General features: G+C 35.5%; 1 pseudogene; it reads left to right on the forward strand.

The window, feature by feature from the left end:
• Positions 1–14416: 14416 nt before the first annotated feature.
• LOC123621431 lies at positions 14417–14507 on the forward strand (annotated as a pseudogene).
• Positions 14508–72089: the final 57582 nt, after the last annotated feature.

The raw sequence follows: 72089 nt of genomic DNA on the forward strand, positions 1-72089 counted from the left end.
AGTCTCAGTTCTTACCCCACGTGGCCCCTCTTTACAATTAGGCACTCTTAACAATTCTCACTCCTTCAGAGCAACCATGCTTGACGCAGTCATTCTGGACTAGAAATCCCCATCTCCTCTGCTTTATTTGTTTGCTTTATTACTATATTTTATTTTCTTCATTGCATTTATCTGCATCTGAAATGATACTATATATTTGTCTATTTGATTATTATCTCTCTCCTTTACTAGAAAGCAAACTCCTTCAGAATAGAATGTTGAGCATGTCCTGCACCATTTGTTCTCAAACCAGAACACTGCCCAGCACACAGTGGGACTGGGCGTGAAGGTAGAACAATATGGGTTGTATACAGACAATGGCAAGTAGTTTCCTCAGCTGGAGAAATGGATATATGGAGAAGAAGAATAGCAAATAAATTGAAAAAGGTAGCTTATAGTGATGTGGGAGAGTATATTGATGGCAGCAGCAATGTCTTCACAATATTCAGATGAAGAATCCCTGGTCCAATCAAATATCCGTATGTTTTACATGGCTATGAACAAATATTAAGGGAAACTATAATATTAATGTGCTGTCTAAACCATTTACTGTGACCTCAAGGAGGACTTTCTTTGGAATAATATGATTCTGAGGTATCAAGGTCAGTTTTCCATGGCATGCTCTTTTAGCTCCATAAAAAATTCTGGGCTAAAGAGATCATATGGAAATTCTCATGTTTACTGTGGACAAAATAGTCACATAAATATATATATGACATTTTAATGTAAAATAAGTTCATAAATGCAATGCCTTTTTGGATAACTGCTTAGTTCTTGTAAAGAATTTCAACTAGAATGTTAATGAAGTACTTTATCTTAAGGAAGATAAGCATGTTCTCCACCATATAACTAAGTATCTGTAACAATTTGAATTGTGTTAATTAGATATAATATTTAACATTTCTCAAGAAGATTAAAACATAAAAATTATTTTGTACCAGACTCCTTTGCTCTAAGTAACTCTTTATTTAAGGAAAATTGGGAACACAACACTGAGTTTGAGGGGAAAAAAGTGCTGTTACTTCAATGTGTATTTTAATATGGAAAAGTATCTCTATTTAAAATGACTAGCTTTAACATAGGGTCACAATGAATCTGAAATAATTCTCAACAATAGCAAACAGTCCAACTATCTGATAAAGCCATAAAAAAGAACCAGAAATATTTAGATTCTTGTTTTAATCACAATCAATGTGAACCTGCTGTGTTTGGTAAGAAATGTAGACAACTCAAATAAACAGAGTCTAAAGTCTATTGTAGAGAAGCTTCCAATACGGATGCAATTTGATAAAGTCAAACTGGATGGTCCATTGACTTTAGATGATCAAATAGATGCCCCAGTATTTAAAAAAAATACTTTAAAAAATATACAGTTGATATTCCTTAGCTTAAGTGTGAACCGATTGGTGGAGAAAATAGTTGTAGCCAAAACTGAGTGTTAATAGAGCACAGTTCCAAAAATACTACCATGCAGATAGGAAGTTTGTATAAAGTTTCCAAAGATTTTTAAACTGCTTTTAAGATATCTAATAGTATGCTAAGGTGTTGTTACTCAGGCTATTGAGCCATTCTAAATATGATAGAGAAAACTCAAGAACTGGTAATTGTCTTTTTATAGAAGAAAAACATTACAAATCAACTGGGGAAGAAAGTTATTCCTGACTTGCAGACATTTTCACTTGGATAATTGCTCATCTTTCTCAAGATTATCATGTCCAAGACTGTGCTAGTTTTATTCTTCCCCAAACTACTTTCAGTTCTTGTGTTCCTCAGCTTCTTAACCCATTTCCTAACTCTCAACTCACTATCCCCATTCCCACTGCCACCACATTCATCTGGGCCACCAATATTTCTCACTTGCACGTTAATTGCATTTCAAATCTAACTTGTCGTCAATCCATTCCCTCCACCATACTTCAGAGTGGTGTCCCAAAATCATAATTCCACTTACATAAGTGAGATGTTGTTTACCCCAGAAGAAAGTCATATCCCTAGGTACAATAAGGGACGTGATTTTTGGAAACAAAAATCACATAAGATAGTTTCAAATTCAGAAAGTCGCTGGCCCCTGTGCTCAAGTGGAGCAGCAGAACCAGGTATGTGCATTCTGCTGTACCTGAGCAGGGCAGGTGAGGCTATCTGTCACTCGATGCTGCAGTACTTAGCATAGCAGCAAAGGCTCTCTTCAGGAGAGACATGTCACAAAGACTGTGTTTGCTGGTAAAGGGAGGTCCTGAGTACCACGGACCATAATATCCAGGGGCATTAGGTTAAAATAGATGTTCTCTCAATACAGTTGGCCACAGCCAAGAGCAGGATTCTGTGTCCCCAGTGATTTGTTTGAGTGGGAAAAACGTCAAAGTAAGTTTTCAGAAACAAGGTTGGGCAGATAAAGGTCAGCATTTGAATTTATGAAGCGTGGCCATTCCAGTGACCATATTTTTATGTCTAATATGCAGGGCACTCTCTTCTTAGTATCAAAGTACCAGGAAATTGAATGATAATTGGAAGATTATGAACTAAACATAGAAGTATAGAACTGGAAGGAAGAAAATTAAATGGGTTAGAGAAATAATGAATTTAGGCTGCTGGTTTCCAGGCAATATATAGTGAAGATCACTGAACTACCTACATTCTCTATTAAGGGACCCATGAACGCAGAAGAGACAAGCAGAGGAAAAGAAATCAACTGAATTGGAAAGCTGCACAGTGGCAGGTGGGAAAGAGAAAGAAGTGAGTAGTAAAGTTTTCCAACTTATCTATGATAAAATCTGACTGATGTTATGAGAAAGCCTAATTAACTCTATTTTCCAAAAGCCATGTTTGCCATCAAGAAACAGTTATGTCTACATAAGTTAGATGGGCAAGGAAACTTTTTTTGCCCTCTAGGCTTAGAATTTCCATAGCACTTATGCAAGAAACAACTTCTGCTTAGACTCTGAAGACTCCTCTCTGTTGTACTTCCTGTGAAATATGTTCTTTTGTTGTATGTATGTGTGTGTGTGTGTACACTCACATGCTCATGTGGTGTTTTATGTTTTTATTATTGTTTCCCTTCCCTTTCTAACCCAGACTACTCTTATTTTTCTAGCTCATTCATGCTGACAATTCCAATGACACATCAAATTTCCCATTTCTTTACTTTGTTATTGTTACTTATTACTATTATTACTATTTTACGGAAGGATAAGGGGGTCTAGAAGCTGTGACTGTTCCAATTGCCAATGTTGTATGCAATAGTTTCAGGGCTTGTTTACTGTTATTTGAATACATATCAGCCAGCATTCACAGGTGGTTCAATTCAGGATAGACTATTACCATTATTTATTTTATTTAATTTTTTCATTTATCATCTTTTAACCAAGCTCCATGGGGTCTGGCAGGACCAGAGAACATGTGAGGTATACTCAGGTCTGCATTTCTGTAGGCTGTCAGCAAATACTTGGCAGCCAGCTACTGTGGTGACTTACATGTCTCCTCTATTGCGCAAATACTGGTCAAGCTCTTAAATTGCTACTCCAAACATTAATAATAAATTCAAGAAAAATATATTTTTGACAACATTTTCTTCTGTTTGAAATGACTGTCTTTAGCAATGATGACATCTCTACATTGACATTTGTGGAAACATCTTAATGTAACTCTTCAGTCGTGAATTGAAGATACCTGAACCAAGGGGAGAATTGTATAGTGAGAAAAAATAGTTTGCCTCCCTCCTTTCAAGCCTGCAGATTTGGTCTGTTTTATTAGACTTGCTTATAATTCTCCATGTAGCAACATAGATTTTGAATTTTATGGAAAAATCTTTTTAGATCCTTATAATAATCTTGCTGTCAGTCTTGATTTTAAATGATATGCATTTTAATTTTGTTTTGTTTTGTTGGTTTGATTGTTTTCTTAAGTGTTGGGTGGGAAATTAGCATAGGTTGCAACATTCTTTCTAGCCAGGCACCATTTTAAACTAAAGATTACATTGTACAATTCTTAATATTCTCTTATTGTTATTGTTTCTTCCCTTTTATCTTTCCCTTAGATGCCAACCCAAGATCAGAAACATTTTACCAACATCTGTTTATTATTTTATTTAAACCCAAGGAACATAAGACTGTGTACATGTACAATGTTTATAGGTTTACATATAGCCCTCAGATGACTTTTCCACATTTATTCTTGATGATCTGGCTCCAAACCCATCTTTTATATTCAATTCTTGGGTTTTCTTTTTTTCCTTTCCTTGGCTTCAAAGCCAAGCATGTTTCTAAGTGGTACTGGTTGGATGATCACAACAGAATCTCAAAGAAGCCAATGCTTTATGTTTTATGCTCAAACTAACAAATATATCCCATGACTTATGTGACTGCCTTTACAGCAAAGCCAAAAAGATGAGAGCTAAATCATACCCACCACTCAATCTGAGATTCTTTCAAGTGTGAAGAAATTATGGAAAAGTCAGGATGTTCTTGCCCTCTATCTAATTCATTAATAAATCCATTAAGTGTCATGTATTTTTTTTTCTTTGCTTTTAAATTATCTCCACAGCAAATGGGTGGTGACAGATCATTTTATACTTTCAAGTGTAAGTAAAAATTTCTACAGTTGCAGAGCTATCTACATTCCATTCCAAACCACTAAGATTTAGCTGTAAACAGGACTCAGCTTTCTGGTCTGTTAATTTCAGTACAAGTTTTTCTTTCTATCTTCAAAGCCATGTCTCTCACCAGTGCTTGGTCAAGAATAAATATGCAGGATAAACTGTTTAATGGGATGAGACCTAGAATTATTGTGGCAGGGAGGGGTTTCTTGCAAATACTTTTGCCAAGTTAGAAATTATCTCACAGTTGGGAATAGAGGTTCTAATTCAGTTAGGCAATTTGGATCACAGATACTTTTTCAAATTATTTGAATAAGGAAAATGGCATAGATTTGTTTCTCCCACTCTACAACTTAATAGGATAAATGTTACTGGAGAAAAAGGAAATAGTATGAAACAAAACTGTAAAATAAACAGCATTAATGTATATTTCTTATACTTTTCTTTTTGTAAATAGATCAATTTGAAAAGAATCCCATATTGCTTGTCTGTAATGATTTTTTTAAACTTAGAGCAAACCATTTTCCTTGGAAATTTGAATTATAAAGTGTTAGTTTCTGAACCACTAAGTAGTTATCATAGACATTTAAAATACTCTTACAGTTGTGATTTTGTGGCTTTTGAAAAATTACAGCCAGTCCCCAACTGACCAAAAATGTACCCTGCAAATATTTTTGCAAAATAAAGGATAGCTTTTTGGTCAGTTTGGTGATCATTATTGAGTCCCACACCCATATTTAGTTTAGATTTGGAAGTTGTTTGTGTTTGTTCATAATTTTTTGCATTGTCTTTTTCTTTCCATAGACTGAATTATGCCATTGACGGTCAAAATGGGTACTTACTTATTTATATATCAAATATAATTTATGCATTTAGCAAATATAAATATGTTTTACAGCATAAGGTAATGGTTCTGACCTATCTCTTTGAAAATCACACTTGGAGATAATCTAGTCTAAGTGATATATCTTTGCTCATACAACTGGTAAGGAGTAGAATAAGAGGATGATTCCCAGTCAATAGCCCAGCAAAGGTAACTTAATTTAATTTAAAATTGACTGATTTGCAAAGGAGCAAAGGAAAATATCCTGCTGTATCCGTATCTCAACAATATATACCCATTCTTCCAGAATAGTATAGTTGGAAGTATAGTTGGAAGATCATGGGTTTCAGAGTCAGAGAGATCTCGATTCAAACATCAGTTTGCTAGCTATGTGACCTTGCTGATAGAACATTTATTCTCCTGTAAAACAAGATGGTAAAAATTCTATAATTTAAAAATAGAATTGCTACTATTGTAAATTTTGTAAAATGTTTGTCATGGAGTGAATATGTGATAAATATGTATATATAATCTCAATTAAGGAATATATTATTCCTCATGTCTAAAATTGTAAGGTTATTCTAATGACATGCAATTTTGATTGAATTTGGGCTAAAATGTTTAATATCTATTTCAAATTGTCACAGGAAAAACAAATAAATACAGTGGTGGTTCTCAACTAAGGGCTGTTTAGACTTTTAGGGGATATTTGGCAATGTCTAGAGACAACGGGCAAGTGGTGGAGGGTACCTACTGGCATCTCATTTGTAGAATTGGGGGATTTTCCTAACCACTTTGTAGGTGAGAATACCCAGGTTCAGAGAGGTTAATAAAGTTACATAAGGTCCACTCAAAGCTAGTGCCTGGTAGAGCTGTAATCTAAATTAAGGAATCAATTGCTAGAGCTGAAGATTTAAGCTTCACTACAGTGTAGAGATTGACAGTTTAATATGGATCATCTCACACAGGGATCTGATGATTTATTCATTTTTTTCTTTCTTCTAAGAGCAAAGAAAGACATGGGAGAATTTTCACGACAAATTGACGAGATCTTGTTTAGGTTTAAAAAACAGAAATAGTTCTACCTGCTCTGTGGAGAACAGATGTCAGAATTAATCGGGGCAAGAGTGAGACAGATGGAGGTGGTTGGCAATTTTGTGGAGAGAATAAATGGTGCTATACAGGGACAGTGGAGAGAAGTGGATATGCATATTTTGATCCATTTATAAACTAAATATTGACCTTCTGGGAATGCCTACAGCAGGGCATGCAATTGATCCATCAATGAATGAAAACTCCTTTGAGAGATAGTTAATTGGTTTGTTATATTAGACTCAAGAATAAACAAACTATGCAAATATTTTCTCCCATTCTGTAGAGCAAAGGCAATAAATGTGACCTAAACATTTATGCCCCCATAATATTCTGAAATGAAAAAAATAAAATAAGTAAAATAAAAAACTACACATCTAACATTTGATGTATCAGTTACAGATTTTACCACACAAAAAAGTGATTCTGGATCACCTTTTTGTGGCTTTTTATTCAGCAGAAAATGTCTGATGTCTAAATGGTTCCACTTGGATATCCACTTTTTACACACATTTTCATGTGAAATTTGAAATTACATATGCATGTGCATATATAAAACCTGAATTCTTTCTTTAAATATTTCAATATAATAATTTAATGTTGGTATGTCAAGTGGAAATTTAGAAAACAATTAGAAATAATTATTGCTTGGATAACCCTTCACATAGGTTAGGAGACAGAATCTCAAACATATGAAAATAACCAACTAAAGCAATTCTACTGGAAATGAGGAAGCTGGCTTTTAAACCGAGGCATTTGTCACCAGGTTAGTGCTTCCCAAGGAAATAGGTGCTCAAGACTCAACCATCCACTCAAAATAAATTTTAAAAAATTTAAAAATTGTCATAATAATTACAGTTCATGAATTTTTATAATTATTCTTTTTTCATACAGCCACTTGGAACATTTAGTTAGAACACTCAGAAATCCTAATATTCAACAAAAAATTGACTAAAGATATTTCTGAAAAACAATATTTCTACAACTAATTCAATTAGGTTTAGATAAAAATGTCTGAGAGTGTGTGTACACACTGAATAATCTGCTTCAGCATGTGGTGCGTCTGTAAGCATAGCTGGTAATGATAACATAATACACTCTCAATACACCTTAGAATGGCACTAAAAAAATAGCTACCATAAATAATATTTGAGCTGGTAGTTTAAAAAGTAAAACAAAACAAAAACAAAAACCTTTTAAGTCTTTGAAATCCTGCTCTTGAAGGAAATGCCTAGAAAAACCATCTTTGGCATTTTCCATACACTTCTTGTTCAGGAAACCACTTAAAATTTACAAGATTTATTCCATATATTTGAAACAAAATACTTTCTGTTTCATCAGATTTTGTTGAACGATATTTGTTTTCAAGATGTTTGTCACTACTTGCAAGTAAAATAAAATATAGGGGATTTTCATACTGGAGACATTTTGTTCTACCCGTCTCCAATGCAGGCGTTCTGAATTAGACTGTCCAGAAAGAACTATTTCTTTTTACATTTATTAAATATTAACTCTGCTCAGGCCTCTTTAAGGACAATGGAGACCGATTGCAAACTTCCTAAAGTTGCTACAAATTTAATATGCCAAGAACTTCTTTTTTTATAAAATAGAACATTCTTAATAGTTTAGAATATTTCTTCTTAAAGAAAAAGGAAAAGAAAAAAAATTTTTCTGTTATGAAAAGGTTTCAGATTCCAAAGTGTGATATTCTACTTTGGTAAAATATGCTATTAATTAGAGTTAAGAACAAAATAATAAATAAATGCCTCACCTTTAATCTGAGATTTTGAAAAGCATTGTACATATTCCATCACACTGGAAGATGGAACCTGTAGTCAGATCTGGAAAAGATGTAAGTATAAATGACATGGTTTTTTAAATAGGCAGGGATTGCACATCTGGATACCTGAGGTAGGTCATTTGCAAAGGTGCCTGAAATGATGTTCTCCAGGTATCTGCACATTGACTCTAGATTTAGCTAATGGGACAATAACAAACTTGATGCAAGCAGAGACCTGAAAAATGCTTGCACCTTGAGGCCTGGGAGCCCTGCAACCACTACCATGTGAATGAGTTTTGGTTAAGCTGCTGGAGGGCAAGATGCATGTAGCCTGGTGTCCTCACCACCTTGGCTGGCCTTGAGCTAATCAGCAAAGTGCCTGTGAGGCCATCTAGGCTATCAAGCCAAAGCAGCACAGACTTGAAGAACTCTCCAAACACCTATGGATTTATAAAAATTAATAAACAGTTATGGTTCTTAAGGGGCTAAGTTTTAGGGTGGTTTGTTACAGAGCAAAAACTATTAAATTATCCATGAGTATTTGATGCATCAGTAGGATCTAGTGAAAGAGAGGGAGGGGAGAAAGAGGGATCCAGAGTTTAAGGAAACATAATTAGGATCCAGAGGACCCAGAGTTTAAGGAAACATAATTACAGTCACAGGATCCAGAGTTTAAGGAAACATAATTACAGTCACAGCCAAGGTACTAAAGTAGAGATGGAACAGGGAGGAAATGCTCAGGTTATTCTGTCCTTATTCTTATTGGCCAAACCGAATTAGAAGCCAGGAGGTGAGGAAGTTTGGTGTGGCATCCCTAAGGCACAAGTATCCCAGGATACAGGACAGGGCAGAGAAGGAGAGAAAGAGCATGGGTTTGGAGGGGAAATTGGGGGGAAAGTGACATAATTCTTCTACCTAAAGGCAATATGCATTATCATTCTTCTCACTTTCTCAACATGTAACAGTAACAAGTCCAGGCAGGATAAAAAGGCACCGACTCAAATGTGTTACAGTCTAGAATTTCGGTCTCCATTCTTTAATTCAAAGAGAGAAGAGAGACAATCCAGTGTATATGGGCTTAGAGGTAGAATGACTGGGATATGAGTTCTGCTTCTACCACGTATAGTGGTATAACAGGCAAATTGCCCTACCCAAGTCTCAGTTTCACTGTCTGTAAAAATGGAACAATAGTACATTCTGAAAGGGTTTTATAAGGATGCATGGCATCTTAAAAGATAGCTTTCTTTTTGCTTTCTAGAAATATCATTGTCACTCACAAGTGCTTTTAAAAATGTGACATTGCATTTCAAAATATGTATAACCATATAAGTGAAAAAAACCTCAAAATCCCAAGCAGTAAATTACTGAGTTCCAAAACTATCACCACCAAGGACTTTTCCTTTTTCGGTATAAAGCCTACTTGTATGTGCACTTGTGACCTCTATTGTTTCAGAGATCGGTTCCCTGATCCTTATTTTTCTTCCTCAAAGTTTTCACATGCCACACACCAAGACACACACTTTCTTTTTTGTATACTTTAGGCATTAATTTCTTATCAGATGCAGTTCAGCACCAAATCACAATTTCGAGGCAAAAATGAGATCAAGGACAGGACCTTTCAAAAAATCATTGGATTATGTACTTGCAGAAATACCACCTTACATTTCATTATTAATCAAATCCATTTGCATGCCACTAATATTCTGTAGGTTCTTACCGTAACTGGTATTAATTCTGTCTTTTGGAGGTTGTGAATTCCACACAATCCTGTTGGCCAGAAATGCCTGGGAAGAATCTGAAAATGTGCATATTTGATGTATTGTGATGTGAGGAAACAATCTCACAGCCTTAAAATCCTTCATAAAATTAAATATTATCTTAAGAAATCCTAATTAAATTAATCTTCAACTCCATCTTCACTTTCATTTCTGTGCCTTCATTCTAGGCTGGCCTGCATGTGACCTGGAGTAACATTGGCTTCACATTAGATGAAATGTTACTGAAGCCTCAAAAAATAACCTTTTAATCGCCTTTTAAACTGTGTAAAGAGAATCCACTTTTCAGTGTGACATCATCCTATGATGGTTTGAGCACATTAATTTTATTCCCTTGTACTAATCTACCTTAGTCTACACTCATACCCAACCAGATGTTGAAATATTAAAATAGGCTATCTCTTTGCATTTCTACTCAGACAAAGAGGTTGCAACCAAAGAATGCCTCGATATTTCCTGAACGGTTTTGAATTTATTAATTACGCATTTATTTTATAGATCCTGCAAAGAAAACCAAAAATGACGCTCTAGTTGGCATAATAGCAAAGATTCTGAGGGAGCAAAAGTTACTTTAGAAACACAGTGACAAGTGATCATTTTGAAGTCACTGAAATAATGCCAAAGCAATTTTATAGTAACACATAATGATTGTTCCATGAAGATCAGATCTGCTATCTACTAAAGTCGTTAGTTACCACATTTCACAAAATAGCACTCTGTTTTTTCCTGAAGATTAAATACAGCCTAAAAATAAAGTTGTAGTAGGAATTGACTACCTTTTACAGGAAATAAAAATTCTTTGCTTTATAATTTGTGAATAATTTCAATATAATTCTTTCGTATATATCTACCATTTCCAGCTTTGTGATTTTAAAATATTGTTTAATTGTATTGCTGAATAAGTCAACTTTATTTTTCTGTTTAACATTTTAGACTCCTATCTATACATTATATGTAAAAACCATTACAGATTTTTTTTTTTTATTTCCTCAAAGACTCTAACTCATCTAGGTTTCTATTACTGGAAGCAAATGGCAACACAGAGCTACTGACTGATGTCTGTGGATTTATTTCTCAATAAATTTTGAAATAAATTTGAAATTTCAAAATGGATTTTTTGAAATAGGCCAATTTCAAAATGACAACCTTAAAAATTTTAACTGTGTGGTTGTTTTTCAACATTTTTATCTTGTGTGAAAGCAAGGTTCTCACAAATTTACCTCACTGTTAGTTAACTGTTTAATCCATGTACATGGCCATTTGCTTCCACTAACAGAAACCTGGCTAATTTAGATCCTTTGAGAAAAAAAGGAAATCTGGAGCGGTTTTTACATATAATATATGGATTGGAGTAAAAAATGTTAAACAGAAAAATAAAGTTGACTTATTCAGCAATACATTTTAACAATATTTTTAAATCACTGGGCTGGAAATGGAGGATATATGAAGGAATCATATTTAAATTATTCACAAATTATAAAGCAGAGAATGTCCATTATTTCCTGAAAAAAGATAGTCAATTACTATAGAATGAAAAAGTATAGACACAGTTATTCTGGCTTCACCAACCTGAAATGTCTAGTGTGAGAAAATAGCCTTTGAGCTGTGCTTTGATGTGATCTCAGTGTGTCAAAGATGTTGGTCACCCGGGATAAAAGGTACCGTCATTTCAAATATGGAAGATAAGTTTAGAAAAGGTGGCAAGATGTTTGGTGAGTGGCGAGTTGTTCAATGTAGCCAGTAACAGAGTCATATAATGGAGAGTGTATATTTTTGTGATATTATCAGGCAACATGGATTTATGTTTGAAAAATGTAGTTCATGTGGGACATTGAAAAAATGGAAGGGGAGAGCTGTTTTTATTAGACCACTAAGAGATTTTTCATAGATACCTTTTATAAATTGAGGAAGTTTCCTTCTATTCCTGGTTTATTTACTGTTGTTATCATGAAAGGGTGTAGAATTTTGTCAAATGCACTTTCTGTATATGGTGATACCATCTTCTGGTTTTTGTCCTACATTTTATCAATATGGTTTGTAACATTGATTTTCATAAGTTGAACCAGACTTCTTGCATTCTGGGGTAAATCACACTAGTAATGGTGTATAATGTCTTATATATATATTTCACTCTATTCAATTTGCTGGTAACTTGTTTAGGAATTTTGTGTCCATGTTCATAAAGAATATTTTAATAGCCAGGCTCTAAATTGCTGTGGTTTTATAAAAGTTTGAATCCACATTATCTATCTATCTATGTGTTTATACACACATACACACACACACACACACACACACACACACATTTGTATATATAAAATTCTGTCATTGAAAATGACAAGACTAGATTTAAGGTATAGAAAATGGGACCAATTGAAGCCTTTGGGTTTCTTTTTGTTTTTTTGTTTTTTTTCCCATAGCTCTTTTTTTTTTTTTTTTTTGCAGTGACGAACATGGTACTAAAATGCTTAAAGCTTGCATTACTCTTCTTTCTCTTTATGGCCAGCTATGTGTTATATGTTCCCTTATTTCCTTGTACCCCCCCCACCTAGCTACCTCAGACCCTCATTACTGTCTAGAAGTACTAATTGCACCATCTTCTAAATATTCTCTATGCATCGGTCTCATGTCCTTGCTAAGAAATCCTATCTCAGGTTGCCAGGTTAATATTCACAGTTCATATTTATCAAAGACCTAAGTCTTTAGAAATATCTCATTTTTTAGCTAAAGAAAGCAAGACAATTGCTTACTTACTGTAGCTCACCCTACTAGTTGCAGTTATTTGGCCTCTGCCAAATTTTGACAATAATTCCCACAACATTACTTTAGCCACCCTCCAATCTGTGCACATGGGACTCTTGAATGAGAAGTGGGTTCCTTGAGTTTAGAAAACATTTCTCATTTGTGTCTAATGAATGATATCTCTGAACATTAAATATATGTGCAGGTGTGAATTTTACAGGCCTGAAACTGCAAAAAAAAAAAATATTTGTTTCCTATCACTCACTTAAATCTTTATTCCAAATTCTCATTTGGCTCTCTGATAGAATATTAATCTTGTTAATAAAAACAGTTAATTTAGGTTTTTATCTCTAGGGTTGCATTAAGTTTCAGGGAAGAAGAGGGTTTGGTAATATCAAGCTATTGAAATTAGGTGTTGACTCCTTAGACATCTCGTGTCAGTCTATGGGTGGATTGTATAACCTCACCTGGCATTTCACTCCTCTGTGCTATCATCTGCTGAGAATTTTGTATGTAATTGTATGGTTTAAGCACCATTATACCTGAATATGATGGCTTTCAAGGTCTAGGAGCCCCCTCCTTCAGCTTTCCCACACCGCAGAAATCACAGGTTGATGTCTCCTACAAACCTAGGACTGCTATGTATCCCAATGTAGGAGTCTGTCTTTAAAACTCAGAAACTGAGAGTTGAATTATTTTCTCTGTCTTTGATTTTGTAGTTTAATAATTATTCATTGAAAGCAGTGATGATGAAAAATCTTGAAGGGGGGCCATAGTGTACCAAACAGTGAAGGTCTTAAGAAATTGTAATAGTATTCAGCCATGCATGGGATCTATAAATGCCCAGGCACTGAAGGAATTTTCCTAGACATTTTCAAAGGAACTTTGTAAATCATGAAAACTATGCCAGAATTATATTTTCCCATTTCTTAAATCTTAGGCCTTAATCCGTAGCATAACTTACGTGGAAATGTTCCCAAACACTCTCTGTGTCGATAGTTTTGAGCACCTATCACAGCTGCAATTAAACATTAATAATTTGTTTAATGTCTGGCATCCTTGACAAAATATAAACTCTATATATAGAACTTAGGAACTGTGTGACTTATTTATCCTGAATCTCCAGCAATTGGAGTACAATACATATTTTTAAATACCCACAAACTCTTCTTGACTATGCATATATGTCAGTCTCCAGCAGATTCTATTGAAGACCTACTATTTGCCTGGCTATGAGCTAATTAGTGGATAGATTCTTAAAAAATGAATGAAAGCCTTCATAACCTCAGTTATGGTTTCAAGTCAAGATTTATTTTTTCCCCCGAACCGTTCAGACAAGTAGGTGATAAATGGGATCTGAATATTGGTTTATGTAGATTTCTTCTTTGTGCTGCTGAGAAAATGGTTCCATGGTGTGCTTTAACTTAGCTTTGCAGCCCAAGCACCAGATTTGTTCTTTTTGTACTCCGAGTTTTGTGCTAACTTATTTTTCTTTATTTATTCTTTTTGCCTCTGTCAGGTTGTTTTATCTGACTACCGTAAAACATCTGGAGTTCAAAACATGAATAGTGTTGATCCTTTTGTAGTTCATAAGTGTGATAACGTGCATGAGTGAGACGTGCCTCCCTCAAACTGTTATGACATCAGCACATTACCCATCCAATGTGAAAAAAAAAAAAAAGGAATAGTGTTTAGTAATATTTATACCTCTGGAGTCAGACAGACTAGATTTGACTCTGCCCTTGACCAGGTGTATGATCTTTGATAAGTTATGAACATTCCCAGTCCCTCATCTTTTTCATCTTAACATAATAATAATAATGTTCATCTCAGTGGATTGCTGTGAATAGCGTGCTCAGCATAAAAGAATCAGTAATAATAACAGTGTGGCCAGGTGCAGTGGCTCACGCCTATAATCCTAGCACTCTGGGAGGCTGAGGTGGGAGGACTGCTTGAGCTGAGGAATTTGAGACCAGCCTGAGCAAGAGCGAGACCCCATCTCTACTAAAAATAGAAAAAATAGCCACGCATTGTGGTGTGCACCTGTAGTCCCAGCTACACAGGAGGCTGAGGCAGGAGGATCGCTTGAACCCAGGAATTTGAGGTTGCAGTGAGCTATGAAGATGCCACTGTACTCTAGCCCAGGTAAAAGAGATGGACTCTGTCTCAAAAAAAATTAATAATAATAACAGTGACTAAAATTTATTATTATTAATTAATGCATGAAATTAGAAAACTAATCACTGGCATAAAAACATAAAATCCAATAAGAGAAGAATATATACATACACATTGCTTATGTGTTTTCTTGCATTTATCTCCATGGTGCCAAGCCCATTTCTATAAGGTAAACTATCAGTCCCAGGTTTTCAGTGAAAGATTATTCACTCTGGGAGCTCAGTTCCTGCATTATTCATGCCATTCTACATGCAGCTAGATTTATGTGTCAGGAAAAACATACAAATGGAATCCGATTTACTTGCACAAGTTCCTGGACCATTTGATTTATGTTTGAGTAAATAAAGACATATGTCTTATAGGTATTGGCTTCACTTCTCTTTAGAAATAGAAGTGCAATGCTTCAACTTCTTTTCTTGGCAGGCAGAGACTTCTGAAGTTTTGAAAGCAATGCAACCTCAAATTATGCACTTTGAATTTTCAGCTGTGTGCATTGTACCTTTCGATTTGCATTCGTCACGTTTAGCATCAAGACAATGGAAAACCCACAGTGCTGGACCACTGGAAAAGGTTCAAGAGTCCCTAGCTTAGCTACAAATTATAGAAGCAACTAAAGTAGAGAATTCAGATATAAAACTTTACCCACACTTTCCTCATGTTCTCTAGTGTTTTGACTGTAGATAGCTTCCAAAATCACTTCAGCCTATAGTACATTTAATACTGCCAATTACTCTTCCTCAAGATGACCTTGAACTAGCCTGAGTACTTTCCTCTAACCTTGGTACATTGTATTCATTCTGCATGAATATCTCAAACATATATACATGTAGATCTGTAGTTATTTAAATTTGAATGAAGTTAAAAACGAAGTTCTTGGACATTCTAAAAAACTGTGCAATCAGTTCTCCTAAAATATGTTAAGATCATGGAAAACAGAGAAAGACTGAGAAATTGTCATGGACCAAAGGAAACTAAGGAGATATGATGACTAAATGAGATGTGGTATCCCAAATTGGATCCTGGAACAGAAAAAGGATATTAATGGAAACAGTGGTGAAATTTGAATCAAGTCTGGGGTTTAGTTAATAGTAATGTACCAGTGTTGGTTTCTTAGTTTTGACAAATATGTGATAGCAATATGAAATGATAATATTAGGGAAAACCGAAATAGAGTGAAGGGTGTATAGGAACTCTCTGTACTACATTTCCAACTTCTCTGTAAATCTAAGATTATTTCAAAATAACATTTATTAAAAACCAACAATAATAAGAATGCTTTGAACATGAAATTAAAAACATTTATGTTTTTCTTTGGTAAACAGTTTTACCTAAAGGAAAGAAGAAACCTCCAAGTGGTACCTATAGCCAGTTTCTCTCCCTTTGACTCTTTTGATGTCTAAGATGTTATGAACATCAAAAAAATTACTAATCCTGCCTGTGGCAGCAGCACATTTTGAAAACCACCTAATGCAAATGAATGTTTGTTTGGTTGTTTATGTTCCATAGAGTTCCTTTTGCTGATCTGCTCTGTAAAGTGTATATACCAAAACATGCAAACGTATTTTACCAGTAAACATAGAAGTATAATAGATTTATTGAATCTCCATAGTTTAAGTCATAATTTAAAAAAATATTTTTTGAATTAGGAGTAATGGGAGATATATAAAAATAGGAAGCATTTTGTTTAAATTTCCAGTTATAACAATAAAAGAAAATAAAGGGAAATTTGGATTTATTATTTTTAAAAGGTTAAAAAAAAAACACTTGTAGAATTAAACAACATATAAGGTACAGATTCCTCCACCTTCCTCTACTCCCGTGCAAAATTTATTTTAAGAGTATTGCAACTAGGAAGAGCTTTCTAACACATAATGACATTTTTAGAATTAAAACATATAAAGATGCTTTTGTTTATAATTAGTCTAACATTTATGTTAAATAAACTATTACTTGACAAAACAATACTGGGTTGTACAAATCTATCAGAGGACTTAAGCATTACTGTGGGTGGAGTATAAAAAGTGAAATATATAATGTTCTGGTTCATTAAATATAATTCTAAAACAATTATTTTAAAAACTCATAGGTTCCTACTAAACTAATATAAATGTACTCAATTATGTTCAACAGGCATTTGTCATATCCACTTAATGTTTAATGAAGCCCATAAAATGTGCATGTATACATCTCAAGATATATTGCAAGATGTTTCCAAAATACCAATTTTTGTCTACTTTACAATTTTTTAAAACTCATTCCAGGTATTGAATGTCTCATGTATATTGCAGAGAAATTTTAGCAATGGTTATACACAAAGAGAATAGAACACCTAGGTTCACTCTGTCTCATTTGTGTGTAAAAGCTGTGATGCAATACAACTGAATCTAATCGTTGTCAGAATTGTTTTTCTGCCTCACAGCTTATTGTCAGGTCAAGAAGGGAGCAGAATTTAAATTTTTCAAATTATATATGAAAAGAGAAATTGAATCCCTATGGTTTAAGATAGCAAATGGCATAATTTTGGTCCAGACCTCAGTTGCTTTTGCAATCACAAGCATTCTTGGAAAATAACATCTGTGCACCAATTATGGAGTTTAACATAACTTTTACCAGGTCTCACAATAAATATCTTGGAAACCAAATATCTGCATGTGAGGAGGATACCTGTGTTATGATTTTTATGAAACATGGCTTTGCCCTATTGCTTACATCTCAGCTAACAAAATGCTAAGTTTCTTTATTGAGTCACATTTAAAACTAAAGTAGGATCCACTTAAAAATGCACTTTTGTCAATGAGTCTTTTAACATTTGTAATTTATAGCTTCATTCTCATTCTAACCATGTATTAATATTCACATCTATTTTGCACTTGTAGTTTTTTAAAATTGTATTTCTTAAGGAGAGTCCACAGGATTATATAAGCTTCAGACTTTACAAAACCTAAATCTCCCTCTATTTGCAAAATAATTTTAAAATTCAGAACTATCTTGCTAACTGCACATATTAGATTGAAAGTTCACCTGGAGTCCTCTAGCACAGTGGAGGCAATAATGAACATTTGTAGACACAGAGTCACATACAACACAGATGCAGGATGAAACAGGGCAGAGTATGGCAGCCTGACCCTGGGTCCTCTCTCTGTGCCTGACTAAACTCGCCTCTTCCTCCCGTTTCCACTGTCTGTGCTGAATTTCACAACTTGCACAGTGTGCAGAATCATGCTCAACACTTGTGCTTAGCTGGCTGCCCAGTCCCGACACCCCCAGCTAGCTTTGGTCTGCAGTCGCCATGTTTTCCATGGCATGTTAATACAACTAAGCTCATATGCTCCCCTAGTGGGGGCTCAATTTCCACCAAATGATTATTTTGCAACAGTAATCAATGATTTACTTCATATAATATGGACTAAAAGGTAATTCTAGGAGGGACTGCAAAGGACTTCCCACTCTACATTTGAAAGGATAGTGTGAAATGGCCTGTATTTTCAAATAATATTTTAACTTTTGAACTACACATAAAACATTAATACCCTAGAAACTATTTTTTCTAAATCTTTAAGAAACTAATGCATTTTAAAGTTAACTGTGCCAGGAATAGGAGAGATCTAGCAATATCCTCTGTATTGAAAACATCTGTACTATTTCTAATATTATCTATGTGTGCAAGATGGAAGAAACCCAAGTATAACTTAGCAAGGAATAATAGCAAATGTGAGTAATAGATTAGAACAATAATAAAATTATTTGGAAATATATTAATTTATATTATTAAAAAGTAATGAGGATATATACGAACCATATATTGCATATATACACATATGCGCATATAGTTCTCCTTCCTCCAGTAATGTCATAAAAAAATTATTCTTAACAAAAACTCACTCTTTCTGGATGAATAGCAATGTCATAGTTATGTTTTAGATGTTTAAGCTTCTTCATATAATAGTTTACTACTGGATTCCATTTTCCCCATTTGGTCATTAAAATGATCTACTTTTACAATGGTGTAGTATTCTGCGGCTATCATTCTTCTCCTCCTCCTCCTCCTCCTCCTCCTTCTTCTTCCTCATCTTCTAAGCTCCATTATAACCTATACTCACATTTGTTGGCTTTCAGAGAGAGCCAAAATGTGCAGCAAAGAAAAACACCATAAATTCATGACAAAATTCTACTCTGTGTATTTTTTTATATATTCCTCCAGTCTGCAAAGAGTAAATTCATGGAGATTTCTAATTCTGTTCTTCAGAATGAAATAGTGTCTGGTTGTTAAATTCCTGAGCTACTAATACATTTTCAAGCCTGACACTGTCCATTTTATATGTTGAAAAACACCTTCTAATTCAGTAAGTCAACTAATATTGTGGAAAGCACTTGCCCATTTTTTTTCTGTCCCTTCACGGTGTATCAGTGTTTTCTTGAGCCTAAATGAAAGCAAATACACATTCTTCTTATTTCCCACTTTCTCTGGTTCAACTATACCTTTATTTATTGTCACACCGATAATTGTCTAGGCAGTTCAATAAAAATCATTGTCTTCCTTCAACGATTTTTTTTATCTTTTCAAATCATAGGTATGTATTTTGTCAAATTAAACAGACATTTACTGACTTTCTATATGTGCTAAGCAACATGGTGCTAAGTACTTTCACATGCCATTGCATTTAATATACATAACACTCTGTGAAAGAGAGAGTATTGCTGGCAATTTGCATATAACTAATAGAGGGGTCAAGAAAATTAAACAAATTAACCAAGTTGTGCAGAGACAGCTAGAGGTAGCAGGAGCTTTCCATTCTGATGCCAGCCATGTGGTCGCAAAGAGCGTGGACTTTGAAGTCACATTCAGTTTGGCCAGTCCCTCTACCTGCGGGCTCTGTGGTCTGCAGCAAATTACTGAATTTCACTAAGCCTCAATTTTCTTACCTATAAAATGGAAATACCAAGTACCCAGAGTACATTTGCTGATGATTAAATGAAATAATGTATAGGAATTCAATCTCAGGAAAGTAAGTCAAAAGCAGCAACTAGGAATGGCATTCAGTTTTCCTGAACCCAAATCCAGTGCTTTCTACTAAATCATAGATATTCTTCATGAAAATATGCCCATATAGATAAAGGAAAACAAAACAACAGAAGAAAAAAATAAAAAATATATGATGTTTCACTTCTGTGTTCAAAACTGACATAATTACATACACTAGCAGGCACCGAGCATCATATATAATGCCCCTGCCTTCTCCACTTCTGGGTAACTGACTGCACACTGCAACTTCATGCCAGGAGTCCTAATTGTATCATATTGTACCAAGTACAATTCATCAAGAAAACTTTTACAATCAATAATCAAGAAGTGTAACACATATGGGAGCAAGTGGAGAAACTAGACAATCTTTGTTTTTAATTACAGACTTCTGTACAGTAGACTCTGCTGCCTTCCTTAAATGGAAAAAAGAGCTTAATGGAAAACTTTCTTCTATATGTTAAAAATCAAATTTGTGGAGATTTTATTAAGAAAAACCAAAACAACTTTCCATTTCTGGTTTTAAACATAGAGCCAAATGTCCTACCCTAACAAGTTAGGGGTGGGCGAGAGTATGGGAGAAGCAAACACAGCTTTTAAAAATAATATTTTTGATAAAAAGACCAGCTTCAATTGGCTATTTAGGTTTAACTGTTGTGGGTCTCCAGTATGACCTCATGGGATACAGCTCATTAACCGATTGTATGAAACATAAGAAAATCATTTTAGCCAAACGGTAGCCACTCTGAATGTTCATCCTGAGTTAACCACAAGTCCTTAATGTTCCATTAGTACTGGGGAATGTTCAAATTCAGAAATGCATAAATGAACTCTCCAGATGAAGGCCTATAGCCTGTTTGGTTTCTGGTTCTGGGCAAAAGTTCAGACAACTGTATATTTTATCAAAACTAACTATAAATACCTTTCAGTGCACATCCAGTTACCTTGTAGATTTCTGCAATGAAATGTGTGCAACATTCCGGAGCTCCCAAACCCCTTTTCTGATCATTGAAAGCAACTTGCTTAAGTTAAACTTCTTTTCTATTTCAATCTTTGGAGTTCTGCATGCTCTAGAACAGAAACAGGATTTAGGAAAGACTGACTGTTGTAGCGCATACCAGCTACCTACAGATCCTGTCTAGTTCAGATAAATGGCAAATACTCTTGGCCCATATCTATGTTACCAAAATTATTTCAGTGTTTTGTTCCCTTGAGAGAGATTAGTGCAGTGACCTCCCACGCAAATTGGGAAATGATAAACTCATTAAAAGCTCTGATTTTCAGCCTGAAAAATCAGTAAACCTTAAATATCTCAGGCTGATGGAAATCTCTCTGGTGTCCAAGCCAATGAAAAACTCAAGAGAGAATCTACGGTAACCAACACTGAGCTTGGTTTTACACTAGTAGCCAAACCACATAAGGTGGGAACAGAAAAATAATCCACAATGTAGATTTATATATACCCTAAGAAGCAGGACAGAAATCTCCCCAAGGACACAACCATGTTAAACGATAGTCCAAATGATTTTACTTTTAAAACTGAAAACCTAGAGATGTTTCAAAATATATACTCTCGTAGGAAACACCGATCTTTATTCCCTTCCCATTAAAGCAACATACTAGCTGGAAACTAAGGTGCTTTATATAAATGCCAATGTCATTTCTTACCTCTTTTTTTAAAAAAAGAAGCTATTAAATGATATTGACTTTTCCATTCAACCACAAGAGCTCTGAAACAATTTTTAATATACTAAGGATGTGGTCAAATTCTTGGATGCTTATTGTATAAAATCCCATTTGGGGGATATGTTAAGTCCTAAAATGCATGATGGATATAATTGAAGGACCAATTAATTTTATACAAGCATCTCCTACTGTCTTCTAGAGATGTCCACTTCTTTCATTTCACGTACATTCTGGTTGTCATCATTACTCTCACAGACTACTGCCTCCTAACTGGCATCTCTGACTCGGGTGGCATCCCTGAAAACATTTCCTCCACTGTTATCTTTAAACACCTCAGATATGTACATGTCAATGCTCAGCTTAAAACTCTTCAATAAATCCCCATGGCCCGTAAAGAATAAAATCCAATATAAGCTCTTGGCCTTATGGACAATGGCTTTGGAGAGTTCCAGTTTTATCTATCATTGACCTTGATTCTGTGACAACAAACTGTGTGTATTTGCTAAAAGACACTCATGCTAATTTAATAGCTTCATGTCTTCACAACTCTCAATCTTCCTTCTGCCAGGAATAAGCCTTTCTACTGCTTCAACAACCTACCCTCTTGGAATGTTTGCAATTCAACTATCATTCACAAGTAAGACAGCTTGAACATACATGGTTGTGTGAAACTTCCCTATTTGCTGCATTAGGTTTCACTCTCTGCTCTGGAGGACTTCTACACCTTCACTGCACTTTTGTGATTTCATACATTCATCCCTCGACCTTTTAATTCTTTTGGTGCATACCCAGGTTGGGGTCTATTATTAGATTTGAACTTCTTAGCAGGAAGAAGTAGTATTTTATTTTGGTTTTCTCTAAAATACCTTACAAAATTGACATCCATAGATGAGTCATATTCCTTAACCTAAAATGATCACCCAAATTAGGGATCTTTTGGCTAGATTAATATGTGCAGGAAAAATTAGCTGGGCATTGTATTCTAGAAGTAGAATTAATAGGTCAACTTTAAGTCCAACTGGTATACATCACCTCATTACTTATAAAAAGGTATTCTAAATTTATATTTCCAATATTATATGAGAATTCATCTTGCCTAATTCATTTCCGATATTTGTCAATCTTTTGCTGAAAATGCGTCATGTATATAACTGGCATTAGTTCCTCGTGGAGCACTTTTAAAGGTCTTTCCCCCCCAAATGTGAATATTTCATCTATGAATTACCTATTTGTGATTTTCCTCCATTTTATGTCATATGTGTATAATTTTCTCTTGTTTAGTGAACTTTATGGACTGCAGATATTTCTCCAGAGTTTATAATTTGACTTTCCATTTTCATTAAAACAGTCATCATACTTCAAACTTTCATGTTTGCAAATCTCTTTGCCTATGATATTTTTTCCTTTGTTTTTAATGCTAACAAAGTCTCTCTTCATTCTAAGTAAGTATTTAGCCTCATTTTCTTTGAGTTAGTTTTTGGTATTTTTAAAGTTGAATCAATGTCAAATCTATCTATGATTCATGATGATGCTCTTATAGTATGTTGTTCAAAATAGTCCAAGTCCCATACAATTATTGCTTAGTCATTTCCTTCTCTGCAGATTTTGTTACCCCACCTTTAAAATAATAACTAAATTGACATATCCATATGGCTTATTTCTGAGATAGCTCTTCTGCATGATTGATCAGTCTGTGTATTCTTGCTTGAGTGCCACACTATTTAAATTAATATAGTTTAGCAATATGTTTTAATATCTGGTAGGACAGGTGCACTCTCTTTTTAATTATGGTGACTGGGCCTTTTAAATGTATTCTTATCAATAGTTTAGCCCTCTTCTCCACTAAAACCCTGGTGGCCACAGAGTTAAATAATGGCCACCCTGTTTTCTAGAAAGCCCAAATCTTGGTCTTGAAGTCAGGGAGCACATTGGAGAAAGAGAAGATAAGAAAGCAAATTTCCTTCCTTCCTTGTTCATGTTTTTCATTATGGAGAGAGTTAGTATATGATCATTTTTTAAAAACCCAACTCCTTAATGATAAGTGAAGTCAGTCCACATTCTAACAATATGCTACCTATCATTTCAATTTTTAGTGCTGCTAAAAGTTTTCAACATTTATAAACTGTGATTAAGGTGTCACAGGTAAATTGAGAAAACTCTAATCAGGACTTGCTTGCTTGGTACCCAGAAAGCCCCATTTTGCTATCTTACTTTATATAGGTTGGTCAGAACTAACAAAGGACTGTGTCCTATGTTAGAAATAAGGAAGTAATGCAGATTTTTCAAAATAAATCAAAAGACAGAAAAGCAAACTGCATTCTTTTAGGAGAGACATTAGTTGGCATCCCTAGGGTTACAAATCTAGCTACTTTCACCCTAATAATTTAGCTATTCCATTTTGCTTTTCAAGTGCCTGTGAAAAACTATAAAAATTATATACAATGTTTTTGACAGAAATAATTTTTAAAATATAAAATTAATAAGCTTCTACTGAATGCTGTGCATTTGAAATCTAGTTTTTTTAAAATATATAACCTCACATATTATCCTTTACTTTCAGAATTGTTCTGAGTCTGTCCATGTCTGAGTAGCATTGAAGCTGTGGGCCCATTTCTTTAGGGTCTTATTTCTTGTGCTCCATTTGCTAATGTTGAAATGTCTCATATACTCCTGGGCATAAATATTCCAAACATCACTCCCAGAAATTAAAGGAAAGTAGACCATATTGGAATGGAATTATTCATTCAATTCAGTGCAGTCTAACATGGCTAATTCCATGCGGGAGTCTTAAGTTTAAATAAACTTTCCATGGCAATCTATTTTCTGAAGACTTTTGCTTTGTTTGAATTCTTTTATAGAAGGACATTTTCCTCCATATGTTTATTCTCACAGACAAATACAGGAAAAAGCCCACTTGCTCTTGTTGACCTTTCTGCTTAGCAACTATTACTTTTCTTAGCTCAGAGGTAATTCTTTATTCAAGAGGGCTTTATTTAGAACACATGATAGGCATTCAGAGTTTTCCAGTAGCCTCTGAACGCTACAGAGTATTTATTTACATTGTATAAAATTAGAGGAAATGAAGGGGTATGCATTTGAACTACAAGCAATAGCCTAATTCTCTTTATGGAGAGATTTCAGTCAACGTCACTTTGGTGGGGTGTGGGGAGGAACTCAGATTACAGACATTTTAAACAATATAGATTTTTGTTACCTAACAATGAAATACATCATTTTGCTTTCTCAGTAAGACTCAGGCTATGAATTAGGGGCTATTTCTCTTGTATGCATTGTCAAAGAGTATATTTTGATTCCTGTCTTAGCAAACTAAGAAGCATGAAGTCATTTCTGTTGACATAGCCCAAATGAAAATTACTTTATGGTAAAATATTATTCAAAAAGGACTTGGATGCATCTAATAGGATATCTGACTTGGTGTGAACCCATGTATTTGCACAAAGATTATTAATAAAAGAAAATCGGGTAGTAAAGAACTGGTATCCAGCATGACACAAACGCAAGTTGTACCAGAATCATTTTCATTAAGACAGACCTTAGCTCTTCTCGTTTCCATGGCTTAAAAATTGCGAGTGGTGTTTATTTAGCTTGACTTTAAATATGTTTGGGAACAAATTTTGTCAAACCAAACACTCAAGTTTAGAGCCAGAGAAAACTGCTGTAAAACTGCACTCTCGATATCAATGCGAAAAAAGCAATGGTTTCAATTCAAAAAAACAAAAATAATTCAGAGTACATATATGTGGGTGCCCATTAAGTAAAATAAGTGATAAATATAAGCAAAGATGTAAAGGCAATTCTGAAAGTAAAGGCTAACTGATACTGATGTTGCGTAGACACCAAAGTGGTTGAATATATATCCATCCTGAGAAAGTTTTAGAAAGAAAAATTGTAACCAATTACATTCATATTGACACTGAAAACAGGCTTGAGTGATTCATAATAATAAATTTATTGAACAGGCCAATTTTCCAAAGTAATTACTTAACCTATACACATCTTTATAATTTAAACTCATCTTAGAGAACATTTTATAAATAATTTTGTACAAATCTTTATTTTAAATATCTAATTCATCAAGCTCAATGCAGGACTTCTGAAAGAATACGTAGGTTTGAATACTGTTATTCATCTGAATGTATCCCAGAACTTTAAGGAATAGCAGTTTTGCCAACATAACTGAGTAAAAATATTCCTAACAAGAGGGTTCTTTGAAAATAAAAAAAAAACTATTAAAAGCAGGTTCTTTATTAAAATATGATTTTGAAATACTCCAATGAGTTCTGTTCTGTTTATAAGAACTCTGCTAAATATAATATGCAGCACATATATACACAAAAGTTTTACCATATTTTCTAAAAGTTAGGTCTAACAATTAAAAACATTTATGTTCTAAATTATGCATTCACATTTTTATATGTGTGTGTAAAGGTATCAGTGTAGATGCATAGAGACATAGAGAATTAAAATAGCAGTACTTATCTCTGGACAGTATGCTCACAGGAAACACTTCTTTTTTCAATTTTTCATTTGGTAAATACTCTCTCATATAGACAAGCTGAAAATACACTGTTTGGAAGCAAGCCTATGTAGTGACTAAGGACTATAGAAACAGATGGCATTTGTGTATGTCTCATGGTAACTAATTAGGAGGCGTATCATGAGAAATTGTGTCACAACTGGTGAAACTTGGTTGGAGTTGTATTGCCCAATGGTTTTATTGTACTATACATTTTCCTATTCATAATTATTATTCATGACTTAAATCCACACGTGTAAAACTATGTGAAGTCAACACCACTTCGTAGGATATACACATTCTTTGTTGTATTATTTGAAGTTAATCATTTTGCTTTAGTAATATCATTTCATTTATGTCCTTCTGTGGCATGAGAAATTTGATCTATACTTTTTTCTCCCCTTTTAACTAGAATAATGAGTTTGCCCATGATGGGCTACTTTCATGTGCCATGTCAGGTGGTAATCATTATCTATTACTCTAATATGATAATCCTTTCTTACCTGTTGCATTACTTTTCTCCTTAGCCACCCCATCCATCTCACCAAAAGAAGGTTGAGGGTGGAGATTATAGTTAGTTTACCTGCTTGTCAACTGAGATGGTGGAAAGAAAGAGATGGCACACTCACCATGACGACACCCTGTGCGCAGGGTGTAGGGAAGCCACAAAGGATTGTGTAGTGTCTTGGAGCTCATAGGAATGTGTTTCTGTGACCATCCCTAGACCTGGTGGGATAAGGGAGAGACGGAGAGAGAGAGCTGTGACAACAACACTGCCTAATAGGATCTGTGGCCCTCGGTGGAAGGTCACAGCCAGCATGTGGTATCCCACCATGGAGGGAGCCAGAGGACAGATACCTGGATAGGCCCTTTTCTCTCCCTCTAACATTCTGCCATTTTTCTCCATTGACTAATCCTAACAGCAGTCTGAAAGGGAGCCAATCGATATGATCGTACAGGCCAGCTTTCCTGGCTCAGCGACAGTGTAGGGGAGACAAGAAAGAGGATCTGCTGGGCAAGAGGATGAGATCCAGCACTCTGTCCTTCGAAATTTGACTTTTGTCTAAGAAGCCCTCCAAAGCAGGGTTATTCAACTTTTGTGAGCCTCATACCCTTTTGAGAACTTTTGATACCCTTTTGATGAAAACTATAGAATAATCTCTCAATCCAGAAAAATACACATACAAACAGACACTTATTAAATGTGGCATACACTTTTAGGGAGACTTAAAAGTAGCTCTTGAGCCCATCCAAAGGCTCAGGTTGAGAATGTCTGTTGTAATATTCATATAGTTTAGGAATCTGATTTTTATTTTCCTCGTATGAAGCTCTTCTACCTTCTTTGGTGAAATTCGAAAGATCAAAATAAAGGCGTCTTTTATCCAACTTTGTGGTCTCTGGGCACATCAAGTAGACTGTCTGGAAAATGTACAGAAGAAAAAGAGCATATTCTGTCAAGAAATTAACATTTGGCAATTGTGTCAATAGGGAAATGATTTACGAGCATTTATTTTTAGAAATACATTTACAGGATTTAAGAGTTTTAAATGAGGGTGATATACAAATAGCAGTATTAAATGGCTTATATTTAAATTATTCTTATTCAGTATAAATACAGGTCAAAGACATACTTTATGTTCAAAGTAATTTGCTATACAACCAACTCTCATATTGCAATTCTTTTAATTTGCAATAGTAGAAAATAATCTGGGGGTGGGCTGATTTAACTACAGGTTTTCTGAAAGAAAACTCTCCCACATTTTGGGAAAATGTTGAAGTACTTTTGTGTTGTAGAAAAAATACCCGTGCCTCTGATAGAAGTCGAATGAGTAGTGCTTCGTTAAGAATATATCTGTATATAGCCATAAGGATATATATGGATCATGGGCAGGCCCTAAGGGAAAGGCGGAAATCTGTATGGTAATATAGCTGTCAAATTAACACAGGAATGGGTCTGTTGATATTAGCCTGGCTAATCATTTTGCTAATTGGACGGCCAGTTGGGCCACAGTGCAAAGGCAGATCGGTTTTCACTTTAACTACTCACACAGATGATGTTTGACTCAAATGTATTACTTTATATCAACACACTGAATGGCTGTAAAAATAATACCACATGTGCTGCTGCCTCCTTTTAATAAGTGTCTTCCTCAATTTTCTCTGTTATAATAGAGATTTTAACACAAAAAAATTAAAGGTTATTTAAAGGATATCGATTGAAAAATGTACCCATAGGATTCTGGAAAGAAATCTAACTATCAGTGCAGCTCCTAACTTAACTAGTCTGTCTCTTGTCTCTGCTTCCTGTTTAAGAAGCCCTGTGTCCTTCTTTCCGCTACCGTCATGTATATATGTGGTCTCATCTGAAAAAATAATCATGTTTTTAAATAATTGTAATTCTACTTCTTCCTTTTTATATTTTGATAAATTAGTTGCTCAAAGATATTTCCGTGTCTCAGATAAAATGCAGGGTTATTTTGAAAATGGCTGAACAAGTGCATAGTGTCCAGTCAAATAGAGGACGTATCTTTTAAAAAGCAGAACATTTGGGAAATTTTTCCTGCTTAATGTCAACTGGAAATGTAGATGCACAGTGAAATAAACAGTGGAGAGAGAATCTTTATGCAGCCATACATCTTGGCGCACTGTATCAACATGGAAAAATATATAAGAATGATTGATTTTGAATACAGGCAGTCCCCTGGTTAGGGACTTACGACTTACAGTGTTCCGTACTTAGGAACAGGTCCCCAAGGCTCCCCATAAGGATAATTTATAATTAAATAATTAAATTAATAGTTTGGGAACTAGTTTCTTCTGTGCATGTAAACAAACCCACATGGCGTAAGCGGTTCATTGGCACAGCGTCTTCACGGTAGCGGCTTGTCTCATAGATAGATAGAGAAGCAGCTGATAGAAACACAAGAACATGAAAAATTAGAAGATCCAGAGCCAAGGTAGTTTATGATGAAAGAATGAGCTGAAGCCTTTGTTCTCACTGAAGCAGGATTTGCTGAGCTTGAGGAGCAAGATCCTAAAATTGAGTGGTTTACGAAGGTTTACTGTGCAGTTAGAACATCAGCAGCTACAAGGCCATTTATGATGAAAAAAGGAAAAGGGCTGTGCAAACAACCCTAGATGCCTTTTTGAAGAAAATGACATCAGTGGAAAGCTGCCCTCCTCCAGCAACATAATCAAATCCTGGTTCTCCAGCACCCACTGCATCCTCTCCGGCACCGTCTCCATCATCACCTTCTGATTACTGTCAGCCTAACTTCATGCCTCGAAAATGCCCCTTCCAGTAAGCAAGACATTTATGTAACATTAGGTGGGTGTTAACCTTGAATATTCTTCTTAGAAATTTCTCCTATCTCCTATCTAATCTTTTGTGTGAGTTTATTTGAATTAAAAGAAAGAGCACAGTAGTTCTCTAACTTATTATTACAGTACCAGGGGTATTATTATTATAGTATTCCACTGTATGATCATTACCACATATAAGCCACTATAGTATTATTATTATTATTACTACCATATATGTACTGTTCATCAAGGATCCAAGTGACATACAAATCTGACCTAAAGACATTCTCAGGAATGTATCTCATCTGTAACCTGAGGACTGCCTATATATGCATTGGTTGGAAGAGAGTACTAGAACATGTTTTTCTGCCAGGTTCTTCAATAAGAAAATGGAGATAGACATATCCATATTATTTCTCTCTCTATGTATAGATACACACATATATGTACATATATGTACACATACATATATACATACACCATATATATGTATATGCACACACTCACACTGAAATGCTCTTCCATCTCACCTCTATGACTTTGCTTCTGCTGCTTCCTCTTCCTGAAATTTCCTTCTACTTCCCATGTTCACCCCATCCTCACCAAGTCTGTCTGTGTGACTCCACATTCTCTTGTCTAATGCTCAATGCAATTCCCTTCAATGAGAGCCTTCCCTACATTCTTCCCAGCTCCTGCCACTGAGGCTGTTAGAAGTTCCTTCTTCTTAATCTTTTAACTTCATAAGCCTTATATGCTTTATACAGTCTCATGAGGTCTTATCTTAATAACAGCATTCATAACATTTCCTTTTGTTGGGTAACTTGTCTTTTTCCCCTTGCAAAATTTTTGAGGGCACACAATGTCTCTTATCTTAGAATCACTTTTGCCCAGAATAGAACTTGCCTTTCAGGTAGTAGTCATCAATAAATTACTAATGCATTGAATTGGCAATGCATTGCAATGTCCTTTCCTTGGCATTGTGTCTTGGTCTGTTTTTTGTTGCTAATTAACAGAATACCTAAAACTGTGTCATTTATAAAGAAAAAGAATTTATTCTTATAGTTGTGAAGGTGGAGGAGTCCAAGCTTCAGAGGCCATAGTTAGTGACAGTCTTCTTGCTTGTGGGGACTCTGTGTGGCATAGGGCATCGCATGGTGAGGGGGCTGAGCCTGCTAGCTCAGGTCTCTCTTCTGATACAGCCACCAGTCCCATGTTCATGATAATCCATTAATTTACTAACACATTAATCCTTCATGACCTAATGTCCTCTTAAACGCTTCATCTCTCAGTACTGCCACACTGGGTATTAAATTCCGAAGTAAGTTTTGGAAGGGGACAAATATTCAAACCATAGCACATGGCCAGGTTAACTTATTGATATTCTTAGTGTAATTACTGTGGACATATGGGAAACCAATGTTTTCTTCTCAGAGCTTCAAATGTCATATGTTATAATTTTAGTCATTTGTCCACTCACTAACTCAAAGAACTAATCTTTATAATGAGGGGGAAAAAGAATCAAATCAAGTTTTATATTTTTTTGAGCTCAACGGCTTTCCATGGTGAAAATAACTATGTAATAATAAACGTGTTTATTATAACTCTTTAAGAACAGAAATTATTTCTTTCATTTCTGTACCCTTAGTGTGAACACATTGTTGGTATTACTTAAATATAATTGAATTAAGGAACAAATAGTATGACATTTCGAGATTGCTACTGCAACTAGCTGATATATTCCATAAACAGCAAAAAAATACTCATGCTTCCTTGAGATAGTATGATCTGCCTTGTTTAGGTGTGTAGTATACTAGCACCTAAAAATAGATTTGCCTATGGGGACTTCAGGTTTTCTTTAGTTAAAATAGAAAATATTATTACACACATATTGAATAGTAGAGCCCTGTTCAACTATGTTGACAGTCCACATGAAAATCCCAGTCTGGTCTCCAAGGCCCTAGGCAAGGTAGAGTTCACCTAGAAATGCCCTTCCTTTCATTTATTATGGTCTAGCCATATTGGCCTTTTTATATTGTTTCTCTAGCATGCTTGTTTTTCACCCTAAAGATCAGTTCTTATTTTTGCCCTCAATTTTCTCAAAGTCAATATTTTAGTGTCATCCAGGTCTCAATGCAAATGTCATATCTTCAAAATATCTTTCCTAAATATAAACATAAACAGCCTCCTCAAGTCATTTCCTTTTACATCACGCTGTTTTACTTGCGTTATCATATTTTCCGCCAACTGAAATTATCTAGTTTGTTTTTATTTCCTAGTCCAATGGAATATACAAAAATTAGAAGCTCCCTGAGGACAGGGTCCCTATGGTTTGTAGCTGCTGTTTCCTTACTGCCTAGAACAATGTAATTTATTGAATAAAATAGATTTCTAAATAAAGATCAGCTCTGTCTTTTTGTCTATGCTGCTAGAATATAAGTAACTACTGAGAGTATATGTAGCATACTTAGACATAGACTATAGTATATGATTTTGTTCCCAGCTCTATAAGAAAAGTCAGTAGCACATCATCAATGACTCAGGTTAAATATAAGTTGAAAAAGAAGAAAAATTTGTTTTTAGCACCTAATTCAAATTTTGGGGGAAAAAAAGCACTGTACTGTGAATACTTATTATAATTTGGTTGAAACTGATCTGATGTGGATTTAAGGTGCATTAGAGGTGTTTGGAATTGAAGACAAGGGTCTGTAAAGATAATATATTATTCTAGCCTTCATTGCTTCCCTAAAATTGAAACTGTGTTCTCCACGATCCTCCTTTGGGAAAGGAGACTTAGAGTGGGGGTTTGCCTGCATTTGATTGTTCAGCTGTATATCAACTGGCGTGGGTTAAGCAGAGGTCTCTGCCATTTTGCATTCAATCCTCCAGAAAATCACCACCCAAATATCCTACAACAGGGATCAGGCTTCGGTTTAAGTGCTGCTCCGCTCACATACTTGTGTTCTAGTCATTTAGAAAAGTGTGATTAAAAACCATTATGTGCCCTAACAGATGTGACCTTAAAGAGTCTACTAAGGTTTAAAAAAAAAAAAAAAAGGTGCAAAGCAATAGTGGTTAGACTAACACCAGGAAAGTATTATATGAGCTGAACCACATTGAATAACTTCTCATTGATTGCTACCTTCTGTTTCAAGAAAAATACCACGATGTTTAAGAATGAACTGCAATGTCTTAAACCAGCCCCCTCTCCCCATCTCTCAGCTCTCCTCGTTCTAATGAGGAAGAAATTAAACTTAGATGGTTACTGAATTTTAAATGCTCTTTGTTGAAGAGGAATTATTGGATTGTTACCATCTTCATTTCCTCTGTTCTCAGATAATGTAGTCCATGTGCCAAAAAAAATACAAAACAAACAAAATAAAACCATGAAAACCATTTAGAAAACGAGATCCCCTTGTTTGAAAATCTCTCTTGTAAATACTAAAGCATGTTTTGTAATCTTAGGAAAGAAGTTAGCTACCTGTTATTAAGCATACTGCTCTTGTGACTGACAGAGACTTGCTAATTTCCCTGAGAGTTCACAAAAGCATCTCAATGTTTTGGCATTTAATGTAATATGCTATACCTTGTCCACAAATATGCTGCTACTGAGTTACCAGTGGTGAAACATGTAACATAAATTGTCAAGATTGTAGGAGAACTTTTTTTTCAAAGTAATAATCTCTCCTATTTGTGAAGATTAAAACGTTACATGGTTCTTCTTTCCATGCAGATTGTCTTGTCCTGCTTCAGACCAATGGTATACATTTATGGCATCTCTTGCACAAAGGATAGAGCCTGTCAGCATGGGAATTGGACTACTGAACTTGGATTCAGTGATCTAGCCACAAAATATAATATAGTTGCCTGGAAAAATCTATTAGTAATACACATATGTACTTTACTAATATTTGTTGTAAAATTAGAACAAACTATTTTTCCCCTCAATTATCAGGCTGAATAATGTGTTTTTAACTTTGATTTTATTTTTACTTGATGGGGATTTATAGCACTTATAGATACTTTAAGCAATAGGACTGTAAAATATGGCTGTTGAATATTGAGAAAGGTAACTGAATACCTTGTGTTGTAAAGAATGAAACTTAAAGAAAAGTGCTTCTATTACAGTAAAGGCTTTATAAATTGCACAATGTTTTGTTAAATTTTTAGCAGTTTTCTGATATTATCAACTGAGAAGATATTTTGTAATTAAAAAAAAAAACTTTCTAAGTTAAAAGTAGAGATTGTTTAAGTGATCCTAAATATATCCTGTGTAACAAGGTGAAGGTAAAAACGTCAGGAGTACCAGGGGTGGGGAACCTGCCACCTGTGGCCTTGTAGTTCCTTAAGTGCAGCCTTTTGACTGAATCCAAATTTAACAGAACAAATAATTTTATTTTTATTAATATATTTTTATCTTTTATATTTTTTATTTTTAAAATGAATGTATTTAAAATGCCAAAGAATAAAATAAGTTGCAACAAAATAATCCTCCCAGATTGACCAGCACAGTTAGAACATTAGTGAGCCATAAGGGCTAAATTGACAGCTTCTATGCTCATGATTGTTCTAACTTCCCCCACCCTAGGGCACCACTACCACACAAGGCTGGTTGGCGAGAGTTTATGGGGGTAGATATACCAGTCTCTTATCAGCTTTTGACAACAGTGCACTGTGTTTCTGTTTGAAGTGGAATTTGTGCATAGCTGCACAGCTTGACAGTATTTTTTAATTCTGTCGGCTTAACAACCAATCATGTCAAAGAAGACCAAGAGAATGCTGAAGGAAGAAAACACATTTTGTTAATGAGAATTGGGAATTACAATATTATCTTGCTTCTGCTAAAGATAAGATGATTTGCTTGCTTTTTGATACTACAATATCATCATTAAAGAAATTCAGTGCTCATCAGCATTATAACACTCATAAGGACCACAAATATTTTAAATTAGAGGGAGAAGAACAAAAGGTTATTTTGCAGAAATTAAAAGATGAAAAGCATAAGCAAAGACAATTCTATCAAGCAGCAATAAGACCTGGAAATAATGCCATTGAAGTGACTTATAAAGTAGCTTATATACTCAGGAAAAGAGAAGCCATTCAGTAATGAAGAAATTGTGAAAAATGCATTGTTGAAGTTGTAGTGTGCTTAGACCCTGATAACACTTCAAAGTACAAACAACTGCCTCTTTCAAGGGCAACCATAACTGATTGACAGCATGACTTAGCCTTCAAATTAACAGAACAAATTCATGCAATACTTCAAAAGGAAAAAATATATTATTCAATCCACTTTAGAGGAATCAACTGATACTACTGTCTCACAGCAGATTCTATACTTCATTCGGATCATAACAGAAGATTTTCTTTGCTACAAAGAGTTACTTGCTTTTGGCACTCTTTAGAATAGAACACAGGGAATAGATATCTTCAACAACTTTTGTAATAAATCTCCCAAAGTTGGACTGAATTTGGTAAATTTAGTGAGTGTATGTACAGATGGTGCACCTTCCATGACAGGAAAACATGAAGAGTTTATTGTACAGATTTTAAAAAGTATCAACAGATGTTCTCATTTCTTTTAATTGTATCTTGCATCAGAAAAATCTCTGCACTAAAACTACTATTTTAAGTGACACTTTGCAACAAGTTATAAGTATTGTTAACTATATTGGTACAAATGCAACATGGTGTCATCAGTTTCGTAACATGCTAAAGTTGAAAGATGAGGTATTCAATGTGGATTTGCCATGTCATTCTAAAGTGCAGTGGCTATCACAGGGACAGGCGTTAGTCAAAATTTTATCTCTGTGAGAACAGATAGTTAAATTTTATGAAGAACAGAATCAGCAATGTGAATTATTGAAAGAAGAGTTCCATAGGAATGCAGCATTTCTGTGTGATATTATATCAAATCAAAACAACTTGAATATTTCTTTGCAAGGTAAGACAATGTATATAAGATATGTGGCAAAAAATCCAAGCTATCTTTCTTTCAAAACACTTCTTCAAAGGGAAATTTTGGATGAACATTTTCCCCAGTTAGCAAAGGTCATTGATGAGCAGGATGATGTATGCAAATCATTTGGAGGACACGCAGCTGTTATAGACTTATGAAATGGAGAACACCATTACGACTTCACTGACTTTGAGAATCATGACATCACACTCAAATTAGCATTTCAGCCTCGCCTAGTTGATATCACCAATGCAGCTAAAGAACTACAGATGCAATTGATTGAGCTCTCAGTAGATGACATTTTAAAGTCATCACTTGATGCTAAGAAAGATCCAATTGAAATATGGAAAAGTTCAATAGAATACCCAAGTACTTCTGGCACCGTGCCTGAAAAATGCTTTCTTTCTTTTCTACCACTTATTGCTGTGAATCTACATTTTCCTACCTAACCCAAATCAAGATGCCCTTAAAATCACCAATGACTGGTACCCATCTAGAGGATCAACTGAAACTGTGGACCTCCATGCTGCAACCAGATATTGAAATGCTTTCCAACAAAAAGCAGACACAACAAAGTCATTAAAAGGTTAGTTAACTTTAAAATTAGCAAATGGTTTTCATTTTTTGAAATTATTAAATACATAGTAGTTAGATCTTTACAAAATCATGTACATTTTAAGTATACCTAATTGAAGTTTCTTGAATTTGACCTTGATTACAGCTAAATCAATGCAGCCTTCCAACATGAAAAGCTTCCCAACCTCTGAACTATACCCAACTCTTGTAAATTTGAGATTTGTTGTTTAAAATTAGCCACCACAAGCAAAGTTGCCTGCTTTTTCTAATACCAACAAATTTAGAAATTACTTTAAAGTTTGCAAAATAATAGTATATTACTTTGGGTAATTATAATATCATGTTATGCAGTTTTAATTATTTAAACAGTGTGTATCATGAGGATGTATATCAGGGCCCTGTGGAAAAGCATAGTAGTTCATCCCTGCGTCAGGAGAATGTTATCAAAGAATTAAGGGAAGTAGTCAGGATTGGAACAAAGGCACTTCATCGTTTAATAAGCCCAAGTCATCTTTGTTCTTCAGTTGAACTGAGAATAAATAGTATCCCTCAGATAAGAAACAAAAACTTATCAGGTAGCACAAAAGATGTCTTAGAAATAGGAAGCTAAAGATTGTTTCCAAATCAGTGGGCTCAAGACAGTGCCTCGCATCAGACTTCTATGTCCCCAACCCGTCCCCACTCAGGACTGTAGCAGAGGCTAGCAAAAAGGGTCATGAGTTCACTAAATGTAGCTCATTCAAAAATCAGGTAGTAAACATAATGCATTTATATGCAGTATCTAGAAATGATTCAGGGTGATGTTAAGATTTCTAAAGAAGCTGGGGCAACACGAGTAAATGTGATCACTTGCAAGGCAATTGGAAGTTGAAGAGTACTCTTGTCACTGGGCAGGAAAGACTGCAAGGCCCAGGATCACTTCTTTACAATTCAGAGACATTGGTGCCAATAGAGAATGCTGAGTGAAGACGTAAAGTTGGAAGGTACTTTGTTTAACCTGGCTAGACAGAAATTCATTCTTGGATATCCTACACAGGAGAACTCACTCTTTTCCTACTAAATTCATATTTCCTAAGGGATATCTTAGTTCTCTTAAAGATCTAAAATCTTGCTTAATAAAATCATTCATTTAGTCTCCTTTTGATGGGGAGGAAAGAAGAGATTTTGGTAGGAAAGTGGGAAAAATAGAGGAGAATAATGGGATAAGAAGATTGCAGTGAATAAAGCCGAAATCTGAAAACTGCATCTGTCTTTCAGCTGCTGTCTAATCCTAGACAAGTCACTTCCCCTATCTGAATCTCAGTTCTTGCATGTGTAAAATGGAAATAATGATAACAACTTATAGAACACTTGTCAAGATCACATGAAATGATGTCTATAGTGAACCCAATGTAATATGTGAAAAATAGTAGACCCTTAATAATGTTTTGTTACGTGAAGTTCCTTTAGAAAATTCATAATCTGTTTTGTTGGAAATTAAGGCAATAATTTGAAGTATTCTCATTATATACCTTGGTTAAAATTTAAAATGGGAAATGGTATGGACCTAGACAGATCTAATGTAGTTGTGAAACACAGACTCTATGTGCTCAGGAGATTAAGACAAACAAAGAAGGAAAGAAAGAAAATGACGCAGATCGGCTCTAGAACAGCATAGCCTTCCTGGCTGAATATTCCAATAGAACCTTTCCAGTTTTTGCAGACACTCTATATTTCTATATCTTGTGACTCCTAAAAGGAATGGATAAGTATTTTAGGGGACCAGTTATTATTAAGTGACTTCAGTGCACAGGGTGGGGTTCATAACCATACAGCAATGTTTAGAAAAATCTCTAGAATAGGAGAATGAGAGGGTGAGGGGAGAAGGTAAAACTCTCGCATTCTGCTCTTGCTTTCTGAGCTGAATCTTGATAGCAATTTTCTGAGGATGAATTGATGAATTTTTACATAAAACATAGTCCTAGAAGATAGTGAGAAGTCAGGAATACAGGCATCTCTGTTCCTTCCCAACCCTGTAAGTCTTGACTGTACAGCTATAAGAAAACACTATATTATATATGCAAAAGTCCCATTGCCCAAAGATAGCTTCCAAATTAAAGAAATACGTTACTTTTCTTTTCTTTTTAATACTATAGGATAGCTTGAAACCTTTTCCTAATCCATTTCCTCCTGCTCTGTTTTATAGCAGTCACAGAATAATAGGCTTTCGCTTACAGATGGCAGCAAGTTTGATTTGAAACAAATAACTTTAGATAAACTTCCGGATCTGCATGAGAAGATATTTAGAATATTCATGAATTCTGATCTCACAGTTTTCAGTAATAACACTTTTGTAATTAAATCAACTCGATCACCTTTAGAGTAATAATTATTACCTTTAATAGTTAATACGTTATTTTTAACTTTTTAAAAACTAAATATATTGATATATTTTCTCTCTAACAATGATGATGCCTATATACAATTTGTCAATTATGCTTATGCCTCACTCCAAGTATGTTAGCCTTTGTAAATGAAAGAGTAAACACTGATTATATGGCAGATATCTAACAACTTACAGACATACATACAATTTTCTTATTCTCAATTTTTTCTGTCTTGTTATATTTCAGTTAAGTGGGAGAACCAAACAAAATAGATGTGAAACGAGTTCTTCAGATTGAAATTTCATGTTATTAAAAGAGTTTTGCTTATTTTAGGAAAGTTTGCACTGATCAAAGAGGTATAAAAGAGGTTATTAAAGAATTCTGTATAGGTAAAATATAAGTGCCTACCCTTATATTGCAACATTTCAGTATTATGAATAAATCTAAACCCAGGTCTCCTTGCATATTCAGTATGATAAATATTGTTTGGAAACACTCTAAAGGAAATCTGTTTAAAACAGTTTATTATAAATTGAAAAATTTAGCGGCCATGAAGGGATCACATATAGGAGTTGAAAATTACTATTTTGTTCTTTAAATAAGGAAATAAATGGAACTGATTACAATATTTCATGCATTTTGATGTAACAAATTACTTCATGGGATATAACAGGAAACCAAGATAATTTTCCATCAATTGCACTGTCGAAGATTGTCCTACTGTAATATTTTGATTTTAGTGCGTTAGGACTTATTTCTAGTGGAATACTGGAATAAAAGTATTCATCTTTGACATGGTCATTCATTTCTGTCTCAGGACCTAGGTGCACTTTAATAGATGGGATGAGAGAGAAAGGGCTGTTTTGTCTCTCAAGGAATTGCTAAACCAGATGTTGAAAAGGGAGGGGAGATTTTTAAATTTTAGCTGAAAAGCACTAGCCAATGAATTAAACTCTGATATCCAATCAGTAACAATGCCTCCAGCCAGATAGCTTTGGGCACTTCTGAGTCCACCTCTGGACACTTCTTTACTCCACCATGAAGTAACTTTTCCAGGTCACTTCTTATTGTATATTTGTGGAGGATTTGTGCTAGGAGCGTGCAGATCACCATCTGCTCCACAGATCAAAGGCATCCATCTCCAAAGTTCCTCACTGAAACAAGGGTCAATGTTGGAAAATTTAATTCAGTGAATGCCACTCATAAAATGAATTGCAGATTTTAATGCATTTTAATTTTTCAAAGAATTGGGTGTATGATATTTAGCTAAAATGAAACTATAATAATACTATGGTATTATCATTAGTTTTCCTAAATTATTATATTTTCTGTTTGGTTCCTTACAGAGGAAAAAATGACATTGCTGTACTTCAAAGGCATTTTTATGTCTTCATTCTGTTTTAGCAGGAAAAAGTTATTTAAAACATTGTTTGCATATGCTGAGATGGTTATAAATATCTAAGCTTATTTTTAACGTGTAAAGAAATGTTTTTCAATGAAGTTCGCCTATTATGAAGTTAAGCAACCTTTCCTTAACTTTGAAATGTTTCAAGCTTTCTTATCTTCAGATAGGATTTATATAAAAAGCTGAAAACACCAAAATTAAGAAACCGAACCCCAAATTTGTGATCCTTGAATATCAGAAAGCCATCTGAACTTTCACATTATTCCAACAGAGGGCAGTGGAATTCCACAGATGAATTTGGTGGCTACACTGAAAAATAGATCCCCACAATGTAAATCTCTGAAGAGAAATCTGTCTTAACACAGCTACCTCAGGAAAGGGGGAATTATTGCACTTAATTAAAGTGTATTGACACCATATGTGGCTCCACCTCCCCAACTCCCCTTTTTGGATTCATTAAGGATTAAAAAAATATCAGAAACTAGTAAAGGCAATATTCCTATGGAGTCTGTGTCTTAACTCCTAAACATTAATCCTATAAAAATTACACTTAAACAAAAAGCTGGTTAGCAAACAGAAGCCTTTCAAATGAGACAATGTAGGTTCATTATCTCTATAACTCAAAGGAATGTCATTGGACTATTTTGTAGAATATCATTCTTTTAATGATAGTTTGTGTTTTCTTTTGTAATTTTTAAAACAATTTTAAAGGCAGCAAAGCCCTAATTATTTTTGCCACTGAAATGTACGTAAAGATTTGAACTTTTTAGATCACCTGAATAGAAATAGAAATATTTTTATGTGTCTAATTCTCCATATTCCTTATAGTCCTTGCTCTTTGAATAAAATACATCCATTAGAATTCAAAGCAAAACATTTTGCCATGAGTTGGAGATTTATAAAAAACTTAAGCTAAATTCAACCCTTTGGAAAAATATAGTACAAAAATCTGATTTTAAGAGACATTTTAATAATTTCTCTTCTTTATTCCCCTTTTTTGAGAACTCTTGTGTTCTTTTTATTTGTTTTCTAACCAAGTTTTACTTTACACTCTTCAAAACACACTTGGAGGTAGAGATATATTTTATCATCACATTTGAATTAGTTCTAGAATTAATTCCTAAAATCCGATGATTATCAGAGGCTCGGAAGGGTAGTAGGGAAGGAGTGATGAAGTGGGGATGGTTAATGGGTGTAAAAATATAGTTAGATATTTAGATAGAATGAACAATATTTGATAGCACAACAGAATGACTCTAATCAACAATAAGTTAGGGCATACTTTAAAATAACTAAAAGAGTGGAATTGGAATGTTCCTAAAATCTGAATTTTTCTTATGTTCTAAATAAATTGGTTTCTTCTTTATATTTTCAAAGATTATATTGTATTATTTAATGTATTTATTCACTTATTGATTATTAAATAATAAATAATGATTGTAGAACATTTAGGAAACATAACCAATATAATATAAATTTAAAATGACTCATACTTCCACCTTCCAGAGATACGCTATCAGCCTGATGATATTTAATCATTTTTTTATATATGTGCATAAGAAATAGGTATATATCTCATATATGTTGACATATATTTTTCACATATATTAATATATTTCACATATGTGTATATATATTTTTTAAAAATTGGATTATACCAGGTGTAGAATTTTGTAATGTTTCTATTTTACCTAATATTGTGCTTTGTAGACTTTCCCAAGTCTTTAGGTTATCACTATATGATTTTAAATGGCTACGAACTATTACATAGATATATCATAATTCACTTATTTGTTTATTGTAGATGAATAATACATCTGAAACTTCCATACTCTAGAAATTGAAAATTGAATCCAAAGTCAAAAGTGCTCTACGTTGTTAATTCTGAGTCTTTTGACTTAAAAATTTTGTCTTTGAAGTTAGTTTGATGACTAATCTAAATAAACAGCTAGTAAATACAATAAAAGAAGTCTTAAAACAGAAGAATATTGACTGTATACTTTTAGAGATGAGATAAATACTTTAACGACTATAATTTAATAGCATGAATAAGGAAAAATAGAATTTGAGTCTCTTATTTATATAACTATTTATTACGGTTGAATGAATGCTTTTGCCTACAATAAAACTCTTTCAAGGCTTTTGTTAAAGTGAGATAGACTTTAGAATGAATGCCAGTTTTTCAATATTCATATGCCCAAAAGTATTTTCGGATACTTTTCCTGCTATTAGACAGAACTGAAAAGATATATTAGATATTTCATTACATCATTCAGAATGATATATTTAGTAACTAAATTTAAAACCTAGGTACAAAATATTTAAAAATCTTTACAAAGTCAGAAGCCAATACTAAAGAAAAATTGTTCCAGCTAATACAAAGGAAATACTAAGGAAAGAGTTCTGTTTCCCACCCTACCCTACTCTCCATAAACCCTCGTTTTTAGCCAGCTGGATACTGATCTATTTATTGTATCACACTGATATAAGAACTTCTGCATGGATTGTAAAATAACTATACATTTGACATCAAATACAGAATGAATACAGAATTTATTGCATATAGTAGTTGTTCTTATAATTTTTTGAAAATACTTAGTTTATATAGGCATATATCTATATAAATATCTATTTCTATATATAATATTTTATAGACCTTGCAGTTTTAAAAGGCCTTTTATATTTTTAGTGTGGGTAAAGGAAAATCAGGGTATGTATATCCTAATTGTATATCTCAGAAACTTAGAATTGGCTGATAAACTGGTAAAATATTGGTAGTTATTAGTAGACTACAGTGACTTAGCATCTTGAGAACTGAATCCTATTTTCTGATGCATACTGCAGTGCATATGCTACCCAAACATGATAACATGTTCTTTTAAGTCTTTTCATAAGTGTGTCTGATTGTATATATTATACTTAATAAATAAGTATATTATATATATGTAAACACACATTTGAGTACACATAGGGTGAGAGAGAGAAAAAATACAAAGAAAGCATATAGTGCACATAAATGAAAACGTCTAAGTATATATACATTGAACTATTTTCAGCTCATAATTAGTTGAAGAAAAAATAAATAGCAACTTTTAAGAATCCGTCATTTCTTTACACTCTGGCCTATGGATTATTTTTAAACAAAGAAACATTTTCAGCCTTAATCATAGCTCTGAGTAAATGAAAGCGTTCCTGCACATTTGAATTTCACAGGTTTTGTATTTCACACTGGGAGTCAGGCTTTCACAGATTTTTAACTACCTTAAAACCTTGTTAACTTTCAGCTGAAATTGCTGTTTAACAATGTCATGTTCTTGTGGGAATACAGGATCTTTTAGAAAGCAGTTTTGAGGAACTCTATTCCCAGAGCAATCTAATTCCCAAACTGGGTGGAAACAGCACTAGTTGGTAGAAGTAACTTTGGCTTAAAGGGCAAGCTATGTTCAGAGACAAATGGCGGAATGGAACAAAGACGAGTTCTTCCTAAAATAAAAATTAGCCAGTGCATGAGAAATTTTTTCTCATTGAGAATGACAAGGACCAGCTCTGGTGCTGCGGATAGTGGTGTATACCAGCTGTTTGTAATGTCCTCTTTCTGCTTCTGTGGCGTGAGGAAGGGGTCGCGACTTACTGGTGACTCCTTGGTAGCCGATATTATCCATCTGCTCCCACCTGGTGCTTCCCTGGATAGCCGTGTGCAAGAGAGCAGCAGTCTGAGATATCAGAGTCAGCCCGCAGCTGGGAGCTCAGTTATGGTGTTGAAGGCTTTAATTCTTGGTGAAAATGAAAAGCCAAACTGGGAACCACCTGAGGATTTCAATGGTTAGTAGGTAAGGAAAAGGGCTCAGGATGGTGTTCTTTGAAGTCCACCAAATGGGAGAACAAATAAAGAGTGAAGACTGAGTAGGAATCAGAACCATGAAGGATTTGAGAACAGGTATTTAGACAATGTGTGTAAAATACCGTAGGCTATAAGGATGTTGTTCATAGACATTTAAAGAAGTATTTTGCACTCTTTCCTTCTAACTGCTCCCTTCTAAACCAGGGGTTCTCAGCTTGAGATTTTGCTCTCAGATGACATTTGGCAATGTCTGGAGACAGTTTTGGCCGTTACACCTGGAGGGAGAGGTGCTACTGCAGGCATCTAGTGGGTAGAGGCCAAGGATGCTTGGAAACATCCTACAATGAACAGGACAGTACCCCTTCATCCCCATAACAAAGAATTATCCAGCCCCAAATGTCATAGTATCCAAGTTGAAAAAACCTGGTTTAAGCTCACTTTTCAGATCATGTTTACCAATGAACAGCACACTGTCTAGGGGATGGGTAAGCTTGTAGCTCTGACTTGGGTGGTGCAAAGGCAATTTATGTAACCAGTGTTTGTACCCCTGCAATATTCTGAAATTTTAAAATTTGGAAAAAAAAACCAGCCACAGATTTATTGTAGAAATTATGTAAAAATGGAAATTTGTGACCTTTAATCAACATGCTGATCTGGCATACAAATTCTTACACTTATATTAAAAGTACCATGAACCTGAAATAATTTAGCCTTTTGAGCAGTCATGAATAAATTTTTTTGTATTTGTCATTTTTGTATGTTTTTCAGGATTTTATTATTCACTTTAAAAATGTTTGCCTTAAAGAGAAAAAGTGAACAGGGGTCTAGAGTGCAAATTTACCTAAACAATAAAGGAAATAAAATAATAGAGACGTTTCAAATTAAGTAAGGGCCAAAAAATAGCTGTAGAAATAAAATATTAGTGCGTCTGGTAATGTAATAGAGTGGTTTTTTTTTTTTCCCCTCTTTTTTAGGCACATATTGAACTATAAAAGAAAAAGGCACTTGGTTTGTCTGCATTGTTCTGCATTCCTCGTTACAGGCTTTCTTCTCCTAGAAAGCTTTCTAGACCTCTATGAAGCAGACATTGTGGGGTGTGAAACTGTCAAATGGAGACAAAAGGCTTCCAAGGGGCCTAGTGTTGCATTAGAAGGCACTTGTTTTCCATCTCAAAATCGAGCTTGCATGTGATGAAGTCTGTTTTTTCTAAAACTTGGCAGCAGCTGACCAGTAAAATTTGGTCTTTGCCGGAAGTCTTAGCTACAGCGGTGGCAAGGGTTAATATTAAACCCACCACAGCATTTTGCACAATCTCCCTGGAGATCTTTCAATGGATTTCCACTGCCACTGGAAATAATGGCTCGCAGCTGCAGCAACCCATGGTAACACTTGATATTCCCGTCGCAAGCCGGGCCAGTGCTTTCACTGGAAATGAGGAAATCACTAGCGCTGTGCTGTACCTTGTGCCTGGGGTCAAAGTTCCTAAGCCACAACCTAAAATGACCTCTCAGCTCCATATGCTGCCTAGGTTGCTTCTGGATGCATTTATTGCCTCCTCGTTTTATGAAAAATATACATTGGCACATATATATAAAGGTAAAAGCCAATGAAAAACCCTAGGGAAATGGACATTCCTGGTATAAAGGGAATTTATTTCTGTTTTTCAGGGAGTATTTTTCATCTACATAAAGGGAGTCCAGGGTTATTCTTTTAAGGAGTAAGTGGCCAAATGTGTCATATGATTTAAATGCAGTAAAACATTCTTCCATTCCCAATACCTCCAAGTCTCTCTAATCCATTGGCCCCAGTGCTAAAAGTCTGTCGTTGTATATATCATTTTCTCGGGATAAAACTTTGAACATCAGAAACAATTGGTAAAAATGGAACCACCTCCAGGGAAATACCAGTATTTAGAGAAGTCCTTGAGCTGGGCAGTTCCAGCTATTTGTGTAGCTTCCCTACTCCCTATCATTTGATAGATCAACATTTGCCCAATCAATCATTCACTCATGCATTTAGGTATTTGTTTATTCAATCATCCCTTCATTATTTATGCATTCACTAGATAGACTTGTTGCATTCCAAAAAATTGCCAGGCAAAGGGCAGAGTAGATGGCCTATGTCATTTTTATGGGCAGGTTCCTCCTTTAGACCAGCTACTCCAGAGTGGCAACCCCTCAGGCTCTCCAGATGCACGGCCGTGATTTAAAACAAGCCCAAACTTTACCCCACTGCATTGCAAATTATATATCTCTATATAATATATTTACACATTATATGCAGTGTTTTATTTTTATATTTTGTATGATATATTTTAAAATATTTTATATTGTGTGTGTGTATATATATATATTTGTAGGTTTGTAAGGGAGCTTTGTTGAGATTGCCCTAGGAATTCCACAATTCTGTGTAATACTGAAAATCAGTGTGACAGAATTTTAAAGTATCAGAAAGCACTGGGGCTACTCTATGATGTCATGGAGGTCCCTTGAGAAAATGTGGTCATTAAGTGAGTTGCATGTGGTGATAAGAAGCCATTAAAATAAACAGACTTCTCCATAATTACTAAATTTCTCAGAAAAACAATTAGAGTGCTTGAGACATTTTGTATCTGTCTTCCACTGAGTTCAAAGTTTCCGCTCCACCCATTTACTGAAAAGTGCTGGTTGAAATTGTGCAGCATAACCAAAAGAAAAAAGAATTAGAGGCCCCTCTGGAGTATTGGACAGAAAGTTTTGCTGTGTTTAGTTTTCTTTTAAACAGTTAGGGGCTCTGAAATAAAATGGAATAAATGGACTTGTTCTGTATAAAAGACATACTCACTTTCAAATTATTTTGCATGAGGTCAATTTTTAGAGCTATAATAATTAAACAGCAATCTTGTATTATAGTCGATCATATATATGGGAATATTATATAATATATGTACATATTGTATACATAGAATTTCATTCATATGCGTATATGAATGTATAAATATGCACATATACACTTATTACATGTAAACTATCATATTGATAACAATTAATTTTCTTGTTACCTCACAAGCCGGGCTATTAGCACCTGGAATTCCAGGTTAGAAATACATCCCTGTGTCATCAGATTCTTACGAAAATGTTGAAATGGGAACCATTAAGCTTTCACTGCAGCATATGTTCATATAAATTAAATATAAAGACAAAATAATTTTGATGGTTTCAATTTATATTTTTATATCCAAGACTAAGATAAGATGGAAGGTGAAAAAAAAATGGAGACTTTTGAGAACTTTATTGTCAGACCCAGGAGGGAGAAAGAAACTGAAAGAGGACATTGGAAGACACCTGGCCAAGGACACAGTAATCTGCCTCACAAGTTTGTGCTGGTCCTGACTCACTGACTGACATTACCCAGGCTGAGTTAGACCCCAATAAACTGTTCCCCATTTTAAGGAAATAATGTATCCCTGGGCCCTAAACTAATTCTTGTAAATTTAATCTTATTCTTATTTATGTATATGACTAGTTCAGAGAAGCTTTATTTTCATTTTAAAGGCATAATAAAGGATTAAATTATATTATGTCAACTTGAGTTACATGACAGGGTCTCATTGCCTAATGGCTTTGCTATTTTTGTGCCTCAGAGAAACTTCCTCAGGAACCCTCAGGAACATGGGACAACTACTGTCCTCTCCCCCACCTAAAACACACAGCTTCTCTTTCTTTGAACTCAAATAGCATCTTGTCCTTATTACAACCATAGCATATATTTTCCATTTATATTGTCTATTTACACTCATTTTGCCTCTGCCTTTAGAGAATGTGCTTCTAGGAGACAGAGGTAAGGATGCATCTATCAAAGTGACATCAGGATCCTTTGGCACAGTTTGGACAGTCAGTAAAATTTTGTGGAATGAATCAGCGAAAGGATAAATGAAGGGGTCATTTTACTGTGATCTGTGGAATGCATGGGCTTGTGGAATGCCTGCCTAGAAAGGAGTTTTGCTTGTGCTTTCTCAGCATATATGGTATTTAAGAGGAATGCTTATAGCACATTATACATCTCTAAGAATACAGAGATGAAAGAGATGACCATTCTCCTAGGATGCTGGAGAGGAATGTCTGAAAAGCTCTCATTTTATAAATAATCTACCAAATTTAAATCTTGTTCAAATGTTTATAACAGAGAACATGTTTTTAGTGGTTGCAAGAGAGCAATGACCTCTAGCATCTATTAATATTCTGCCAACTTTTGGTTACTAAATTTATCATCAGGGATGAATGTTATTTTCTGCACCATATAGAATTTTCTGGTAGAATTTAAACTAAATTTAGAGAAATAACATACAGAATTATGTGTAGGCTTCACTCATATGTGTATAAAAATAAATACCATGTGTGCCTGTACTCACGTACTTAATTTGGGGAATTCTTAAAAAAATGGATGGGCCTCTACTATTTTTACTAGTGGATGGGGAGCAAAAGAACAGAAAATGTAAAAATGATCTGTTGTTCCTTTGGAATGCATTCGTAAAATTTAGTTTTCATATGTTCGTGTTGCTTTTGAAACTAACCTTAAGCAAAGTGATGAAGTCACATTGGAAACCTAATTCCAGGTAAAGCTAATAATTATAAGGTTTCCCCCATTCTGCCTCTAAGTATCTGAACTTTCTTCGATGTTGGAAGTAGGGAGCATATTTTTTCCCTTAGAATATTACACAACATCAGTTCATGACTCAAATTCTTCTTAGAATTAGGAAGTTAATTAAAGGTCTTAGTTTTATGAGAATGTCTTCATATCTTTAGTTAAAATAGGACTAAAAACAGTAGAAAGAGATGTTGACAAAATAAAGTCATAGAAAAGGTGCATTATTACATATTCTCTATTCCTTTCTAATCTCCTTGATCTGAAAGCAGCTGCAGACCTCCCCTGGGAGCAAGACAGGCTGACTGGCAGCTGGTGAGCACCTGTTGCATGTGCTGGTGGTTATGGCTGGTGTCCATTTTGATTGGACAGGGCATCTGTTTCTGATTGGTTATTGCCCATGTTCTAATGGTCTTTAAATATTTTCGGTATAACTCCTTGCAATAGGCAACCATGCTATATTTGTGATAGTTATGCATTTGATTTGTGTAGTAAAGACTGTTACCTTTATCAGAGCTTGAATGACGGAGGCTCTTGTTTGGCCAATTTCAACATAGAAAGGATAAGGGTATAAAACACTTTGAAATAGGTTAGACATCTAAGTTTTAGAATACTTTTAAATAAAATGTATGGGACAGGAAGCAATGGAAGTTACTAAGTAACAAATTTGTAAGTCAGTCAGGTGGGAAATCCATTCATGACCTGACTCATTGGCAAATGCATGCTATTAATGACTTGAAAAGGTTATGATTCCAAGAGGAGATTAATATCCTTATTTACCTATGGATTTTCATTTTTACATCTTTTTTACATAGATAATATAAGTGAAATTTCATCCTCATCTATATTTGCAAAGAGTAAATAAATGGAGTATAAGTCAATGAGATTTCACCCTATTTTCACTTCCTACTTTGGTCAAAAATCAGGAAAAGCAGAGAGGCATGAGGTTCCAGGAGAAAAGTGGTGATATCTTGGGGTAGTGCTGAATCCTCCACCTCTACAGGGCATTACACATTCACTTGAACAAATAAACAAAAACAAATGGTATTTCACAACTATAAAAAAAATTCAGGCTAGAAAGGTACGCTTAGTGGCTAGACACAGCTGGAAATAATTGGGAAACAGAGTACAGTGCAAAAGAGTTTAAAAACCACATGGTCTCAATGATATTTTCATAGTGCTCCAAGCAATTTTCTTCCACAAGTCAAATGGTTTCAAGACTCTCCAGCTCAAAATTACCTACAAAACATAAATGCCAAAAAAGGTAAACTGTAATGCATTAGTACAAAACAACCAGTAACCCTTGAGGAAATTCCTTGTCAAAATTGTGAATGGGACACTTCGTGGCATAGACAGCCACTGCAAAGCCTTTAATATAAGCTGTCCTGTCCCTTGTCCTCCCCAGTGAAGAGAATAAGTAGTGATTCACACGAGATCCTGAGAAACAAACTTGAATCACCGGATTCTGTTTATTTCTGTGGTAGAGAGGGAAGTCCTAGAACCAAGCTTATGACAGCGTTCATATAAGTAAATGACTGCGATGAGAGTACTTGTGTCGTAATATGCAAAGCCTTACTTCCAGGTGACATTGTGGGTTAACTTATGTTAGTCCAAAAAAGTCTTAGAATATCTTTCCCAATAGCGTGTACAATCAACTTTACCATCACAAATCAAGTAACTGTCATGAACCACCTAAATACCAAGAATTCAGAAGTTAAAAGTCTTATACTTAATTTATGTCTCTAATTTTGCTTATAATTGATAGTGATAGTTCTCATCTAATTGGATTCTCTAGGTAGATGATACCATAAAATTCTTACTTTTAAATTGTCTAAACACAGGATTATGTCACATGATAATATCACCCAATGATATGTCAATCTTTCTTTAGCTTATTAAATATATTAGCAACTGTTTACTTAGCATACTACATGCAAAAAAAGCTTTTTCTAAGCACCTTACATATAAAATTCACTTACAAATTTTAAAAATAATTTATTATCCTCATCTTACAAATAAGAACATTAAGTTTCAGAGACAGTAAGCAAATGATACAAGATCATAAAATTCATTATTAGCTGGGCTAGAATTTTTAATTTCCATTCTCTTTCCAAATGCATGAAAGATAGGTATGTCAGAAAAGAGCAAACCTAGTACAGGTTTGTTTCTCAAGTTACAACAACAAAATAATGAATGCCTTGTTAAAATATTCATTTGCATGAAGGTGAAATATAAAATCCTAAATATCTCCCAAATTAAAATGTATTCAGATTTTTCTAGAATGGCAACAGGATTGGGATTTGGGACTGGATTGAAAAATTCTGCTAACCGACAATATCAGAGGAAAAGATTAAGAAGCATGTACCCAGAAACTAGAAGGGGACATTTGAAATGTGTTAAATGGTGGCAAGAGCTCATCAGTATCACAAGTAAATATATCCAGTAACTTTAGGCAGATGCTTAATGAAGAACAATGTTTTGGGACTCTTTCTAAGAGCTCATATGTTGATAGGTAGTCATAATCCACCTCCTTTAGTTAGTGTCTCCACGAGAAAGCTCTTTCTCTGTATTCTTGACACTTTAGATAAGGATGACTTAGAACACTAATTGGCTAACTATAAACTGGGGGTCCAATAGGCTCTCTGCCTGTTTTGGTAAATAAAGTTTTATTGGCAAAAAGCTGGACTCAATCATTTATATATGGTCTATGGCAGTTTTCATGCTACAACAGCAGAGTTGAGTAGATGCAGCAAAGACTGTCTGGCCTACAAAGCCAAAAATATTTACTGTCTGGCTCCTTGCAGAAAGCTTGCCAACCCCTGACCTAGACGATTGTAACATATGTTTCAAAAAAAAAAAGAAAGAAAGAAAGAAAGTCAAGACCACGGAGGCCTTAGTAGACAAAGGGAGACAGAGTTAAAATTTCATGCTCCTTTCCAGACAGTGCTCTGGGTCCCAGTGCCTTGCCATCTGTCATTGTACCATTATGACCATTATTGCAGAGGACATCTATTTGGCCTGATGGTGGTAATGCTGCAGACAGAATTTACAGGAAAAAAAGAAAAGTTGCCAGAGCCCATTAGTTTGAGATAACATTTTATTGAATCCTCACCCTATTACAAAATTTCAGGTCCCAGACTCCTTCAGTGTTTTTAATAAGAGGTAATTATTTTTGTAAGGTTTTAAACAAACCTCTGTGGAATTAAATTTTTTTTCAAGACTATCATAGATAATGTATTTTAGTAAAGGATCAGTGTTGAGTTAGCTATTTCAAAAAAAATGTGTTAAACTAGATTGAAATCATGAGAACAAAATCACCAGTAGAGGCGTAGAAATGGTTCACATAAGCATCATCTTTCACTCTTTGAATTGTGGTACTGAAAGGTTAAATAACATAAGGATTTTGGGTACTTTATCCCTAGCTGTGGATACAAATAAGCATGGTATTGTCTAAAACTCAAAATAGACTGAGGCACTTTGAAATGAAAATGAAAAGAATGGGATGTGAGCTGAATTCTGAGCTAGAGCACCCCTGTCATCTGCTCTGCAAAGTGCTGGGAGTTCACCGCTGCACTCGGTTAGAAGTTGGCCACCACGCAGCTGCAAGTACAAGGTATCAGGATGTTTTCTAGAGAAGATGTCATCAAAATGACTGACTAGAGGTACCTAGAACTCACCTCCTCTACAAAGAAAGATCAAAACCACAAATATTAATAGATGACCATATAGTGAATAGAGCTTCTAAGGGAGAACACTGGGATGCAGCAAATAAGCACCAAAGACCCTCTGAGGCACAGAGACTTGGAATGGCATCATAGAGAGGGAGGGAAAGCACCCAGCTGAGATTGGCTCAGACCTGGGCGGGACTCCCCATTGTGAGGAAAAGGTAAGCAGGAGAGCCTCAGTAATTCACATTTCCACCACAATGCCTACAATCCTGGCTACAAGAGACCTCTACAGACCTTACAGGCCCTGAGTCCGGTATAGAGAGCCATCTGGAAACTACATGACTGCATTATTCCAGAAAGGAATGGGTCCCCTTGAATCTCCCGGGACTCAGGCTGCCACAGCATGTCACCATTTTAAGAATGGAGCCACTGTCAGACTGTATTCTGCTTTGGGGCCTAAAAGCCCCTGCATCTCCATATTCCAGGGACCCTCTGACATCCCACCACATCCACCCAGGGGGCTACAGTGTTAATGTACCAGCCGGACCAAGCTGTGTATCTGTGACAGCTGCACCAAGCCCAGGCAGTACACCACACTTTGGGGCACAGGCAATCCAGGACAGCAGGGAGACTGCCGCTAGTAGAATGAGAGAAAATATTAGCAAACTATTCATCTGACAAGGGGTTAATATCCAGAATATACAAGAAACTCAAACAACTCAAGATAAAACATCAAATAATCTAATAAAAAATAGAAAAAGGATATGAATAAACATTTCTCACAAGAAGACATACAAATGTCAAATAAGTGTATAAAAAATGCTTAGCATCACTTATATTAGGGTAATACAAATCAAAACCACAATGAGATATGATATCGAGTTGAAATGGCTATTATGAAAAAAACAACAAAACAAAAACAGATGCTGGCAAGGATTCAGAGAAAAGGGGACTCTTATACACTGTTTGTGGGAATGTAAATTCATACAGCTATTATGAAAAACAGTATGGAGGTTCTTCCAAAAACTAAAAATAAAACTACCATAAGATCCAGCAATTCCACTACTGGGTATTTATCCAAAGGAAAGGAAATCAGCATATTAAATAAATACTTGCAGCTCCATGTTTATTGCAGCACCATTCATAATAGCCAAGATGTGGAATCAATTTACGTGCCATCACCAGATGGATGGATAAAGAAAATGTGGTATATTGGAATATTACTTGGCCATAAAAAATAGTGAAATTCTGTCATTCAGTGAAACATGAATGAACTTGGAGGAAATTACATTAAGTGAAATAAGTCAAGCATATAAAATTAAAGACCACATGTTCTCATGCATATGTGGAAGCTAAAAAAGTCAATCTCATGGAAGTGGAGAGTGAAACTGTGTTTATTAGAGGCTGGGAAGTGTAGAAGGGAGGGAAGAATAGGGAGAGGTTGGTTAACAGATACAAAGTTATAGCTAGGTAGGAGGAATAAGTTCTAGTGTTCTATAGTACTATAGGGTAAATACAGTTAACAATAATTTAGTGTATATTTTCAAATACCTATCTCTAATAGAAATTAAAGCAGAACCTGTATCATATTTATATAATAATGGGTTAATATACCTGCTTATAATTGCCTTCCATTGTCTAGTCTCTATCTTTATATAACTTGTGTGCCCCAAGATTGAAGGATTTTTTTAACAAGGAAACTGTACTGAGAGGTATTGGATACATTGCATCATTCAGGACATTAAGCAGAAAAATAAATAAATTTACTTTTGGGTTGTCCTCTTCAACTCTTGATTATTTCCTTCACTTATTTAGGTAATAAAATTTTTCAAGCACCAGAAAGATACATAGTCCTATACTATTCAAACAGATGCAATCTATATGCTTTAAATCTAGTTTATACTAACATGAAACTGATTTTTAAAAATTTTTTCTGGTGATAATAAAATTACCACATATAAGGCTATCAAAGTACAAAGGAAAATGAATAAAAACATGCATCCTGAGAAATGATCATATTTAAGTATGATGCTTCCATTAATTCTTACGTTCTAATTACATAGTATTGGGGGTGGGTAATAGAGCAATTGATTCCATTAACACAATTGAGTCTTTGAAGACACACTTGTGAATTAAGCAAAAAACTTAGAATCTTTGCCTGAATGAGCACAATTTAAGACTCTGTCAACTTTCCAGAAACAAATATGATGAGTTTTGTCAGCCTTTGGTTAGATGTTTCATTGACCACCCAGACCAAAGGCATTTATACAAATCGTCTGAGATACACCCATCCATTAAAAGGCCACAGAACAAAATGCCAAGTAGCACATCCCAGTCAGAGTGGATACAGCCATGTCCTAGAAATTATTAAATGAATCGTCTATTCCCGGTTTTGTGAATGAGCTATTCTCTGTCTCAGTTGCTCTTACTCTTAAAATAGAGAATTCTCACACCCACAACCTGGTTACTGGGCTAGTTATTGCCTCTGTGACTGGATTCCATTCTCTGCTCTTTTCTTCTTCCGCACCTGGAAACTGACCTGGCAGCACTGCTTCACCTGGGATCCTTGGCTCTTTAGCTCCCGGTTGGGTTTGATCAATGGGAAGCACTGACAGGAGAAGAGAGGGCAGAAGGAGAGGAACAGGTGTTTATTTCCCTGATGTGTCACAGGTGGACTACAGTACGGGCAGTGTCAACGTCCCTCTGCCTAAAGCCACAGCTCCCAAGGGGCAGCCCCTCTGCCAGGGCTGTAACTCTCACTAGGTACAGGTAGCGCCTTTCTCTTGCTTTGCCCTATCAAGCTTAGGCAATGACTGCCTAGTGTTGTTCATCCATGCGCATTTCACCATCCCTGCATGGCTCCTATCATTCTGCCCACACTTCTGAAGCAGATACTTGGGCTTAGTCCGTTCTGGCTGCTATAATAAAGTACTAAAGACTGGGTGACCTAACCCATAGGAATGTATTTCTTGCAGTTCTGGAGACTGGAAGTCTAAGATCAGCATGTGAGCAAGGTCAGACTTTGGTGAAAGGCCTCTTCCAGTTTGAAGACTGCCAAATTCTTCAATCCTCACATGGATGGAAGAGGGTGAGAGAGCTCTCTGGGATCACTTTTATAAGGGCACTAATCCCAGTCCTGAGGGCTCCACCTCAAGGGGATTAGGATTTCAATATATGGATTTGGGGACAGAGCACAGATGTTCAGTCCATTATGTGCTCATTTAATCTCTCTTCTCTTAACCCTTTATACTGTTTCATTTCTTCTGGTGGAGATCTCCCTAAAAGGAATCATCCCCAATGATCTATTACTACAGATTTGCAAATATCCACACAACTAATTTGCCTTGCGGATTCTATTTAAAATAAATAAAGAGAAGAGATGTTGTAGGTTAATTTGTTTTGTTTTGTTTTGTTTTTAGACAGAGTCTCGCTCTGTTGCCGGGGCTATAGTGTCGTGGCGTCAGCTTAGCTCACAGCAACGTCAGACTCCTGGGCTGAAGCAATTCTACTGCCTCAGCATCCCGAGTAGCTGGGACTACAGGCATGCACCACCATGCCCGGCTAATTTTTTTTCTATATATATTTTTAGCTGTCCAAATCATTTCTTTCTATTTTTTAGTAGAGATAGGATCTCGCTCTTGCTCAGGCTGGTCTCGAACTCCTGAGCTCAAACGATCCTCCCGCCTCGGCCTCCCAGAGTGCTAGGATTACAGGTGTGAGCCACCGTGCCTGGCCGGTTAATGTTTATGGGAATTTAGTTATAATGGAGATAGTGTGTTCAGTCTTTTGGTGGGACTATTGTATGTGACATTATTTGGGGATGGTGAACATTGTAGGTCCTATTTCTTCAGTATATTTTGGAGTCTGCCAGTCAAGATTCTGGCATCTCAATTTCTAATAAAACTATTGAAAAGTGCAAGGCTACAAAAGTCAGTAGCATAGCACTACACGTGTGCAGGAATGGAAAGGGAGAATTGATCATTGCTGACTATGTTTCACATCACAACCAGTATATTGGTCACTTAATAGTGTTATTTGATATGATTTTTTGGCAACCTTACCAAGTATTCATGAATAGACTCACATTACAAATAAGCAAATTGAGTCTGAAAAAAATTAAGGCATGGGCAGTTGATGTCCATCAGAGCTAGTGCCATCGGATTCTCTTTGTCATTAGGTAGTACCTGCTATTAATGCTCTTGATTTGCTATAACCTTTTATGTAATCAGCCTTTATGCTATGTCCTCTCCATCCTGGCCTCAGACCCTTTTATATCTGTTGGCATTCTCAGACATGCTGTGATCCTTTGAAGCTTAGGAATCTTAGCTATGAGTTTCTCTTGGCCGTATTCCCCTAGGTCTTCACTATTTCACTCACACCAGACTATGGACTTCTTTCCAGCATAGACGGTCTCTTCAGAAAGATGCTAGAATGCAAGGCCATGGTTTCCTCTGTTCTAAACCACAGAGTTTCAATCTAGTTTTCAACCTAAGGAAGTTGAAGGTGGTGGAACACTTTTCAGAGAATTATTGCATAGAAAACAAGCACATCCTCTCAGATCTCCTCAACTCATGGTCAGAGTTTTCTTTTGGAGGGCACATTGGCCACATATTTTTCTATGTAAGAACACCACCAGCTTTTGCTCTTGATGTATGTAGAATAACTAAGAGATTTTTTTGCTCTCTCAAGATCAATATTCTTCAAGTCAACAGTATTTTCAGCATATTGACACTGCTAACACTCTATGCTGTAGTTTGAAATTTAAAACTGAGCAAGCATTTCTTCATTCTAGGCAGTTTGTCTTTTTTGTGAAGCTATTAAAGCCCTCATCTTAATGAATCACAAGCAGCTAAGAACCACTAAGAATTCCCTGGAAGAAATGAATTAATTATTCTTTCGAGATATCCTCTCTATATCTAGATAGCCGTACCTATACCTACTTTACATATTTGTATATTTATTTGGGTGTAATATTCATGTATACATAAATCATGTATGTGTATGTACAAAATATATAGCCAGTGAATGAAGTACTAATTTATTAATAACAGCAACACAATATTAAACTTTCTGGTCAAAATATACCAAACACAATTACATCAGAATTTTCAGTTTCTGAAGACCCTGGGATAATCAGGTAGTGATGCATGTCAATATTGTAAATGACATAAATTTTCAGAGGATAACCATATAAATCACTTTCACTAAAAATTATGTTGATTTTTTAGTTTTTTTCATAATTAGCCCTTCCATCTACACTAAGATAGTAAAATAAAATTGTCCACTATTTTGCCCGCTAGAGATACACATTGAATGTGTTTTGAGTTCTTGAAAACCAGTGGAAACGTGATGTATAAAAACCAAAAGTGCAAGGGTTGATAGTTTGGTAACATAACATTTGCCATTGTGGTAAGATTATACCAGATCCTAGTGCATAGTTTACGCATATTACATTAGTCATCCATCCCACTGCTAAGAATGAAATGGCTACAAATGGGCCTCATCAAACTTTATACCTATTATATTATCGCTGGTTCCAACCTTAAAAAAGGCTGACTTAATCAATCAATTTGTGATTTTTGCCTTATTAAGAACATACTCTTTTCATACCATTGGGAAAAGCGTCTGTATATCATGTTCTCATTCCAGAACATTGCCTCTGGCCAAAGCTTTCTTCTTAACAGCATAAAACGTAAAAAATGCAGAAAACAGCTAGTCCCAGAAAATTCAGTTTAAATGTCCAGCATTCCTTTATTTGAAATTGCAGGTAGAATTTCATCTGTATTAGTCAGGGTTTTAGACTAGCAGGTAGTATGTGAATCTAACTGTCAAATTTTCTATGAGTAATTCAATTGGCATGGAGTAAATTTCGTTATGTTTTGACTGCTTGGTATTTCAAGGTTTTTAAATACTTTTTTTCATTGTGGAGATGAGCCCAAATCTAAAAACCCTTCAGTGTGGCAATTTTCCCCCACTGATGAACCAACCCCCATGTCTCCTTCAATAAGTGCTACTTTGAAAACCTACAGTAGATTCTGGTTACATATGGTGAAATGAACCCACACATTTATGTTTTCTTCCTCTCCAAACTCCATATATAAGAGTAAATGAATAGAAAAGACATAAATCGTGGCGGCCAGTCTACAAGATGGTTTCCAGTGATCCCTGTCTCCTGGTATTAACAATCTGTGTTTTCCCTCCACCCCACAATCTACCAGGGTTGGCCTATTCAGGGTTAATCTGTTTGACCAATATCATATGGCAGAAGTGAAGGCATATCACTTCTGAAAACAGATTATAAAAGAATGTGGCTTCCACCTCTCTTTCTCTTCCTCTCTGTCCCTCTCCTTCCATTACCCTCTCCCTTTCTCATCTCTCACTGAGTGGGGAACAAGCTATTATATCATAAGCAGCCCTATGGAGAATACCCCATGGGCAGAGATTGAAGCTTCTGGCCAAAATCCAATGAGGGAAAGAGATCTGCCACCACCCACATGAAAATGGATTTTTCAGTCCCTTTTAAGCTTTGAGATAAGGACAGATCTAGCTGAAAGTTAAGGCTTGACAGCAATCTCAAAAGAGCTCGGAGATAGTCCCACCCAGCTAAGCCACTCCCAGGTTCCTGAGCATCACATCCCGTGAAAGACAGTAAATGTGTGTGGTTTTAATCCACTAAGCATAGGGCACTTTATTACACAGCAACAGATAACTAAATCTACAACAAAAAAGATCAGGAGACCACTCAACAGAGAGTAGATGGAGAAATTAACAGAAATGTGGTTGCTAATGAGAAGTGTTTGCAGGAGGATTTGGTAATGAGGAGCAAGTTGGTTCATGTCCCAATACTGCAATAAGACTCAGGGATCAGAGTCACAAGATAGCAAAGAAAGCAAGGGGGTGCAATGAGGGAAACTGGATGCAAGTATGTGTAAGAACCAGCCAGGTCTCAATGGTATATTCTCTACCTAAATGAGAGGGAGAGAATCTCTATTCATTCTGTGGAGAAAGCAAACCAGAGAGCTTGCCACTGTGGGAAAGCCATAGTGGATAGTTGGTGAGAGACACTGAATTGAAAACAGGAGGGTTAAATGAGAAACGTTGTATCAGATAGTAAGATTATAAGCCCCGGTCTAGCTTTAAACTCAGGATATATTATACAGGACTGCCTAATTGCTAAAACAGGTAAGAGGTTGTTCGATTCTTTCCAGGAACTGGAGGGAGGGGTGCTGTATTCCCAGCACCTAGAACAAATTCCTACCTGACCCCATTCTCTCTTCTTCACAAATAGAACCTCTGAATGGTGGGTGGACTTGTAGTTCCCAGAATGAAGACTCACTATGGTCCCCATTTTCCTCCTGTAGTCATTGAGGCCATGTAACTACATGAGTTAATATAAGCAGCGGTAGTGGGGTCGCTGTGAGACATTTGGGAAGCACCTTTAAAACAAGGACACATTGCCTCCCCTCCTCTCCCCTCTCCTCTACTTTCCTTTCCTCTTAGAAAGGAGAGTGGAGACTGGAATGTGGACACTGTATGTGAAGAGCGAGTAATCAAGTTGGCACATGAGAAGGACATGCCTGAGGATGACTGAATCGTAAACAGGAGTCAGCATCCCTTGTCATTCTCAGGCTTCCATTTCTGCTCTGGACAATCTAAGTTTAGACACTGTTATTTGAGATTTCCAGCTACTAGAGGCCAAACCAAATCTTGACTAATTCACTGGCCTAGGGTAATCTTTAATACATATGTATTGAATAAATGAATCAATCAGTGGACATCTGACCATAAGAAAAATAGCATTCAGAGCATTATTCCAACCGATTATAAAGTCATACAAGAATTAAAAAGAGAGTAATGGAAATTTATGCAAAATAAAATTAATTGTTCTATGTAGGAAAAACATAAACAAGATGTAATACAAAGTAGAATGTCTCATTATAGGTCACTGCTTGGCTCAGCAGTGGCTACTAATACATAGATATTAGAAAGAAACAATAAATAACAGTTTAACCAAAAAATAATGAGTGGCAGGGTGGAGGGAGGGAGAGTCAGGTGGTGATGGTGTATAGTTGTGTTCAAGCCCTATGTTCCACAACAGAGAATCAACTGCTAGTGTTAAAAATGGATAAATGGTGAAATAGTAGTATAGGCAAATCATTTGGTTTTGAGATGAAAGTAAGTACCCTAAAAAGAGCTGAAAGAGTTAAAATTGGTTACCTCTGGAAAACAGAGCTCAGGGTGTGAAGAATCACAGCCAGGAATTGCTGGTTTAAGCCTTGCAGTATTTGTAACTTTATGACAATGTATCAGTTTGATAAAATGAAATAAATTAAAAATAAAACGATATGACAGCTCAATAACAAATTATGTAGGCTATAAGATTGCTATTGATGACTATTTTAAAATCAAGTTATCACAAATTATATTTGAGTCATTTCCATGTAGCTCAACATGTGAAATGATTTTATTCCTAGGGAATCAAGTATCTTGAATTATTGTTACATCTAAATGATTGGATTAATTTTGTTAAGCCATTTTGACATGTCAACAATAAATAAGCTATACATTTAGTATCTAATTCACAGAACAACATCACACACTTTGGTTGTTGCTTCCCTGGTAAACTGATATTAAGTTTTTGTTTAAATAAACTTTTGAAGTAATCAAGAATGATCTCTTCTACTACTCAAATTGTTAGGGATAGAACTTTTGTATTCTCTTCATTTTATCAATAATGAGCAAAACAATGAGGAAAAGTTCCAATAACAAGTGAAGGTGGTTAATAAAAACTTACAGATTTACAGATGGACATTCAGATAACTGGTAATGTTTTCCTTTTCTTCAAAATAGTAAATCTCCTATTTATAGCAAATTACCTCTTTCCTTGCTTAATTAGGTAAAATTATTTATTTATATTTTCATTTTGTTTTAAATAATTTTTCTGATTTAGTCAATATGCCACTTTTCTTTAAAACTTAAGCAGGCACTAGTCTTGTTTTGTTTTGTTTTGTTTTCTGGTTTTGCCACCCGTGTGTTGAACACAACTGTTCAGGGTCTACCCATATTTACTTAGGTCCAGTTTTTCATCAGCCAAGTGGTCAGAGTTATTTTCATATTGGGGAAAATGTTGGAATATACAACATGTGATGCAAAACATTCCTTCCCACTCACTTATTTATGTGTTTTTTTCTTCCCTAAAGTATGGTACATGCCTAATGCCTTCTCACATGTATTAATTTAATGAAATACCTCTTTATAAGAATTTCTTGCTAATGATAGGATTTGAGTTGTGGCAGGCAATATTTAGGGTATTTATTTTTAAATAGGGATGTTGTGTGTATTTATGGACAAATGGTCCCATTTCCCCTGGAAAGTCATGGACATTTTTAAAGATTATTTTCTCATAAGTATAAGTTTCTTCCTGGGTGTAGAGCCATTAAAAGTGAATCTAATTTCAACTTACATTTAACATACTAAATATTTGCGTTCATAGTAATCTATTTTTAACCAAAGAATGGTAATCAGTGTGGTTAGAATTCTATAAGCTGTGTATGAAATAGAGGAAAAACTTATATATGTATATATGCATATATACACACACGTGTATGTGTGTGTCTATCTTTTGATGTGTTTATATTAAGCTAAAGTTTAGTCATTTAAAAAGCCAGAGCAGTAGTTTGTTTTTTAAAATAGTATAAAGACCAGTGACAGTGACAAAGTGTATATTCCTGCCTTGCCTCTAAGGAAAGCATAATTAATCTTTCAGAAGACATTTCTTAACCCAGATGATGATTTCACAATGTGAATTCCACCTGATGTACTTCTCAATTAATATGTGTTTAATTCAGGCCTTGGAGACACTACCTCATAAGGGGTAGACCAACAGCATGGAAATGACAAAAGAGTCTCTGAATATTTTTACTGGGGATGACCGCCATGGGCAGGGCAAGTCATAATGGTAAGGTCAGTGATGAGACACTGCCTTGGGCAAACTTCACCGACTTAACCAAGCGTGAAAGCAGGTCTCCAGCCAAGTCTGTCATGGTGGGTGAAGGAAATTTGGAGAAGGCTTCACTCCGCAATTGGCTTTGAATGAGCAACAGTTGGTTAGCGCATTGTGCTTATGAGAATAAGACCACAGGCATAATCCCAGCCCTGTCCAGTTAACATCATTTATTTCCATGACCACCAACTGCACCATTATCCTTGCCAACAATATTATAAATGCTCACATTTGGTTACCAGGACAATTGGGCAAAAAGCATCTCAGTACAACTGTCCTCAAAGCTGTAGATGTCATGAATCAGCTATAACATATTTGCATATATATCCCACATATCATCGTTTTTCTACCTAAAACATATAAATACTAGATTTTATAATTTTATTGGGGCTTGGATGAGAATAACACCTAAATTGACAAGACAATGTTATAGGTGAATAGATTGATTTTTACCACAGTGACTCATGGAGTGGTTCCTGGAATGGTGATCTGTTATGACAGCAATAGGCAACTAATTGTGTGTGTGTGTGTGTGTGTATTTGAATATTGTCTCTTCCTCATTTTCCCATGGAAAATATATTTTTAAAAAGGGATAGCAACTGATCACCTCCACCATATTCGCCTCAAATACCTCCACCTCTATCTCTAATGCCGTCTCTACCACCACCACCTCTGCCTCTAATGGTACCACCATGACTTGTCCCACCACCTGCTTTGTGCACAAATCCCACTGTCCTCTCCTTTATCCTCACTTCCACTACCACCTCCACCATCACCATCACCACCTCCATCAACACCCCTGCCACGATCGTTTCTACTACCATCTCTGATCACCACTGCAACAGCTCCATCGCCACCTCCTCTACTACCACAGAAGAGCTGTCTCCTCCAACTTGCAGGCATCTCCACCTGGCTCCTAAAATAATTTCACAGCTTACAAGTTGATACTCCATAAATCAAATTGTTTTACTTATAAAAATTATGACGACTCTGGAGGTTGTGACCCCTACTAGACAACTTAGATTCTCCTACACACCCAGCTCAGTTGTCCATTGACTGGGAAAGCTGAGCACGCAGAATGTGGGGATTTCATTTGCTCCTTGGTTGGATGATTTCAGGGGAGGTCTAACAAACAAGAGTTTGCTTTCCACTGGAATCTTCCAGAAAGCAGGACAATTCCATAATTATCTCCATGAATCTTACCCATCCAAAGGGGATCCTAGAACAAAGATGGTGCTGTAGTTGGTAAAGTAGTAGTCGATCATTTCTGCCTAGAGAGGGTGATATTTGGTATTTTGTGGATGGTACTTTGAAAATTTTATCTGTGCTTAAGCAAAATTATGAAGTGTACACTAGCATGGTTTTGTCTCTTTTGTCACAGTCTCAGGATGACCTTGTCTAAGTCTGGTATTTTCTGAGATTGGCTATGCTTGATAAGAGAATAGCGTGGCCTAGGATGAATACCATGCTGGCTTCCAAATGTCAGGGTGGCTCTCTTTTTCTTTTTTTTTCTCACTGGAATACTAGGATTCAGTAGTGGCTTTATTGCTGCGCACATGAAAAAAGAGTTTTTTGTTATAATGAAATGATTCTTAATATAAATTTTATTAATTGATCTTAACTCCAAAGTACTATGTATACATATAACAATGATGGTGATGATGATGATTATAATGGTGATGATACTAATAATAACACTAATGGAAAGAAAGGAGAGAATGTGAGATGAGAAATCAGGAAAGGGTGAGGGGAATGCCTCACTGAGTTGTAACTGTGTCCCGAGGACTGCCTTCGCTTATTTCATACACCTGTACCCATTTGAGGTAGGCATTGCTATTTCCATTTTTTCAGATAAGGCCACTGAGGGACCAAAGTTTAAGTAATAAGAGAGAGATAGCACCCTGTAAAGAGGGTCTTTAGTTGTTGTGTTGGTTATTTTTTTCCCTTCATCAACTAATTCTCCAACTCACTGGACATCAACTGGGTGTCCTACAATCAATTCAATTCTGACACTGTCTACCTGGAGTTAGTGTCAGATTTTGTAAGTTAAAGGACTCAGCCCTGCAAGGCTGTCCTCCACTTCAGATGCCAATCACAAGTCCAGGCCTCCCATACTTCTGACCAACTGGATATAAATGGGGAGTTCTCATGACCCTCTCTTTGGGTTCAAAATTTGCTAGAGTGGCTCAGAGAACTCAGAGAAACACACACTTATGCTTGCTGGTTTACTATAAAGGGTACAATAACAGAAGAACAGCCAAATGGGGATACATTGGATGAAGTCCAGAGGGTCCCAGCACAGAAGCTTTTGTCCCCATGGAGCTGGGGGTGCCATTGTCCAAGAAGGTGGATGTGTCACCAACCCAGAAGCTCTCCTAACCCTGTACTTTAAGGATTTTAATGGAAGCTGCATCATTTAGGATTGATTATTAAATCAATTGTAGCTCCTCTTCCCTCCCCAGATGATGGGGAGGGATGGAGCTGAAAGTTCTAAATCTTCCATTCATGGCTTAATCTTTCTGGAGACCTGTTTGCATTCAGGAGCTATCTCGGAGCCCACCAAGAGTCACTTAATTAGAAAAAAATATGGTCCTGTTACCCAGAAAATTCCAAAAGATTTGGGTGTTCTGTCTCAGAAACTGAGGTCAAAGACCAAATGTTACAAAAACAGATGCTCCTAGCATCCCTATGGCTTAGGACATTACAAGAGTTTTAGGAGCTCTGTGTCAGGAATTGTGTGTGTGTGTGTGTGTGTGTGTGTGTGTGTATATATGTGTGTATAAATATATTATATATTATACATTATATTATATATTTTATATACATGCATACACATACACACACATACATATATACATATATCCTTATTATTATTTCAAGTTCGATTCCTTCAGAAGCAGAGGACTCAAATAAAAGTTTTTTGTTTGTTTGTTTTTTAACAAACAAATATATCCTGGGGAAATATCAGTAGGAAATTGGGGAAGTAACATGAGGAAAGACAAAAGGCCACCTAAGAGTCAGATTTTCAGCAAAGTCCCAAAGCTGTCATCCCATAGGGAAGCTCTAAAACCGTATGATTCACACATCAGAGTTGTTCCAGTAAGGGACAAGGGAGTGGGGACATATACCTCCCTACCTGTGCATCACTGGCCAAGAGTTGACTGGATGGACAAGGGGGCACAACCAACCCCAGGCCCTCCATGAAGGCTCTCCATGTCCACAAAGTAGGTGTCTGTGGTCCAGGGGGTCTCAAACTTCGGCAGCATCAGAATCACCCTGGATGCCTTGTTAAAATGCACCTTCTCACTCAGTAGATCTGGGGTGGGACTCGAGAATGTTTATTTCTAACACATTTCCAAATGATGCTGCCACTCCAAGGGCACTGCACTGTGAGAAGGGCTGATACAGCCAGAGGAAAGTCCTTTGGCAAAGAGACACAGATGCTGGCTATTAAGATGGAAGCAATGGGGAGCGGGCACAGGTGAACACTAGACAGCGATCCCAGGTGGTGCGCACAGAGCTCTACAGCATCTACCGCAGTGGGAGTGACGGCATTAAAACCCAGGTCTGTTGGAACCCAAATCTGCAACTCCAAACCATTGGTGTTATAACACTTCTCAACTGCATATTTCAAGAAGCTACAGAATGAATCTATTTGGGGCCCGTCAATTTTATTTGAGTATAGGCAGGATGCAATGGGAGATCAGACTGCATAACTAATTTAGAAGACAATTAATTTGAAACATATAATAATTTAAATTAAGAAATATGTATGCAGCTGTGTATGTAAATACTTATTTTTTTCTTAAAGATCAAATGTCTTTTTAAAAGTAGGCATTTTGTGTTTTCCTTTGTGTCATATCCCAGGAATGATCACTGCAGATTTTCAATATCTTCAACCAAATGATTCCTGCTGCAAAGTTTCAGAAGTACTATATTCTACCATCATATTCTCTATGCTGGGAATCTCATGTTTTAGTTTTAATTTTACATAATTTTTATTCAGTAAAGGTGATTTTTTTTTTGAGTAGGTAATCAAATATGATTTAATATTTATGACTTTAGTAGCCATGTCCTATCTATACATTCACAGTTTATAGAATACTTTGACCTTGTTATAAATTTTGGGTTTAGGTAGTAGGCCCCTGTACCCAGAACCATAAAGTCTCAGTTTCTCCTGCCCCGGTTGAAACCAACAAGAGGGTTCCTTGTCACCTTGGGCAGGCCCAGCTTTGAGCATAGGCTGTGAGTAAAGAGAGCATGGGTAAGCAGGAATGTTCTGGAAAGATTTTAGGAGGAAAGCGGGTGCCAGTGAAAAGTTTATCTATGATATGCTTTTTCCTATGGTCAGTCAGAATAATTATCGTTCTATGCTCGCCTCAGACACTACAAAGGTTTTCTATATGTTTACACACAAATCTTCGCTGCACCCGGTGAGGTAAATTACATGAAGGTTTGGCAGAAGTGCAGGCTGTTCCATGCATTTTTCATGAGAGAAATTTCAATAAAGTGAAATAACTCAGTGTCCCAAACACTATGCCAACAAATGACAAGAGAGGCTGTTTACATTTGGATTGTGCAACCCGAACAGCTTGGGTTTCCTACATTCCAAGGCTTCCAGCCAGCGCTTTCAGTTAATCCACTTTATATATATATATATATATATATATATATATATATATATATATCAAAGAAGTTCAACTAAAAGAAAAATTAAAAAAAAAACATTTTAATAAAAACTACCTGGAAAACACGTTAGGAAATTAAACATCTTTTATTTAAATGGGATTCCTTGAAAAACAATTAGCATCATATGTAGAATTTCAGTTTATAAGTGAAAATGTAGTTGGAACTTTGACTCAAATTATCTCAATTATTTACAGGCCTTGATTACCTGAAATAGCCATTAAGTTGAAACAAATTGTTTTGTTCTTGGATTTGCTGAACAAGGGCCATTCTTTCATATCAACTGAATAGAGTATACAATCCAAACATACTGAGTAGGTGAATAATAAAAATACAAATAAATATTAATTGGAAATAGAAGAGAGAAATATAAAATATTTTTATATGTCAGCTAATATTCTTCTGTCTAGAGTAATAATTCTCCAAGTGTGATCTCTGGATCAGCAACATTCACATCACCTGGTAACTTATTAAATTGCAAATTCTAGGAGCTCTGCCCTAGACCTGTAGAAACTCTAAGTTTGGGGCCCAATAATGGGTGTTTAATAGGCTTCCAAGTGATTCCAATGCATTGCAAAGTTTGAGGGCTAGAACTGGATATTCAGTGACTAAATGGTAACAACAGAGCTCAGAACAGTATGTAACACAGTGTGATACCACAGCAGAGGTAACTTTTGTTCATATATTTATAGCATAAATAGAAACAAGAAAGGAGAAAGAGAATGCACAGAATTTTAATAGTCAGCATCACAGACCATTTATTTTTGCCACAAGCTTTTCAGGGCCTTCCAAGATTTCTTCTTTGAACAGGTATTAGTTTTGTAATTAGAAACATAATATTAAAGAGAAAAGCAAGAGATGCCCTTGTGTGTATTGTGACGCATTTAGAAACTGTGCCCAGTTCTGTGGTAGCAATTTATAAAGAAAAATCCTCCAGTGTGAAGCAGATGTATGTTCGAGGCTCTGTTCTCTTCATCAAGTATGGGAAACTGTCATCACACAGCTTACAGCCACATTTTCACCTGTTCTTACTGGGTAGTTACTTTAAACTGTTGACACGTAGCTGACTGAAATGCAGGGAATCCCTGACTGAGAGTCATGCTGCTGGGTACTTTCGTATTCACATTCCTTCTGGGAATGGAATATCTCCCTTGCTCTGGTTTGTACACGTAGATATATGCGTGGCTTTGTTACCATTTGAAGATTTTTGATTTTTTTTTTTTTAACGATCTGAATGGTAAGTGCTTTAGATATTTTTTGGAAAATACCTAAAGCCAACCTCGGAGAGTTAAAGAAAAGATGTCAGACAAGGCAAGACAAGGTCTTTCTGGATGCCTCGTATGATTCTATGTTGGAATTGCCAAGAAATTCAGAAGCAAATTCTGTCTTCCAAAGTGTATTTCATTCCTATTGTTGCAATGACAAAGTACCACAAACTTAGGGGCTTAAATCAACCCAGATTTATTATTTATTATATAGAGACCCAAAGTTCTAAAATCAAGGAGTTTGCAAAGTTGTGTTTCTTCTGGAGATTGCAGGGGAGAATCCAGTTCCTTGCCTTCTTTATCTTCCAGAGACTGCCCGCATGCCTTGGCTTGTAGCCCCACCTAGCAATCCACTCACTCTGACCTCCGCTTCCTGTGCTTCTGCTGTCATCCATATCTCCTTTCCTGATTCTGATCCTCCTGCCTACACTTCCCCAACACACGTGTAAGGACCCCTGTCTTCCCCTTGGGCCCACCCAGATAATCCAGGATAATCTCCTCATCTCAACACCATTAACAGGATCACATCTGCAAAGTCCTTTCTGCCATATGAGGTAACATGTTCACAGGTCCTGGCAATTAGGACATGGATATCTTTAGGGGGCACAGTAATCTGTGCATCACATTAATACAATGGAGGAAATCTTTCAATACCAACCATGTTGTTCTTTACCCACCTAGCAAAAGAATACCGAACTATACCTATACTATGCTATACCTATATGGACAGATCTTAAGGGTTATATAAATATTATCACTGACAGTACCAGAGTCCATGCAATGTGCTAATGGAGAAAACCAAGCTTATCTGGCAATATGAAGTGGAATTTCCAATTTATTTTACATTAAAGAAAATAACTGCAATGTTTTTACTTATTAAAAATGTTATACATTATGATTGTAAAGCATTAAAATGCAGCCAGAAAACAAACAAAAAAGAATGACAGTCTTTTGGACTGTGTGTATATTCACTTTTACTTTTACAAAACTGGACCAGAAGGCACATTCTATTTTGTGACCCTTCTTTTTCATTATGCTCATGAAATCTTTCCTGAATTATAATTCCCTTACTAAATTTCACAAAACCATAAATTATGACAATTTTTTTAATATTGTTGGACATGTAGGTTGTTTTTAATCCTTCAATTTCCTAAACAATTTTATGTTGAGCATTCTAACATAAATCTGTGTATATCCAGAATTATTAATATTTCTATGAAGTAAAGTGACCATGAAAAAGAATGGCTGAATATTTTTAAAACACTTCCTTACATCCATAATTGATTGTATCAGTCCCTAAAATCACATATAACTAACAATGTAAATATAATGCTTGGGGCCATTCCATCAGTTTTCAAACATTTTTTTCCTCATAACTTCTTTGGGGATAGAAAGCACAAAGTTAAGTGTATTAGTAATAGAATAGGACATCTATACTTTATTTAGAGTGCTGCTAAGTAAACAATTTGGGATCTGGATATTTAGACAACTTTTGTTTAAAATGTATGGCAGTAATTGCATCTCTGTAGAGAGGGACTTAGCTTGCTATGGGCAGAGACAGCTCATGGTAGTGAATGCAATCGAACAGGAACAGGTAGGTGTACAACATCAAGAACGTGATGGCAGTATGGTAAAAATGCCTGGGTGAGGCCAATGCAAATGAAACCTTGTTAAAGGGAAATATAATATCTGCAGGAAGATTTTTCAAAGGCCCAAAAATTAAAGTTGGTATACACCAATGTGTAGTTCAATCATGAAATGTTCCCACTGCCCTGCTGACTTACATACCTGTGAGAAAGAAAAAGAATTTTGTTTGATGTGGAGTTTATTATCATTCAATGCTGAGATCTTGAAGAACTTTTATTTAAAAATTGCAGGATGCAAATAATAACAGTTAACTTTGAATATTGGCCCAAGTCTAAATATCACTAAAATCTATTGACATAACATGCCCATTCCTCATCAAGAAAGTAAGAGAAAAGTACGTGGAAGAGAGAATTGCAAAATTAAGTAAATGATTAGGTCGGGCACAGTGGTTCACACCTGTAATCCTAGCCCTCTGGGAGGCCGAGGCGGGTGGATCACTTGAGGTCAGGAGTTCGAGACCAGCCTGAGCGAGACCCCGTCTCTACTAGAGATAGAAATAAATTATCTGGACAACCAAAAAAATATATATAGAAAAAATTAGCCGGGCATGGTGGCGCATGCCTGTAGTCCCAGCTACTCGGGAGGCTGAGGCAGTAGGATTGCTTAAGCCCAGGAGTCTGAGGTTGCTGTGAGCTAGGCTGATGCCACGACGCTCACTCTAGCCCAGGCAACAAAGTGAGACTCTGTCTCAAAAAAAAAAAAAAAAAGATTAAATAACTGTTAGTAATATTTAAGTAATGATGAAATACTCATGACATAAAATTAAGAGAATCAAGCTAATATCTGTGTTTGACCTAATGTAAAATAATTGTTATATCAGCATGAATTAAATTTTGCAAAGGATGAATACACATGTGTATATACATACAAATAGCCTTATATGTATGTAGCAATAGTCTTGAAATGTAAAGTCATAAGTGATGTAAGTTTATTTTTATTATCCTCTTTTGTCTTTTTTATAATGAATATGGTAGTATATTTTATAAACTACTTTTATGATATCAACAAAAATGCATTTTTTTTTTAAAAAGGAAGGTGGCCTACTGAAAGCTTCATCGAGTCTTCTACAAATAGGATACACAAAGGAGAGTGATCATTTTCCTTAGTATTACCAGTATGGTGGTAGATATGAATTTGTTCTGTGTTCAATTTGTAAGACCAATACAATTTACAATATTGAAGAAGAATTATAATATCAGTCTATCATATCCTTTATCTTTCTTTTGAAAAATACAGTAAACGTTCACGTGTAGGAATAAAACACAATATCACACTGAAATCTTATTACAGAACTCAAACAAGGGTCTTGGATCTGCTACCAAAGTTTTAAATTACCAAATATTTTACAACAATCAACGTACATCAAGACCTAGTTCTCTAGACTTCAATCATCACATGACTGTGATTGCAAATGACCAAGAACACCTTAGTTTTAATCAAATCCTAATGGACCTTGGAATCTAGCAAATGTCTGTGTAACTAGAAAAGGCAGCATAAGTTGAAGTCCCAGCCTTTCCTGAGACATAGACTGCCTTTGAACATAACGTTGATCTCAGCTTGGGAAATGAAAATCACTTGTAATTAATTCAATTCGATTTCTTTAATCTGTGAACTCATAGAGTTAATACGGGTGAGGTTATTTGTTTTCAATGAGCTATTTAATGTAATGAAGGAGAGTTTTTGTAATCCCTAATTAATTTTTGCCCTCAACCCACCAATTGATTAATAACCCAGGGAAGTGAATAGTCAGCCACCTCCCCCTCCCAAATAATTGCTATTGCCACATTCAAAATGACCGTTGTTAAAATAATAACAAATTTGAGTAATTGATGGTGGCATGAATGAGTCAAACAAATTTCAATTCTTATTGATTAATTGGTAAAATTTATATTATCATAAGCACTGCAAATCTACCTTAAATAAATGTAGAAATGGAGAAAGGAGCTATAGTTTTTATTGAGACTACTTGAACTATCCAAACAAATGTTTCTTTTTTTAGGGAGCAGAATATAATATAGGACTGTGCAAGATGACTGGCTGCTATATTTAACCCAGACAAACACATAACAAATCACTATTCTGCAGTGAGAAGGCACACCTCATAGGCTCCTTTTTCTTTTTTTCTTTCTTTCTTTTTTTTTTTTTTTCTTTCCTTGGGGCCTGGATATAAGACCACAGCCATCTAAATAATCCTCCAGAAATAAACCAATGAAATTGTGAGTCTGACAACAGACACAGTATTATACCTGCAGCTGGTAAATGTTTCCATAGTCCAACCACCTTTCCAGTAAAAATTTTGTCCCGGGGGAAAGTCAGCAACTAAGATTTTAACTACTTTTCTGCAACAGAAAAGGTTGGAGCAATTGAGCCTTTATAAATTTTAATATTTATGACTTTTATTTTTCTTAGAGAATTACCCACCCATCAAGTATATTGTGAAAATACTACTGTATTCCTGTATTTCCATAAATAAATTCTTTTGAAAAA

The sequence above is a fragment of the Lemur catta genome, chromosome 15 (assembly GCF_020740605.2).
Source record: "Lemur catta isolate mLemCat1 chromosome 15, mLemCat1.pri, whole genome shotgun sequence".
NCBI lineage: Eukaryota > Metazoa > Chordata > Mammalia > Primates > Lemuridae > Lemur > Lemur catta.